Source organism: Haliotis cracherodii, unplaced genomic scaffold, assembly GCF_022045235.1.
Source record: "Haliotis cracherodii isolate W230 unplaced genomic scaffold, xgHalCrac1.p SCAF_9, whole genome shotgun sequence".
NCBI lineage: Eukaryota > Metazoa > Mollusca > Gastropoda > Lepetellida > Haliotidae > Haliotis > Haliotis cracherodii.
Window position 1 is genome coordinate 50,238,957 of NW_027266343.1, and position 61,703 is coordinate 50,300,659.

General features: G+C 41.8%; 2 protein-coding genes across 2 annotated transcripts; one reads left to right on the top strand and one right to left on the bottom strand.

The window, feature by feature from the left end:
• Nucleotides 1-10,215: 10,215 nt before the first annotated feature.
• Nucleotides 10,216-41,732, bottom strand: LOC139452527 (uncharacterized). The gene is made up of 19 exons (XM_071234036.1): nt 41,714-41,732; nt 40,314-40,509; nt 39,990-40,078; nt 38,260-38,366; nt 37,302-37,516; nt 34,460-34,646; nt 33,533-33,658; nt 32,193-32,328; nt 30,072-30,217; nt 28,636-28,755; nt 27,731-27,845; nt 27,094-27,236; nt 26,427-26,528; nt 26,223-26,339; nt 19,800-19,894; nt 19,553-19,712; nt 18,860-19,001; nt 13,163-13,284; nt 10,216-11,063 (listed from the first exon to the last, which is right to left on the bottom strand). Exons 1-19 carry the CDS (start codon nt 41,730-41,732, stop codon nt 10,803-10,805), a joined length of 2,598 nt encoding a protein of 865 aa, XP_071090137.1. The 3' UTR covers nt 10,216-10,802.
• Nucleotides 41,733-41,861: 129 nt separating this feature from the next.
• Nucleotides 41,862-59,679, top strand: LOC139452591 (coiled-coil domain-containing protein R3HCC1L-like). The gene is made up of 11 exons (XM_071234116.1): nt 41,862-41,932; nt 43,202-43,359; nt 46,017-46,160; nt 47,121-47,324; nt 48,709-50,581; nt 51,225-51,315; nt 52,031-52,112; nt 52,996-53,066; nt 54,108-54,203; nt 54,752-54,892; nt 55,496-59,679. Exons 4-11 carry the CDS (start codon nt 47,143-47,145, stop codon nt 55,576-55,578), a joined length of 2,619 nt encoding a protein of 872 aa, XP_071090217.1. The 5' UTR covers nt 41,862-41,932; nt 43,202-43,359; nt 46,017-46,160; nt 47,121-47,142; the 3' UTR covers nt 55,579-59,679.
• Nucleotides 59,680-61,703: the final 2,024 nt, after the last annotated feature.

The window sequence follows — 61,703 nt, forward strand, 5'->3', positions numbered from 1 at the left end:
GCAGCCTTGAAAACTTTGACTCTGAACGATAGTTACGGGTTTAACGACTGTATCCATACAATCTAGACCATAGAATTTGTCAAAATATGTTTCAAAGCGTAGTCGCCAATTTGAAATTAGTGCCGTAAAGCATGAGAAAGCTGCCTTCTGATTGGTCATTCCATTGGTCGGTCAATGTTCGCGCAAGGTTGGTCTGACGTGACCCGTAATGGGATGTCCTCAGATCTTTGTTTAGCGCTAGCGAGAACTAAGATCTGATTTTAATGAGATTGCCCTCTGGATTTACTCTGACTGTACAGAAATAATTAATGGGTGATTTATTGGGTAATAGAATATCCCCATCTAAACTGGAGCGTATTTGTTGATGATGAGAGTGAATGTCCAGCATCATCAGCTTCTATCTCTTCATCCCTGTTGGTGTTGGCGTGGCAGAAGTTCTGCGCTGGAGATCAGGTCGCTTTCTGTAGCTGCTAGCACTATTTGTAAACTTTTGGACAAGGTCTGTGAGCATGGCAAAAAAATAACATTCATGATAATCAAAACAAATATGAAATTATTTGAATACTCGGATATATATATATTATTATATATATTACTTCCATGAAACATTTCCTGTTGTCAAAGTTGAGTTATTTCTGTGTATTCCCTACCACTGTGTATTGTTAAACAATGTATTTGTTAGTGTTCTGTACTGTTGAGGTATAGACACTGTTGATGTATTCTCATGTTACACATGATATCTGACTGTGTCAGCCTCAAGGGAGTATATCACACATAACTACCAGCCCTAGTGCTTCTTCATTTCTTGACCCTGACACTCATTTTTCCCTATAGCCGCTGTAAACAATTTTATTTACAGTATATCAGTAACCATGGTAACAGTATTGTCCTCAACTTGTCACCTGTATTAGTTCTAGATCTGCTCCTGTTTCTTTTTATGTTCCCTTAACAGTTTTCATTTATAGTAGTCCTTAACAAACTGACATGGCTTCTGTTCCGACTTTAAATGATTATTAACACTTTTATTTTTCAATTTCAAGTGTCTTCTATGCAACATGCAGTTCCCAGGCCAGATTTAAAATAATAATAATTTGTTTAGATATTTTCCTCAAACATCTAGGTTGATAGTTCAATTATTATTTTTCTTTTCCAATTCTAAATAGATCTACATCTTTTTTATTTTCAAAATATTTATCCTAGTTAATTGTTTTTAAGTTTTTAAGATAAATTTTCAATATAAAGATAGCGAAAGTGAATTAGTCGTTTTTAAAAAAAATAAAATTTCTTAACGAAACTGCATTTAATTTTATTTGATTTCATTTAAATATTTTTAAGTTGGTTTGTAAACCAAATTTTGTGAGTGTAAATCTGGCCTCACTGCTCCACAAACACTGTGCTGTGCCTTAATGCTCTGTGATGTGCTGGAGTAGAGAGCCTAGACAATCACTGTCTAGGCCCTTGTATTTCTGAACGTTTGTAAATGGTGGCTATGGATCGAGGTAGCCTGACATGTGATATAATAACAAACAAACATGGCTTGCCAGTTGGTGCAACAGTAACACAAGCATCAATCAGGGAACTAAAAGAGATGTATCATTTTTACTAATTAAACCTCGTTGTGATTATCTATCATTGTTGATTGTTAATCATGTTCAATAAAGATCTGTATTTTGTATCCAAGTGTCATGTGATTCTGAGTGGTTGTTAACATCTTCAGCAACCCATGCTTGGCGAAAGAGGCGACTATGCTGGTCGTAAGAGGCAACTAATGGGATCGGGTGGTCAGGCTTGCTAACTTGGTTGATACATGACATCATATCTCAATTACGTGGATCGATGCTCATGATGTCAATCCCCGATTGTCAGGTCCAGATTTGATTATTTACAGACTGACGTTATATAGCTGGAATATTGCTGAGTGCGGCGTTAAACAACAAACAAACAAACACAAAAGGTTGTTAATATAGGCCCATAGTCACAGCATCAGCCACTGGTGTCACACAGTGATGAGGTCACATGTACAGATCCATGAGTGGGTTGGGTTTAACACTTCTTTCACAGTGTTTCAGTTTTATCTCAGCATGCCAGCTTGATGTGTGAGGAAAGCCTGAAGTGATGCAGGTCTCAGACCTTTACCACTTTGGTGAAATCGACGAAAAGATGGTTATGGTGCTGACAAACCTAGAAACATAATCGGGGCAAACCGGGATTCAAACCCACAACCATAGGAACAATAATTATCATTATTGATTATTCTAATAATACAACCTCTATTATAAACTATGCCAACTTCCGCTCACATTCTTACATCCAATAGTGATGTCACTTCCAGTCACATTCTTACATCCAATTGTGATGTCACTTCCAGTCACATTCTTACATCCAGTTGCGATGTCGCTTCCGGTCACATTCTTACATCCAATTGCGATGTCACTTCCAGTCACATTCTTACATCCAGTTGCGATGTCACTTCCAGTCACATTCTTACATCCAGTTGCGATGTCGCTTCCGGTCACATTCTTACATCCAATTGCGATGTCACTATTGGGTTTATATTTTTTAATTATTCAAAAGTACTGAATAATTTAACAGCTTTTGGATGATGATGTAACACAAACCTGCTGTCATATATTAAATGAGTTTCAGTGTTTAATATACAGCCTTTGAATAACGAACGCAGAACGCTGCTAACTTCAGGCCCCTACATCTTTCTCGAATGTGTTCCATAAGCCCTGGGTCTTGTGATCATTCATATGGGCTCCCCAACCCGTGTCGGATGTGTCTGTAAACAGATGATGTTCGGGTGTCGGGAATACTAAAGGAATGTCATAACATGATCTCTATGAGTTCCCGACCAAAGTTGTCCGGTATCTGGATGGGAGAATCCAGGGGCTGAGATCAAGTTGATGACATGATCCAATTCTGGAGACGGTTTGAACATAACTTCTGAACTGATTCCATCTGGAACTTGAGAGGTGAAATGGGGTTTAACGTCGCGTCCAAGATTATTGCGCTTATATAGTGACGTGCATGCACGTGTGTGTGTGTGTGTGTGTGTGTGTGTGTGTGTGTGTGTGTGTGTGCCTCTTGTACTAGTCCGGACTGATGCCGATTTATAGTGCTAGCTCACTGAGATACCATGCCGCAGTTTAACATGAATACCCCACTCAGACACAGTATACTGACTCCGAGCCGACCAGTCCTTGTTTTAGCCTGTTAATGCCGAGTGCCAGACAGGGTAACAACAAGTACCATCTTTTAACGTCTTTAGATATGACGCGGCCGGGGAAGGAACTTGAGTGGAGGGACTAGGAAGGACTTAAGGACCTTGAGATCTAAAATCATCCTATGTCCGGGGAGTTCCTCTTTGGGACTAAGAATACTGGAGAGTAGAAACCCTTGCTGTAGACTGTGTCTTGAAGTCTCCGATTGGCATTTTTCTCAAATAGTGTCCCAATGGCAAGATCAGCTGCCTGTTATTTGGTCCCTTCTAGTTCTAGATGGAATCGTCTGCCTACTGGCCAGGATACAAGTAGAGAATGATGACGGAAGTGTAGCTTGCATCCCCTTGAAAAGAGCTTGATTCCAGTGGTCAGATGTGATCTGCTCCCAATTTTCGGCATATGACAAAGCTGCACTCACACTGGACCCCAAGTTGGTGATATGTTAAAAGTTGGTAAGCGTAATTCGTAGATAAAACCAGGTCAAAAGGATCGTATTGACAGTATGGTTGGTCTTACAGTCAGAATCTGAGGTCACTCCGACCTCAAAGTCTAGAGCCTCTTCTGCTACCTCCTCGTCATTTGCGGTCAGTCTGATGTGAGGACTCTGAAGGATGCTGAGCTCTATCCCTTCTGCGGATGGCTTGAAAAAAAAAAAACCTTCCCGGAAGGAACAGACCTCTTTCTAGATGCTACAGCTGCTCCACCTCTGATGTAATGGATGCCAGGCGAGAATCAAACAAGGATTCCATGTTTTATGAATAGTTCTTTTGGCATGTTTAAGGAGAAGGCCAGGGTCAGATCAGGTGAGGCAGTCTGAGGCATCGTAGGTTTAGCACACAGTACAGGTGAAGCAGATGGGGTGATAGCAAGAGCCACAGTTTTCTTAGCCGCTTCCTTCCTATTGGCTATTTTTTATGGATTCTGTATGCTTGTTAAAAGCCTATTTTGAGAGGGTGGGGCACTGTTCACAATGCTTGTCTCCAAGACAAAGGATGTCCATACACTTCCAGGCAGGAAGGAAGAGGGTATCCCATAATCGTAAAATGCCCACATGATTTGCAAGTGGAAAGAGAGGCTGAGGATGCCATTTTGACTGGGGAAAGCACCTACACACACAAACACAAGTTTATACTTGCGTGAGTACAAGCCAATACCACTACTTACTGAGAAGACTTACTATTTGTGGAAACAACGTAATAACAACTAATAAATTAATATAGCTAGCTGCAGTGTGACCATACAACCCAAGTGCTGGAGAAACGAGACTGTCAAAAGTTGATGTTCACTCTAGCACACACAGGACTGTGTGAGTATGGTTTTACACCACTTTTAGCAATATTCCAGCAATATCACAGCGGGGGACACCAGAAATGGGTTTCACACATTGTACCCATGTCGGGAATCGAACCCGGGTCTTCGGCGTGACGAGCGAACACTTTAACCACTAGGCTACCCGACCGCCCCAGCACACACAGGAAAGAAGTGAGGATTTTCCCGTCTATGCAAGCTGGAGAGCTGTAAGCTGATTAGTACTAATGCGGTGACAACTAGTTGTGTGTAGCTGACAGAGAAGAGGACTTCTGTAGAAAATCTGAAGATTTAGTAATGGTGTGATTGCAGCCAAAATACAGGAACAGATGAGCAAAAAATAACCCAGAAAAGATAATCTGCAAAAAGTGTTTATTACATAGATTTATCACATAAAATGTTAGATGCTTTGAAAAACAAAGTGTAAATAACTATCTAAAAGCAGCACTAAAATGTATTATAATAAATTCTGATTTCTCGCTTTGCATACAAACCAAACAATAAAACAAGCAAATATGTCTAAATTATTCATGTGTGGGAGATATCTGATTACAAGACAAGCTTTACACGGTGAGGTATGTTATTGTAGATTTGATACCTCTTAATCAAACTTGAAATGTACTTGAGTTATCTCACACTACAAAATAACCTTACACTGTGAGATCGCAGATTGATACCTCTTTATCAGATTTGAAATATATAAGAGCTCTCTGATAAACTGTGATAAAACAAGATAACTTTACACTATCAGGTATGTGAATTTTACAAGAGCTATCTGATACTACCACAAGATGACCTTACAGTGAGGTAAGCGACTGAACATTTGATACCTCTTAATTATATTTGAGACTGAATCAAAGCGCAAGAAGAACACATCCAACATATGTTGTGAGGGAAATGTTTTACCATCAGCAGTATCAATTCAAGCAGTATCAAGGCAGTCTGTACATAATGGTGTCAGATCCATGGTTGGGACGGATCAGACAAAATTGCGAAAACCTATCTCATAAAACTGAATGTTGACAAAGTAATCACACCCTGATTTTGCCAACAAGCAGCAGAGACATATAAATGCAAACTGAAGACATAACCACTGGCAGTGTAGACAGCAGGTAGAGGCTGTGGCCATCTTACTGGGCGAACATGAACATACAGGAGTGTTTGTTTGTTTGTTTGTTGTTTGTTGTTGTTGGCAGTGCAGAGACAGCAGGTATAGGCTGTAGCCATCTTACTGGGCAAACATAAACATACAGGAGTGTTTGTTTGTTGTTGTTGGCAGTGCAGAGACAGCAGGTAGAGGCTGTGGCCATCTTACTGGGCAAACATGAACATACAGGAGTGTTTGTTTGTTTGTTGTTGTTGGCAGTGCAGAGACAGCAGGTATAGGCTGTGGCCATCTTACTGGGCGAACATGAACATACAGGAGTGTTTGTTTGTTTGTTGTTGTTGGCAGTGCAGAGACAGCAGGTATAGGCTGTGGCCATCTTACTGGGCGAACATGAACATACAGGAGTGTTTGTTTGTTTGTTTGTTTGTTGTTGTTGTTGGCAGTGCAGAGACAGCAGGTATAGGCTGTAGCCATCTTACTGGGCAAACATAAACATACAGGAGTGTTTGTTTGTTGTTGTTGGCAGTGCAGAGACAGCAGGTAGAGGCTGTGGCCATCTTACTGGGCAAACATGAACATACAGGAGTGTTTGTTTGTTTGTTGTTGTTGGCAGTGCAGAGACAGCAGGTATAGGCTGTGGCCATCTTACTGGGCGAACATGAACATACAGGAGTGTTTGTTTGTTTGTTTGTTTGTTGTTGTTGTTGGCAGTGCAGAGACAGCAGGTATAGGCTGTAGCCATCTTACTGGGCAAACATAAACATACAGGAGTGTTTGTTTGTTGTTGTTGGCAGTGCAGAGACAGCAGGTAGAGGCTGTGGCCATCTTACTGGGCGAACATGAACATACAGGAGTGTTTGTTTGTTTGTTTGTTTGTTGTTGTTGTTGGCAGTGCAGAGACAGCAGGTATAGGCTGTAGCCATCTTACTGGGCAAACATAAACATACAGGAGTGTTTGTTTGTTGTTGTTGGCAGTGCAGAGACAGCAGGTAGAGGCTGTGGCCATCTTACTGGGCGAACATGAACATACAGGAGTGTTTGTTTGTTGTTGTTGGCAGTGCAGAGACAGCAAGTATAGGCTGTAGCCATCTTACTGGGCAAACATAAACATACAGGAGTGTTTGTTTGTTGTTGTTGGCAGTGCAGAGACAGCAGGTAGAGGCTGTGGCCATCTTACTGGGCGAACATGAACATACAGGAGTGTTTGTTTGTTGTTGTTGGCAGTGCAGAGACAGCAAGTATAGGCTGTAGCCATCTTACTGGGCAAACATAAACATACAGGAGTGTTTGTTTGTTGTTGTTGGCAGTGCAGAGACAGCAGGTAGAGGCTGTGGCCATCTTACTGGGCGAACATGAACATACAGGAGTGTTTGTTTGTTTGTTTGTTTGTTGTTGTTGTTGGCAGTGCAGAGACAGCAGGTATAGGCTGTAGCCATCTTACTGGGCAAACATAAACATACAGGAGTGTTTGTTTGTTGTTGTTGGCAGTGCAGAGACAGCAGGTAGAGGCTGTGGCCATCTTACTGGGCGAACATGAACATACAGGAGTGTTTGTTTGTTGTTGTTGGCAGTGCAGAGACAGCAAGTATAGGCTGTAGCCATCTTACTGGGCAAACATGAACATACAGGAGTGTTTGTTTGTTTGTTTGTTGTTGTTGGCAGTGCAGAGACAGCAGGTATAGGCTGTGGCCATCTTACTGGGCGAACATGAACATACAGGAGTGTTTGTTTGTTTGTTTGTTGTTGTCGGCAGTGCAGAGACAGCAGGTATAGGCTGTAGCCATCTTACTGGGCGGACATGAACATACAGGAGTGTTTGTTTGTTTGTTTGTTGTTGTTGGCAGTGCAGAGACAGCAGGTATAGGCTGTGGCCATCTTACTGGGCGAACATGAACATACAGGAGTGTTTGTTTGTTTGTTGTTGTTGGCAGTGCAGAGACAGCAGGTATAGGCTGTAGCCATCTTACTGGGCAAACATAAACATACAGGAGTGTTTGTTTGTTGTTGTTGGCAGTGCAGAGACAGCAGGTAGAGGCTGTGGCCATCTTACTGGGCGAACATGAACATACAGGAGTGTTTGTTTGTTGTTGTTGGCAGTGCAGAGACAGCAAGTATAGGCTGTAGCCATCTTACTGGGCAAACATGAACATACAGGAGTGTTTGTTTGTTTGTTTGTTGTTGTTGGCAGTGCAGAGACAGCAGGTATAGGCTGTGGCCATCTTACTGGGCGAACATGAACATACAGGAGTGTTTGTTTGTTTGTTTGTTGTTGTCGGCAGTGCAGAGACAGCAGGTATAGGCTGTAGCCATCTTACTGGGCGGACATGAACATACAGGAGTGTTTGTTTGTTTGTTTGTTGTTGTTGGCAGTGCAGAGACAGCAGGTATAGGCTGTGGCCATCTTACTGGGCGAACATGAACATACAGGAGTGTTTGTTTGTTTGTTGTTGTTGGCAGTGCAGAGACAGCAGGTATAGGCTGTGGCCATCTTACTGGGCGGACATGAACATACAGGAGTGTTTGTTTGTTTGTTTGTTTGTTGTTGTTGGCAGTGCAGAGACAGCAGGTATAGGCTGTAGCCATCTTACTGGGCGGACATGAACATACAGGAGTGTTTGTTTGTTTGTTTGTTTGTTGTTGTTGGCAGTGCAGAGACAGCAGGTATAGGCTGTAGCCATCTTACTGGGCGGACATGAACATACAGGAGTGTTTGTTTGTTTGATTGTTGTTTAACGCTGCACTCAGCAAGAATCCAGCTACATGTATATAACAGCTGTCTGTAAATAATCGAGTCTAGACAAGACAATCCAGTGATTGACATCATGAGCATTGATCCACGAAATTGGGATACGATGACATGCATCAACCAAGTCAGCGAGCCTGACCACCCGATCCCATTAGTCGCCTTTTACGACAAGCTTAGTCGCATTTTACTGCAAGCATGGGTTGCTGAAGACCTATTCTACCCCGGATCTTCACGGGTCACAACAAGAGTGACTTAGATCTTCATACTGTGTCTTCAGTTCAGAGCTGGTTCACCTTAGATTTAACAGCGTTTAAATGAATTTAGAGGTTTCAAATGCTACATTTAGCACAGTCAAATCTACAGGTAACCTAGCTCTACACTTAAAAGACATAGGGTTATCTCCACTCTACAATGACAAAAATATATACAAACTTTTTGGTGTTAGCGAAAATATTGAGTGAAGCAGCAATGGATGAGTTCAATGTTTTGAGTGGGATTTTGACCTGAAGTAGGAAACATGCTACTAGCCAAACTAAGTATGGCGCAGTATATGCACAAACCTTCATTTTGTTATTTTACATCATACTCTACTCGCATATATTACAGGCAAGCGTGAAAAGTGCGGAGCATACCTACTTTGCCAGCCAACAAAAAGTGGGCAGCCATAAAGAAAATGAAGCAAGCCTTGCAAGGTATAGTTCTACACCACCCAACAGACACCAAAACCTTGAAATACATTCGTTCGATTTCTGTCATGTTTTCTTCCTAATGTCTATCACAGAAACTTTTATAGCAACAGAAACACTGTATTTTGTAACCAATAATTGTTCATATCATTATTTCTAATGCCTACCGACAATGAATCAGAAAGTTTCTTTTCCATATATATAGCTTCCATGATGATGCAGCCATCAAATCAGTTGTTTCAATCAGAGGTGGTTATTGCGATTTGAAACCTCTGAATGAGCAATCAGAGTAAAGTATTTTCCAAATTCACTGTAGAATTAACTACAAAATTATTTTATGATTTAAACCCTATTATATCCAATATATTTTAAGCAAATAATTTGTGAGGGCAGTCTTCAACATATTTGTCAATGCTAAACTGAAACTACACCTTGCCAATCTCAATAGTCAGGTATAATGTCTGCTTCAAAATCATAACACTACACAAACAGGTCCTACCATCACCACATTTAAATATGTCATACACCCAAAACATTACAAGTGACACTAAAATATAAATCTGTAAAAAATTAATGAATGAATATATATGTTGGTCATGTTGTAATGAATCATTCTTACAGCTACTTCTAAGACTACTTTCCAACATACTTATTATCAGTCATACAACACTGAAATGAAGATGTTTTACTGAAATAAACATTCATCTATTACATATAATTGGTGGAAGCAGACAAGATACATAACAATGCCAACATATGGTTTGTTCATGCAATATTCTATTGCAAAATGGCTGCCAAACGTAAATAAAATAGGCATTGTTGACACATGGAAACCTTTGTTCTTTCTGATGCAGGGACAATAAAAATCAGATCTCACACTTTTTACCCTGAATGTAAACAATGTATTATAGGCCATTTCTGTTACTTAATATATTGTCAGTCTGTCTGTTAATATTGTGAGGCATATTTGTTTCAAGATTATTAGATATTTCAATTCAAACTTTTTGCCAAACCCACTGATCATATTTGCCAACAACTGTTTTTATATCATATTTCCATTTCCCATGACTCAGGAAAACTGTTGCTTCCAAGAAATTGTAAAGTTTAACAATATAGCATGATAAATCATGCACGCTGGAGTAAAGTATATAATAATTTCACAATATATACTACAAATATATTGGCATCCTAACACAGGATAGGTAGTGTCCTATATAGCTGCTTGCCCGCTATCTGGTGTCAAGTAACATTTTAGTTGGTACAGGGGAAATGTGTTCCTACCTGACAGAAAATATATACAGGATAGGTCTCTGAAATATGAAACTTGCCCTAACAAAAAAACTTCATAAACTTCTTCTTTCAAACAACTCCTGTCTTTCGGACATCTGGCTGGAACAAGTTGATTGTCATGGTGGGCCATCATAATTACCACAAATAATGAGAAAAGGGTGAAAATCTTGTACCATATATTGCCGTAGATAAGCCGATTGTCACAGCGTTGTTCATTCACTTAAAGCGATACGATGTAGTTTTTTTACCAACAGAAAAAAGTTTGATGAAAGTGTAACCCCTACATAAGCCGACCCATTTCTACAGAATTTTTTTTCTGGTACTCAAAATTTGGATTATCTTCGGTTATATAAGGCAACTGATGTGTCATGGTCTTAATTCCTTATGTGTAATACATGACATTACAGTATCACAGTTCTACTTTGATGAGGAACCAGTTGTCAGCCAAGTAGCACTGTCTTCATGGTTGTGAGATTGGGTTTTCCTGCTGCCCGAACTGGGCTGGGTGTCTTAGAGGGGGACACTGTGGGGGTCACACTTGTGACCTTTGTGGGTGTATCCTGGCGAGATGCTAAATCTTCTGTAGACATCTTGTCAAATAGTGCCTGGACAATCCTGCTCACTGATTGGCCAATTTCTCTGGGTGAGACATCTGATTGGGCAAGCACTTTCCAGTCATATTCTGACACTCCTTGTGGTATCTGAAAACCAAACATTTAACAATTAATCCCAGAGGTTGGTAATAACACCCAGGAAATAAACATTTGTTGTGGCTTAATAAACACAGTAACAAAATCATACAACCATTCTCCATATGTTCCTGACCGCCTCCGTGGCCTAGAGGTAGAGCATCCGCCCGGAGAGCGGAAGGTCCAGGGTTCGATCCCTGGCCGCGTCATACCTAAAGACGTTAAAAGATGGTACTTGTTCTTACCCTGTCTGGCGCTCGGCATTAAGGGGCTAAAACAAGGACTGGTCGGCTCGGGGTCAGTATACTGTGTCTGACTGGGGTATTCATGTTAAACTGCGGCATGGTATCTCAGTGGGCTAGCACTATAAATCAGCATCAGTCCGGACTAGTACAAGCAACCACACACACACACACGTGCATGCACGTCGCTAAATAAGTGCAATAACCTTGGACGCGACTTTAAACCACATTTTACCTCAACTCCATATATTCCTACATATACTACTAAAAGAAGTTAAGGACCATCCATTTCTTTCATATTACTATAGTTCATCTGTCATGACATGACACGACACGACATGACAGACGAACTACAGTAATATTAAAGAATCAGGTGGACATTAACTTCTTTGAGTAAATATATGGATGGACATATCTGACATATTGAAATTAACAAAACAAACCTAATCTGGAAATTACTTGAAATATGGCTTTAAAAAAACAAAAAAACAAAATAAAATAAAAATAACTTTCAAGTATCCAAGCAGAAACATGATCCAATCAACATTATTACTATACTTTCGAAAAATTTAATTCTCAAAAGTAAGTTTTACAAAACTTCCAGGATGATGTAAAACAGTCAACACGTACAGAGAGAGATGTAAGTTCATATCACTTGGAGGTCATTGTTGTCTGTTTTCCTGTAAAATTTGGATAAATGCAACAAAAGCATGAAGTTATAAAAAAAATTAAATAATCAAAATCCATAGAAACTCTAATACAGTTTCTAAGACAATATCCATCCAGGAAAGTCATGAAATGAAGCTTAGATGTGTGCTGCCTACGTCAAATATCGCTGGTCTTCAGCAACGCATGCTTGTCATAATCGGGTGGTCAGACTCACTAATGTGGTTGATGCATGTCATCGTATCTCAATTGCTTTGATGGATGCTCAAGATGTCACATGTGCATGCACGTCGCTAAATAAGTGCAATAACCTTGGACGCGACTTTAAACCACATTTTACCTCAACTCCATATATTCCTACATATACTACTAAAAGAAGTTAAGGACCATCCATTTCTTTCATATTACTATAGTTCATCTGTCATGACATGACACGACACGACATGACAGACGAACTACAGTAATATTAAAGAATCAGGTGGTCATTAACTTCTTTGAGTAAATATATGGATGGACATATCTGACATATTGAAATTAACAAAACAAACCTAATCTGGAAATTACTTGAAATATGGCTTTAAAAAACAAAAAAACAAAATAAAATAAAAATAACTTTCAAGTATCCAAGCAGAAACATGATCCAATCAACATTATTACTATACTTTCGAGAAATTTAATTCTCAAAAGTAAGTTTTACAAAACTTCCAGGATGATGTAAAACAGTCAACACGTACAGAGAGAGATGTAAGTTCATATCACTCTGAGGTCATTGTTGTCTGTTTTCCTGTAAAATTTGGATAAATGCAACAAAAGCATGAAGTTATAAAAAAAATTAAATAATCAAAATCCATAGAAACTCTAAAACAGTTTCTAAGACAATATCCATCCAGGAAAGTCATGAAATGAAGCTTAGATGTGTGCTGCCTACGTCAAATATCGCTGGTCTTCAGCAACGCATGCTTGTCATAATCGGGTGGTCAGACTCACTAATGTGGTTGATGCATGTCATCGTATCTCAATTGCTTTGATGGATGCTCAAGATGTCAATCACTTGATTGTCTGGTCCAGGCTCAATTATTTACAGTCTGCCATCATATAGCTGGAGTATTGCTGGGGATGGCAACCCCCTCCCCCCCAAAAAAAACCCTCCCCAAAACAAAACAAAAAACAAACAAACAAAAATTACCAACCAATCAAACAAACCTCAAATATCTTGTCCGGGATGTTAAACTTGCCACCTGCAGCGCCCCCTGTGCACCGGACCGGAATCACCACGTGGTCATTCCACACAAACTGTTCTGCTTCATGAGCTGCACCAGGGCCACCTAGTGGCAAAACACAGAAGTAGAAACCCTCGGACTGAGAGCACTATATAGCCAAGGCACTCGCATGATATATATACACGTTTAATGCTGTAAATTAAACTCCCTACAAAATCTTAGTTAGAATAGCATATGCAATAATCGCAACAGATAGCTCTCGGCAATACAAAAACATAAATTTCATATCATTGGCTGCCATTCCGCACTGAATAGTACAGCAGAACATGGATAGAGAGAACATGGATAGAGCGAACAAACGGATACAACGAACTGTTAAATCATCCACGATTTATCTCCTAAATATTATCATATAAAATTTACGTACATAACAAACCCTCTACAGCGAACTAATGGATATAGCAAACTGAAATTTGATCACCGACAAGCCCATCTACCACTAGTAAGTGACGTGTATAGTGAACTGAGAAATCTCACTCAGTGTCAAGTGTCAGTGTCAAGTGGATGTATGCAATCAGACCCGAATCAACACAATTACTGGTACTGGTGATTCAACCTAGTTAAACTTGCATTATGTTAATCTTAATTCTGGTCAAATAATAACTTCAGATACAATTTCGTCCAACCTTTGCATTCAAATGTTGGCCCTTTTTAATTGACCGGTAGGTGCGGGAGGAAACGTGTATAAATGTGCATGTGTATTGTATTTTGTTTTAGCCAAGATGGCGGATGTTTCCAAGTGAAAACGTATATAACCAACAACTAATACAATGAACTGATTTCTCCGGTCCCTTGTAGTTCATTATATCCATGTTCTACTGTGGCCAATCTCATTAAAATCAGATCTTAGTTTTTGCTACCGCTAAACAAAGATCTGAGGACATCCCATTACGGGTCACGTCAGAACGACCTCTCGCGAACTTTGACCAATCAATGAAATGACTGACAAGAAATCAACATTAGCCAATCAGAAGGCAGCTTTCTCGAGCTTTACAACACTAGTTTCAAACTAGCGACTACGCTTCGAAACATATTTTGACGTAATCTCGGTTAAAAATTTTAAAACTGATAAAAAGAACATTCTGGAATGGCTTACAGATGGCCTAGATTGTATGGATATAATCATAAAACCTGTAACTGTTGTTCGGAATACCTTCTGTTAAATATTTCGAGGTTGCATGATCAGAAAACACATTCCGTCTGTCATTTTCATGATCTGGTAAGCAACGCTCTGATCGGTTGGATGAATGGTCGTTCTGACATGACCCGTAATGGGATGTCCTCAGATCTTTGTTTAGCGATAGCGAGAACTAAGATCGGATTTTAATGAGATTGTACTGTGGTTAGTTGATGTACATTCTTAGTTTGTTGTTTTAACACCATACTCAGCAGCATTCCGGCTATATGTCAGCAGCCAATACATATTTGAGTCAGACAAACCAGCAGCACTAGAAATTGGCACTAGTCCTGTAGTCCTTGCAAACTGCGCAATAGTTAAGGTATCATAAGGACAAGTAGAAATTTGACCTTTTTAAGGGATTTGCCATGTGTTATCATTATAAGGACTATTGGACTAAAAGTGTTAGTTTCTATCGCTGACCAGTGATTGATATTGTGAGTAACCATCCATGCCTATGGGCTACGATGACAATCCCCAAGGGTTGGTGTCATGTCAGCCCTGACATATATACAACATACAATATACAATATACAATATACAATATACAATATACAACACGTTACCAGATGAGACAGCAAGTAGATAGAGTGAAGATAGACTAGACCATGGAGGCAGTAGACCATGAAAGCGGTCTCCTGGTGAACTCTCTACTACTCGACCAAGGAGTCGGTCTCCGGGCGGAGGCTCTACTACTAGATCACGGAGGTGGTCTCCAGGCGGACGCTCTACTACTAGATAACGGAGGTGGTCTCCGGGTGACCTCTATTACTTGACCACGGAGGCAGTCTTAGGGCGGACGTTCTACTACTAGATCATGGAGGTGGTCTCCGGGTGAACTCTCTACTACTAGACCACAGAGGCAGTCTCCGGGTGAACTCTCTACTACTCGACCAAGGAGGCGGTCTCCGGGCAGAGGCTCTACTCCTAGATCACGGAGGTGGTCTCCGGGCGGACGCTCTACTACTAGATGACGGAGGTGGTCTCCGGGTGACCTCTATTACTTGACCACGGAGGCAGTCTTAGGGCGGACGTTCTACTACTAGATCATGGAGGTGGTCTCCGGGTGAACTCTCTACTACTAGACCACAGAGGCAGTCTCCGGGTGAACTCTCTACTACTCGACCAAGGAGGCGGTCTCCGGGCAGAGGCTCTACTCCTAGATCACGGAGGTGGTCTCCGGGCGGACGTTCTACTACAAGATCACGGAGGTGGTCTCCGGGCGGACGCTCTACTACTAGACCACGGAGGTGGGGTCAAGGTGAACTCTCTACTACTATACCACAGAGGCGTTCTCCGGGTGAACTCTCTATTACTTGACCATGGAGGCAGTCTTAGGGCGGACGCTCTACTACTAGATCACGGTGGCGGTCTCCGGGTGAACTCTCTACTACTAGACCACAGAGGCGGTCTCCAGGGGGACTCTCTACTACTAGACCACAGAGGCGGTCTCCGGGTGAACTCTCTACTACCAGATCATGGAAACAGTCTCCGGGTGAACTCTCTACTACTAGACCACGGAGGCGTTCTCCGGGAGAACTCTCTACTACTATACCACAGAGGCGTTCTCCGGGTGAACTCTCTATTACTTGACCACGGAGGCAGTCTTAGGGCGGACGCTCTACTACTAGATCACGGTGGCGGTCTCCAGGTGAACTCTCTACTACTAGACCACGGAGGCGGTCTCCAGGGGGACTCTTTCCTACTAGACCACGGAGGTGGGGTCAGGGTGAACTCTCTACTACTAGACCACAGAGGTGGTCTCGGGGTGAACTCTCTACTACTAGACCATGGAGGCGGTCTCAAAGGGGACTCTCTACTACTAGACCACGGAGGCAGTCTCCGGGTGAACTCTCTACTACTTGACCAAGGAGGCGGTATCCGGACAGAAGCTCTACTACTAGATCACGGAGGCGGTCTCCAGGGGGACTCTCTTCTACTAGACCACGGAGGCAGGGTCCGGGTGAACTCTCTACTACTTGACCAAGGAGGCGGTATCCGGGCAGAAGCTCTACTACTAGATCACGGAGGCAGTCTCTGGGTGAACTCTCTATTACTTGACCAAGGAGGCAGTCTTAGGGCGGACGCTCTACTACTAGGTCACGGTGGTGGTCTCCGGGTGAACTCTCTACTACTAGACCACGGAAGCCGTCTCCAGGTGAACTCTCTACTACTAGACCACGGAGGCAGGGTCCGGGTGAACTCTCTACTACTATACCACAAAGGTGGTCTCTGGGTGAACTCTCTACTACTTGACCAAGGAGGCGGTCTCCGGGCCGAGGCTCTACTACTAGATCACGGAGGCGGTCTCCGGGCGGACGCTCTACTACAAGACCACGGAGGCGGGGTCCAGGTGAACTCTCTACTAACAGACCACGGAAGCGGTCTCTGGGTGAACTCTCTACTACTAGACCACGGAGGCGGTCTCCAGGGGGACTCTCTAATACTAGACCACGGAGGCGGTCTCCAGGGGGACTCTCTAATACTAGACCACGGAGGCAGGGTCCGGGTGAACTCTCTACTACTAGACCACGGAGGCGGTCTCCGGGTGAACTCTCTATTACTTGACCATGGAGGCAGTCGTAGGGCGGACGCTCTACTACTAGATCACGGTGGTAGTCTCCGGGTGAACTCTCTATTACTTGACCAAGGAGGTGGTCTCCGGGCGGACGCTCTACGACTAGACCATGGAGGCGGTCTCCGGGTGAACTCTCTACTACTATACCACAAAGGTGGTCTCCGGGTGAACTCTCTACTACTTGACCAAGGAGGCGGTCTCCGGGCCGAGGCTCTACTACTAGATCACGGAGGCGGTCTCCGGGCGGAGGCTCTACTACAAGACCACGGAGGCGGGGTCCAGGTGAACTCTCTACTAACAGACCACGGAAGCGGTCTCTGGGTGAACTCTCTACTACTAGACCACGGAAGCGGTCTCTGGGTGAACTCTCTACTACTAGACCACGGAGGCGGTCTCCAGGGGGACTCTCTAATACTAGACCACGGAGGCAGGGTCCGGGTGAACTCTCTACTACTAGACCACGGAGGCGGTCTCCGGGTGAACTCTCTATTACTTGACCATGGAGGCAGTCGTAGGGCGGACGCTCTACTACTAGATCACGGTGGTAGTCTCCGGGTGAACTCTCTACTACTTGACCAAGGAGGTGGTCTCCGGGCGGACGCTCTACTACTAGACCATGGAGGCGGGGTCCGAGTGAACTCTCTACTACTAGACCACGGAAGCCGTCTCCAGGTGAACTCTCTACTACTAGACCACGGAGGCAGGGTCCGGGTGAACTCTCTACTACTATACCACAAAGGTGGTCTCCGGGTGAACTCTCGACTACTAGACCACGGAGGCGGTCTTCGGGCGGAGGCTCTACTACTAGATCACGGAGGCGGTCTCCGGGTGAACTCTCTATTACTTGACCAAGGAGGTGGTCTCCGGGCGGACGCTCTACTACTAGACCATGGAGGCGGGGTCCGAGTGAACTCTCTACTACTAGACCACGGAAGCCGTCGCCAGGTGAACTCTCTACTACTAGACCACAGAGGCAGGGTCCGGGTGAACTCTCTACTACTATACCACAAAGGTGGTCTCTGGGTGAACTCTCTACTACTTGACCAAGGAGGCGGTCTCCGGGCGGAGGCTCTACTACTAGATCACGGAGGCGGTCTCCGGGTGAACTCTCTATTACTTGACCATGGAGGCAGTATTAGGGCAGACGCTCTACTACTAGACCATGGAGGCGGTCTCCAGGGGGATGGTCTACTACTAGACTAAGGAGGCAGTCTCCGGGCGGACTCTCTATTACTAGACCATGGAGGAGGTCTCTGGGCGGACGCTCTACTACTAGACCACAGAGGCAGTCTTAGGGCAGATGCTATATTACTAGACAACGGAGGTGGTCTCCGGGGGATGCTCATGATGAAGACTTGTCACAGAAATAAAAACATGAAATAAATCTGAAGGTCAGTGTTCAAATATTCTCTCAGACCTTGACTGTTTGTTTGTTAGTTGTTTTATGACACACTCAGCAATATTCCAGCTATATGATGGCGGTCTGTAAATAATTGAGTCTGGACCAGACAATCAACTGACTGACATCATGAGCATCGATCCACGCAATTAGGATATGATGACATGCATCAACCAAGTCAGCGAGCCTGACCACTTGATCCTGTTAGTCGACTATTAAGACAAGCATAATACCTTTTACGGCAAGCATGGGTTGCTAAAGACCTATTCTCCACAGGATCTTCACAGGTCTGTAAATAATCTAGTCTGGACCAGACAATCCACTGACTGATATTGTGAACAACGATCCATGCTGTCAGGGTACTAAGACATGCCATCAACCATGTCACCATGCCTGACCATTTTGTTGCCTATCGTGATTAACATAGGTTCCTGGGGATCCCCACAGGAATTTGACTGTGACTGACCTTCAATGAGAATGCAGACATCGAAAGTGCGAGCTACGATGCTCTCTCTCTCACGCACACTGTCTCCACAGAATATCGTCTTTCCGAATGGAACAACGCTGAAGGTGAGATCTGGGTTCTGATTGGCCTGCTGGGAACGATCCTGGGAACAGAAACAACATGGTTGTTCAAGTCATGCTATTAATAATTCTACCATGACATTGAAGAATGCTTGATTCCAATAGGTCAAAACAGGATTAAAATCAGGTATCAAATTCCATTTGATACCTCTAAATTAGCCAGTATAACGTGCCTTATACACACAAACAAAATCATGCATATTTGAAATGTTTGCTGTGTTCAAGCCTGTGTAGCGCCGTAATTTCCGGCCACCTTTTTCTTGTTTACCTCAGGGGCAGCATAGAGCTGACATTTGATGGTTGTTTTCAAATAAATACGAGGTAAGGTGATCACAGATGAACATGATTGTGTAGCCTATGGTTTGTTTGGCAGGTGCCAAAATGTTTAAATAAGTGACATTCATATTTCATGCGATATCGTGCTGTGATTCGAACCGAGTGCGAAATCTTGAATAAGAAACAAGATGGCGGGTGTCATTCCTTTTCTCTATGAATATAGAGGGGTGTGATTTTTTTTCTATACGAATATATAATGTTATACATGCTATCATCGAGTTCCTGTGCCTATACTGACCTGGCCATCACGCTCGGGTAGGACATGCCACACACTGTTCTTCTTCCACAGTTTTTGATTTTCCTCATAAAATGTCCGACTGACAGTTTCTCCAACACCAAAAAACCCACCAGTTGCCATGGTGATGTTCGGCAGCTGTGCCAACTCACTTCCAATTGACCTGGAAATAGAACAGGTTGATTTATGTTATTATCTATTATCTACAATCATGAAGCACATTCCTGTAGCATGTTTCTGTGGTACCTACCCACAGACAGCCTCAGTGATGGTGTTGTAGAACTTCGTGCTACCAGAGATGTACACACAAGATGTCCGCCCAACTCGACCCTTGATGTGGTTCACCTGCAAAGTTCACACATCACTTTAGTGGCAAGATAGTTGTCACCTCACATCAGCAACTTTTTATCCATGTCACAGGAACAAATTAACAAAAGGCTCAGCAGCTATCTGGGACTCCTCAGCCTTAGAATTTAACTGGCTGCCTTTTAAAGTCAAAGTTGATTTCAAAATTTTGACAACGGTATAGATATACGCTTTCAGATTGCATCAATCTACTTGAACAAACTGCTGCCAAAATACCAATGAACCAGATCTCTCCGTTTCCCAGTGAACCCACACAAGGGTCCAGACTTTTATGTGACCAAGTTTGTTTGATTGGAGTGATTCCTGTGGTGTTTGCCTATTACAGTGATTGACCACTTTGACTATCATGTAGGTACGATGTATTTACAGCAATCAAAACAAACTGTGTCAGTGTAGATAATCTTCATTGTTTTACAACTACAGACAGAAACTGCTCAGTCCTAACTGTTGATCATGTCCGGTCAAAATTTAAGAATGTCCAAACTTAGTAAAATCTAAATATTTTTTACATTTGTATACTTATCCTGCATTACTCCTTAATGCATTCACTGCTTACTTACGACAACTAGAAGGACAGCGCTGCGAAGGTCCTGGGTGAAGAAATAAAGTACTTGTTCTCAAGTCCCAATCAGTGGCCTTCCGTCGCTGTCCTGTGACCTTGATGACACCTAAGGTCATCTTCACATCACTGCCTGTCGCCCAAGCTCTTAGAAAAACATACTTTTGAGGTTTCTGAAGCCAATGTGGGGAGGCAAGTCTTACGACGGGTGGGCCTTGAGCGTAGTAATGCAGGATAAGTATACAAATGTAAAAAATATTTAGATTTTACTAAATTTTTTACTTATCCTGCATTACTCCTTAATGCATCTGTATCGGACGGTTTGGAGGTGGGTAAACCTTCAGAATACAGAAACCTCAATAATTCACACCCTGCAATACGACACCAGTTGGTCGACAAACCGTGAAGCGGAAAAGTTCAGACAAAAACGCCATTACGGTAGGGTTGTTCAAAAATCAAAAAGATTGAACATAGGAATTAAAGAGAAATTCCCTATACACGCTTAGTAATAAAGAAAATAATAGCTATTCAGCTAATTCTTTACTTACTGCGTCATAGAGCCGTCGCTGACAACCAAGATTGTCTAATATTCTTCCACTGGTGGCGACTGAGTGACTGCACATGGAAGTTGACTGGCTCTGTATAGGGCGAGTTCATTATTTGCGTCAGGGGTTGGCAATCTGCAGGATAACAACCAGAGGGCCAAACTTCGAACATCTTCGACATCCTCGAGAGCCCCAACGCGAAGGTTATGACTAACGAAAATAGGTGTCGAATCTCCAGAAATATCCTTCCGTGATTGTTCCAAAACCACAATTGCCGTGTTGAGCCCTGGTAAGGCTGACACCTTGAGATCTTGAGGGTAATTCGCTCTCGGCGAGTTCCGTTTGATGATCTCGTAGGCCTGAAGGATTACTGCTCGTAACCATAGAGATATGGTGTTTGCGATTATGCGACTAACTTCTGTCGTGGACGAACCACGCCTAGTCTTGGAGCATCGAATGAAAACTCGAACTGCTCGCACCGAGCCCAGGAGAACTTCACCATGTACGATTCCCACAATAGTCGATATCGGTGGGATGGTGAAGGAACGGTCGGGTTGGCCTGGTTGTAGATTTTAGCAATAAAATCCCAGCATAATCCTAGATGTCCCGTTCCGTGCATCCCCTGCTCAAAACGGATCCGGGTTGAGTCGATCACATGTAGTTCGCTCACCCGTACCGCCATTGCTGATGCCAAGAGAAACCATTGTTTCCTTGGTGAGGTCCAAGCTCCTCACAGCGATAGCCCGTTCACGGAGCTCTCTATACTATACCGAGAGTGTAACGAAGGTGTCACGCGCTGGGAAGGAGCTTGAAAATGAGGATGCAATGAGGGGCTCGAAGGGGGCCCTCGCAAACCTCGAAGTACCACGTTCAAGTCCCAATCAGGTGGGTGGAACTTGGCCTTCTGATCCTCAAGCCTGAATGAGCATAATATGGCCTGTAGTTCCGTGACCTTAATCACATTGTGATTTTCCGGAAACGGCCAACACTAAGATAATTGCAGCCAATTACGTAGTAATGGTGCTACCTTCCAAGTGTTTTTGGGTACGCAATGTAGGAGGTATTCCTCTAGGAATTGTGACGCAATCGTAGGGTCTTGATTCTTTTCTTCCCTGTAAAAAGGCTCAAGTGATCCCCACTTGTCATCGTCGTCTCTGGGAGAGTAACGATGAACTAAAGCTATAGCTTTGCTGCCCGTGTCGAAATAACCCTTCGCACTTAAACGCCTTTTAAAGACGAACCATGCGTGCAGACGTTGGGTGAGGCAATTTTCTGTTGAGGGTGGATGAGTAGGTTGGACCACTGTGAGAGGGGTAGTGAATCGTTTTAGATTTTTCCGAGCTTGACGAACTACCCTCTCGCCGGTTACCAGGGTGCGACCAAAGGAGAGATCGAGATACCCTGTCTCCTTGATCCCCTGTATCACCTTGGGAAGTAAAAGTGGTGGCAGAAAAGTGTTAGTTTTTTGCCCTTCCCAAGTGATACTGAACTCGTCCACCGCCCAAGTCTGCGGATCCGGCAACGGGGAGATATACGTCATGAGTTGGTGGCCTAGGCAAGTAATAAACAAGTCAATGTTTGGTTGCCTGAATTCCTGAAGCAGTAACTGGAATGCTTCTGTGAGAAATTTCCACTCGGTGGGAGCCACCCTGTCTGGACGTGATAAAGTATCGGCCAGTATGTTTCTACATCCGGAGATGTGCTGAACTATGAACTTTAGTCACAGCCAATCCACTAGATGGAACAAATCTGAATGTCTGTAGAAGTAGAGAGTGGGAGTGTGTTGTTCCCCGATTGCACGGGCACCACACTGCAGTGCTGTTGTCTGTGGACATTGCGAGTCGGGCTAACTGTAGTTGATTCTGCCAATGTGATATAGCCAGAATTAAAGCTTCCAACTCCCAAGTTGTTTATGTGCCACTTCCATTGAGCGCCGGGCCATAGCCCTGAGCTTATCTGGTCTTGTAAGTGAAGACCCCACCCCTGAAAGGAGACGTCCACAAACAGGTGTGTATTCGGGGAAAACCCGAATAAAGAGACTCCGCAGACATTCAACGCCACAAATTGAGGCAAGTCTCTAGCTTAGTCGGTAGAGTGATGGCCTTGAGTGGATCCTGACTCCTGATGTAAGGGTTCAGGAAAAAATTGAATTGGTCGCAGTTGTAAGCGGCCCATGCTAGTTAACTCCTGTGCTGAGGTGATTAACCCTAGCAACACTTACCACTGGCGAAGTGTGTGTGGTTGGTGTAGAGTAGATGACAAAAGAAGTAGAAACTTGTGCCATCTGTCCCTCGGTACAGATAGGATATCCTGGTCTGTCTTGAACAGGTCTCCTATGAACTGAAGTCAATAGGAAGGAGAATACTCCCGACTCCGCCTCGTTGATTGTCTATCCTAGTTATTGACATGTGTTGATCATACAGTAGATCGCCCTCCATCTACGACTCGAACCAAGTGTTCGTCACGTGTAGATAGTTATTGGCTTCATTACTCCTGTAAATAGCCATAAGTGTCACTGACATGTCAAATGGGAAATACTACCATTGGTAGTGAACCTCAATGAACTGGACCTGAAAAGTCTAAGGTTGGGATGGATAGTCGAGACTGATCAAGAATCAAACGTTCGTTGAACACAGAGATGTGGATCATTCTCATCTTGTCTGGGTCCTTCATGAGTACCAGGTAGGTGTGAGGATAAAACCCCGGTGTAAAGACTGGGTTGTGAACCCACTCTACAGCTCTTCTTACCAACAGTATGTCTATGTTGGATTTTCCCAATCAAACTGTGGTCAACGGTGGGGTTATCTCTACCCATATACGGACACCATGATATAGTGCGATAAGTACTAAATCGTCCTTGAGACTTGTCTCTGCCACTCCCTTTCTCAGTAAGGGAATGCTGGTCTTCCCTGAGAAACGCGCGTCTAGGCTTATAATTCCCTGACTTGCCAGCCCGCTTGGACTTTCCAAGCTTTTTGGGAACTTGACGTGCGTGTCTGCGATCTGTTCGATGAACAGGGGAGTAGATGACCAAGGTTGACGTAATAGACTGCCCTTGAAACCAGCATCTCAGTTGGAAACGCTATAAAGTCTTGGGTGTAACGATAATCTCCGTCAGAACGGTCTCAAGATGAATTTTCCTTTGGTCAAACTGACGCTTGTAGGAAAAACAGCATAGTTTGGAAGTGATCTAATCAGATAGGGTTATCCTCTAATAGATTCTGATCCACTGCAAACATTGACGACTACTTCTGCAGTCACAGGCGCCATAATACCTGCCGATAATAACGGCTGGGTGGTAATGACCGAACCATGTCATTCGCTATTCTGCGATAGTGACATTTCTCTCGTCTCACGACGGAATAACTGCAAAATATGATTGTGAGTAATCTGCTTTTATATAGTAAACTCGTTTGATTAGAGATTTACACAAAAATTACATTTTGAATTTTGGCGAGCACATCCACGTGCATGCCTAGGACCGTGGATAAAAAGCTTTGGGCGATTATTCCACGACAATATGTACACCACCCAAACATAAATTACGCAATTAAACCATTGAAGAAATGATACTGGAAGAATGCCGTAGAATTGAACAGTAATCTATCGGCAAAAATACGAATTGCAAGGGTATACAAAAAATGTATATACGCAATTCAATGTAAACATGGTAAACCAAGGCTATTTACATTTAGAGATTGGAGAGCACATCTGCTCGCAAACCAACCAACGTGGATGATAATCTTTGTAAGGTTTTTTCCACGACAATTAGTACAATGCTCAAAGGTATGTTACGCAATTAAACCCTTGTTGATGAGACAATACTGGAAGAGTGCCGAAGAATTTGAACACTAATCTATCGGCAAAATTATGAGTTGCAAGGGTATACAATATTTTTGTATGGCAACTCAATGTAAACCAAGGGTATTTATATTTTCATTTAGGGTTTGAGAGCACATCTGCGTACAGACCAAACAACGTGGATGATAATCTTTGTAAGATTTTTCCCACGACAATTAGTACCACGCTCAATCATAAGTTACACAATTACGCCATTGTTGATGAGGCGGTACTGCAAGAATGCCATAGAATTGAACAATAATCTATCGGCAAAACTACGAGTTGCAAGAGTATACAATAGTTCATATACGCAACTCAATGTAAACCAAAAAGACCAACAAAAAAAACTATTTAATCGCATAAACATAGGTACGCAATAAAAGAATTGTTGATGAAGCGGGACTGGAAGAAAGCCGTAGATTTGATATTAATCTATCGGCAACCATATTTTTAACGAGTTGAAAAAGTATACAATAATTTGAGCATACGCAACTCACTGTTGCGCCAAGGCTAGTAGTATTTAAGAACATAAGAATATGTTATACATACGTAGCTGAGAATTGTAAACAATATGACTACCTTGGCAGGCAAACGATTGTAACACAATTCAAAATGGCGGCGAACAACAATATTTTGGCGGGAAAAGAGACAAGAGTCTTTTCACGCCTAATTAATTCACATAAAACTACACAACATGGTGAAAGTAATATGAAAAGAATACATCACCCATCGCAGATCAATTTTTAAGATTGTAGACAAACTGAAGGTCTAAAATTAATCCAAAAGGAGAGCTCCGCTTGGACACGTCCTAGCTGTGCTGCAACAAGCAGTGATGTGAAGATGACCTTAGGTGTCATCAAGGTCACAGGACAGCGACGGAAGGCCACTGATTGGGACTTGAGAACAACAACTTTATTTCTTCACCCAGGACCTTCGCAGCGCTGTCCTTCTAGTTGTCGTAAGTAAGCAGTGAATGCATTAAGGAGTAATGCAGGATAAGTAAAAAATAATACTTTTTGAAATGTCCGGACAGAAAAATTTAAATGTCCGGTAAGCAGTATTTTAAACCGGACATTTGAGATTCCCAATCGGACATGTCCGGCGCATATGACGGTTTCCGGGCCCCTGCTGTGGAGCCAAGTACCACAAAAACTGAAACTCTCAGTTAAGTCTCAACTTACAATGCATCCCTTCAAATTGCATTATTAAGTCTAATTCTGGGCCTTTACTAAGGAAAAGCCTACCTTGCCACTATGTCATGGAGTGCCAGGAGTGTTAACTTGCATCATGGAGTCACAACACGGACTAAGTATGACTAATATTCCTATAAGAGTAACTATAAAACTGGTAAAGGGATACTCACTGTCCTGGTGAGGCGGACTTCGTCAAACTCCTCCCTCAGGGTGTTGCAGCTGCTGGGGTCGGTGCAGCGCTGGACCCGGGTCAACAGAGTCTGTCGGTAGTTCACTTGCTGCACATCCTGTGTAAACCAATCAATTTTGTGAGAAGGGCAGGGACCGCAAGCAGTTTCAATTTTCTTACGACAGAATTGGTTCTGAAGTCTTACCTCAAAGGAGTTGGTCCCGATCAGCATACTCATCCAGCCAGGCATGCGGAACTCCTCAAACTTGACGGGTATCACCCGCTTCCGATGCTCACAATAAAACACCTGCATTACAGTTAATGACATAGTTTAATTTTCTTGTACACTGAAATATATTACATCGGCTAACTGCTGAAAAGAATTGAGTAAAACATTTCCGAAACAATGTTTGGGGGATTTCTGCGATCAAATATTACGAAAAATGAAACACAAATCTGAAATGTCTTTGTATTTAATGGTCAAGACCATGCAAAGAACAAAAATTAGATTTTTTTGGTTGGTTTGTTTGTTTAACGCTGCACTCAGCAACAATCGAGTCTGGACCAGACAATCCAGTGATTAATATCATGAGCATCGATCCATGCAATTTGGATCGATGACATGCATCAACCCAGTCAGCGAGCCTGACCATCCAATCCCGTTAGTGGCCTTCTACGACAAACATAGTCACTTTTTACAGCAAGCATGGGTTGCTGAAGACCTATTCTACCCTGGAATCTTCACGGGTCCGATAAATTAGAATGTACAAGAAAGCATTACATATTTTAGTGCAGTTACATACTGACTTCCATTTCAGGTGAGCAGACAGAACACACAGATGATGCAGCAATCATAACACTTTCATTCTCACCTGCTGCTGACATGTCCTTGACCTTGAGAAAGCTTCTGACAAGATGACAATAACAACAGCTGCCCTATCTGCAAATTCTTGGAATGTCTGGTTGCTAGGAGACAGGGTTAACAAGTTGTTGTTTAATTCTTGGCTGCCAATATCTGAAAACAGTCAGTCAGAAAATCAGACGAGTGAGTGAGTGAGTGAGTGAGTGAGTGAGTGAGTGAGTGAGTGAGTGAGTGAGTGAGTGAGTGAGTGAGTGAGTGAGTGGGTGAGTGGGTGGGTGGGTGGGTGAGTTGGGTTTAACGCCGCTTTTAACATTATTCCAGTTATATCACGGCATGTCAGCTTGATGTGGGAGGAAAGCCCGAAGTGATGCAGGTCTCAGACGTTTACCACTTGGTGAAACCCACGAGCACGGGTATGGTGCTGACAAACCTAGAAACATAATCGGGGTGAACCAGGATTTGGACCCACAATCATAGGTTTTTGGCATGTCCATGGGACGCAACTCTGCACAGCGAATCGCGGCGCCTTAGACGACTGGGCCACCCTTGCCCCCGGAAATCAGAGGAATAAGGGCTCGGCATAAGGGAAAATGATATGGTTCAGGAACTGCATCACAGGATATGTTAGTCTCATCTCTACAACTTACTGTCTTGGCTGAGGGGTAGTGTGTCCGACTCTGACCCCGCTGTGTCCCTCTCCCCTGTCGCTGTACACCACACCCCAAGCCCCGCCCCCTCAAGCAGCTGCCTCAAGTCCTCTCCCTGCAGACAGATTATTTTTTTATGCATGCATTTTGAATCATCGTCTGTGATGAAGGTTACAGAGATCTACATACATGTCACATGCCACAGTGAAGTAATTACGTTCAAGTCACTACCATTATTACTTAATGTGTTGAGTCACATCATACTGACTACGAGGCCGCCAGTCTTTGCTCTAGTACTGACTTATAACATCTATTGGCATAACGACGCCAGGGATCAAACCAATGACCTTCAGCTCTCTGTACAGACGCTCTATCTGTTACACCACCGAGAGTAAGATTATTAATATACTAGTTGCTCGCCATGGCATGAATAAGTTGCTTGCCATGACATGAATAAGTTGCTAATCCTGACATGAATAAGTTGCTTGCCATGACATGAATAAGTTGCTAATCACGACATGAATAAGTTGCTTGCCATGACATGAATAAGTTGCTAATCACGACATGAATAAGTTGCTCATCATGACATGAATAAGTTACTAGTCACGACATGAATAAGTTGCTAGTCACGACTAGAATAAGTTGCTAATCACGACATGAATAAGTTGCTCGTCACTACATGAATAAGTTGCCAGTCACAACATGATCAAGTTGCTAGTCATAACATGAATAAGTTGCTAGTCATGACAAGAATAAGTTGCTCCTCATGACATGAATAAGTTGCTCGTCACGACAAGAATAGGTTGCTGGTCATGACATGATCAAGTTGTTAGTCACTAGTTCATTGAGTTGACAGAACTATATCTATATACTGACAGACATACATGGTGTCTACCTTTACTTACAAACGCAGTCTGGGCAGGATGCACACAGATGACAACCAACGCCTTCTCCCCGTTCACAGACTCATCCATACTGAGGACTCCCTCTGGTAACTTGCCAGCAAATGTCTTCATCAGAGTTTTCTATCAAAGAGAGACACACAGTCAACTCCTACAGAGAAAGGCATGCCATTCCAACATTTCCTTAGATAATTTCCGTAAGAACAGATATTACAAAAGTCAAATTAAATCAATCAAAACGGGAGGCAGGGCTCACTAATACTCCAGACTTTGACTCCAATATGAGAACAAACAAATTCAAAACATGAAAAAAAAGAAGCAATATTTTCTCAACTTATCAAAATCAAACTTGGCACTGCATCTGTATATAAACTGTACCCGCAATTAGAAAAATCCATGAAGTAGTTTTCAAGTTACAGGTCACACAAATGTTGAAGTAAAAAAAAAAATTCTTTGTTCAGAACATTCAACAATTTGTATTTTCTAAGAAAATCCACATATCACAATAGAACTATGCAATGCACCTCATCTATTAGCATGGAAATTGTTCCCTAAATTTGAAAAGAATCCAAGCAGCAGTTTTCAAGCTTAAGGTCGCACAAATATTTAAGAAAATAAATTCTTAGTAAAAAATGAAAAATAGCTATAATCTTTTAGAAAATCTAAATATTGAAACCAAACTTTGCACTGCACCTCTCCTATAGGTAAAGCAAGTGTTGATCAGGTTTGAAAAGAATCTATGCAGTAGTTTTCAAGTTATAGGTGGCACAAAAAACCTCCTTGGAAGGACGGACTGATGGATGGAATTATATGGTATTACTATATACCTCCGCCCTTTCAGGTTTTGGGTGTAATAAGTGTGTAAGAGTGAGAAGGCAATATAGATAATGCCCTAGTCAGCTCTAGCATATTAATATCAAGCCTTGACCAGACAAACCAGCAGTCGAAAGGGCGAGTGAGTTAGTTGGTTTTAACACTGTTTGAATAGCATTTCAAATTATATCACACCAGGTCACCTTAATGTGGCAGGTGAGTGAGTGAGTGAGTTGGGTTGGCGTGTCAGCTTAATGTGGGAGGAAAGCCCGAAGTGATGCAGGTCTCCCCCACGAGCACGGGTATGATGCTGACAAACCTGGAAACATAATTCAAACCCACAATCATAGGTTTCTGGAATGCCCAAGGAACGCAACTCTGCACAGCAAATCGCGGTGCCTTAGACGACTGGGCCACCCGTGCCTCCATGTAGCAGGTGAATCCCATGAGAATGTTTATAGTACTGACAAACCAAAAACATAGTGAGGGTGAATGTGGTAGTGGAACCTATTCTGCTCTGGAATCGCTACCAAGAACTGTACATAATGAAGAACAAAATGTTTAGAGATGTTTAGATCACACAGCCTCTCTTGGAACAACCTTGGCAAATAAGCAAATGTCCTCACCCTACGGGAAAGGGAGGGAACTCTGTTCATCACTCCCTGTCTAAGTTGCTCCAGCCTCTCTCCAATCTGGCCGGCCGTTTTCTCAATACACCGTCTGTCCCAGACCCTGATATCTGTAGCCTGGGAACCCTTGCCTAGCTCCAACTCTGTGCAATAATTACAGTGAGATATAAAAACAATGATAAATATGCATCAAAAGTTTTTTTCATTTTTTTCAGTGTAAATTTTTTAATGAGAGAGTGGGGTAGTAAGAAAGGAAGAACAATAATGTAGCTCACCTGGATATGCAGTCAACAGTTGAAAATGCAGGGCTCCAGATAAGCTTTTGGTGTTGTGGGTATTTTACCATTGCATTTTAAAATCATTGGGTATCAGTAATTCTATCTGGGTATTCAAATTTCTGTTACCCACTAGTTTTTACACATGTGGGTATTTAAGTTAAATATTTAAAAACACTATTCATCTAGTCCCTGCAAACTGGTGTCGTGTGGGTTCGAGAGCTTTATAGGACTCAAAAATACCGTGATTCTTCCACAAGAAAGTGTGATGGCAAAGGATCATGATGTAACTGTCATCGTGGAGTTTGGCAAGGTTGACGGAATGCCCGTTTATAATTTCAAAATAAGTTGCTGATTTGCTAATCGAATACGCAGGGTTACTTCACAATATTTTGATGATACACACAAGTTTGGTTTTTTTTGTAGCGTATCTGTAATGTTCTTTGCATATTCGATACGCTTGGATTTTATTTTACTGTGTATTTCTGCATTTCTGATGCGTATTTCACGCAGATACGCAGCTTATCTGGAGCTCTGAAATGTCAACAAAGGCAGACACTTAACAAACGATGCTGTCAGCATTGATGCTTAAATATTGAAGGAATATAAAGTAACAATAAAATCTAATGATTTGAACAAAATATAATGTCTCATTTCGGGGAAACTAACAAGACAAAGATCAGTATCATCAAGTCCACCAGTTTCAGAGGAGAATAACATATGAGCCAAATATGCCTTCTTAGAGAACTTGGGAGCACGGTCAAAGTGTAAAATTTGTTCGGTTTGTTGTTTAACGCCACACTCAGCAATATTCAAGCTATATGACAGCAGTTTGGAAATAATCAAGTCTGGAACAGACAATCCAGTGATTGATATTATCAGCATACATCCATGCAATTGACATGCATCAACCCAGTCAGCGAGCCTGAGAATAAGGACTATTCTAACCCGAATCTAAACAGGTCTAAAAGTTTAAAAGTAAAAAATAATATGGTGAAAACTGGAACACTTGTGTGAAGCCCCACTACCAACTACACATACACCAAATTTTAAAACATTTTGTAAAAGAATGGCTGAGTAAAGACGGTTCGAAGTGCAAAGGTCAAAACATATACAGTGGTCCCTTGCTACAACGCTACCAATTGGTGGGCGTTATAGACGATGTAACTCACAAAAAACACATGTTAAGCCCTGCTACTAATTACACATGACTTAACTTGCTCAAGAAATAAGTACCGGTAAGTTGGGATCATCGCCACCATCTTCCCGAGGCAAGAGAGTTAACTGACTAAAAGTCCAGTTTCCACCCTTGCCGAACTAGGCTGGAATTCCTGGGCTCGATCGTAGCGCCACCAATGGATATTACGAGTTATGACCTTTCTATGCCTCTCCTATTGACCAATCAGATTCAACCTCTTGTATCACTTGCATTTGTTTCAAACAAAACAGTGGCGCCCAGTCAAGACGATATGATCGATAATCGAGATCTATATATTGTGATAAAACGAGTCTTACATCGCGAAGTGCATCAAATCATGTAAGCACCTTGATTTAAAACATGAAAAGATTTAGAAAATATCTGTTGACAACGAGTTAGCGGTGCACATGCTTTGCAAATCCTGCAATCGACCGAAATCTACATGACAGTTTACGAACCGGACTACGATTTTGTTGCACGATTTTGATTGGACTATGCATAGACTCGTTAGTCCAGCCAAAATGTAACTCCATAATACCAGCCTAGTTCGGCAAGGGTGGAAACTGGACTTTTATAGTCAGTTAACTCACTTGCCTCGGGAAGATGCATCGCCACTGACCCTGGCTGCAAAGGGAAGAAACCAACCTGTCTGTATCTGTGCTGGAGACTTCCAACAGATGTATTGGGTTGTTGCGAACTGGATGGCCAGACAGCGGGGCGGCCAGGTTGCCAGGAAGTTGACTGGGAGAATATACTTGCCCAACACGTCTGCCAGCTTCACCTGTAGCAGACAATGGAAGGTCAGCAAGTATAACCTTGGGAGAACATTGAGTCCTATCTTGGTAGTTGACGGTTTGAAACCATCCCCTATGTCTCCAGTGCTTGCATTACAGTAAACAGATCTATTCCAGTGGTTCTCGCAACCTCAAATTATCCGCCCTTGATTTTCAATAACAGTTTACCGACCAATCAAACGTCCAGATTAGGAAAAAGGATTTGTGTAAAGGAGGACTTGCCACTGCTAGTTCTAATGGACATGAATACATCCTTTCCATCAAACAGATCTTTGAGGGCGTTCTTCTGCATGTCAGTCAGTTTTCTGGTTTTCTAAACTCTTTCATAATGATTGTTTGTAATTATTAATCATTTGAGGTGAGATGAGGTGAAATTGGGTTTAACGTCACGTCCAAGATTATTGCACTTATATAGCGACGTGCATGCACGTGTGTATGTGGCTGCTTGTACTAGTCCAGACTATTGCCGATTTATAGTGCTAGCTCACTGAGATACCATGCCGCAGTTTAACATGAATACCCCACTCAGACACAGTATACTGACTCCGAGCCGACCAGTCCTTGTTTTAGCCCCTTTATGCCGAGCGCCAGACAGGGTAACAACAAGTACCATCTTTTAACGTCTTTTGGTATGACGCGGATGGGGATCGAACCCCAAACCTTCCCCTCTCTGAGCGGACGCTCTATCACTAGACCAAGGAGGCGGTCAGTTATTAATCAGTGGAACTGGCCGCCATGGTGTTGATATTGCCAAACCATAATAGAGGCTGGTTTGTTACTCACATTTTGATTGGTCCGTTAGACTGAGAAGGGCAGAAATCAAGGGCAGCTAATTTCAGATTGCGAGAACCATGGGAATGGATCCCAGGGTCAGTGTTTCCAGGTTTACCGAAATGCGACCCTGGAGGTATAGAGGATGGTTTGACACTCGTTTCACCAGATTCAGTCATCCTTGTATGCACCAACAACATTTGCAGTGAAAGTCAAGAAAGTCAACCTCTGTGTTGATCAGTATTTTGGTTATTGATTTTGGGATAGTGTCAGCCCTGACATAATTACTGACAGCTAAAATGGTGTTCTCATGATGATGTCATAATGGCTGTACAGGCCAATCAGATGATCTGTCTCGGGTTGTTGGTGATTGACAGAGATTAGCCAATCATTTAGCTAGATATAATGAGCAACAGACACCTCTCTGTTGGTCCACTGTGTCTCGCCGTATCTCGGTGTAACGAGGGGCACGAACACCTCGCAGTTGCTGACAGCGTCGTTGAGTGAATCCTGCCAGTCTACTCCACTCTTTATCTCATGGACATCCTGAAAGAAACATGGAGGCAGCTCACAAGACAGGCAGACAGACAGACTTGTTTACAGGCAGTGTTACGTCAGGGCATGTGCTTCAGAGCCTGGATAAACCCTACAGAATGAGGATGGGCCTCACAACACTTTATCATCCAAAACTGGCTCCCACAGGAGATATCGCTTGGGTGAGATCAAGCGATATCTATACTGTAGATATCGCTGCAATGAAATTGCATCACAATGCTTTTCAGACCATTGTGACGTCATTGGTTACCATGACGTCACAATCAAATGACATCACTAATGGCTCTGCTACTGAAACTGTCAACAGTACTTTTTACACTTAAGACAAAGCTTATTACTTTTTACAAACTGAAAAAGTTGGAAGAATGATGTTGGATGATAAATAAAATCTCACCCTCGTGTCTTTTGATATCAAATATATCAACACTTGTTGATAAAAGTGGAAAAAAATCCTCGGCAAGCCTCAGAGTTTTCCCACTTTTATCAACCCGTGTTGATATACTTGATATCAAAAGACACTCGGGTGAGATTCTCTATGTATCACAAACAATTGGCAAACTACCGGTCAGCGTGCGACCTTCTTCATGGCAAGTCAAAGAACTAGTTTCATACTTTCTCACAAGGTGAAACCAAAGCTTGAAACTGAATTAAAGGTATAATAAGTAGTCTAAACATGTGAAATGAAAGATAATACATTGAGGAAAGCATGCAAAAACATTAACGTCAATGTCTGTTATTGCTGCTGAAAAATCTCATCAACTCCTTGTTTAAATAGTTCATATTTGATCTTACCAAATACACACTAAATCCAAGGACAGACAACTCCTCCTTCAACTTGAGGGCGTGGTCAGCAGCTTCGGCTCGTACATAGCTGATGAGAAGCTGCTTTGTGTCAGGGGACGTGTCCGTCACTTCTGTCACATCAACACTCGACTGCCGATCAGTATCCTTCGTCGTTCGGAAACTCAGCTGTCTCAGTCTTTCAAAACCACAAGTATTTCACTTTAGATTACAGAAGTGTATTCTGATATCTTTTAATTAAATGTATATACATTATGTATTCTTAATCACTGTGTAAGTTTTTATTTCAGTTGAGTTCAGTAGCTGTGATAGTGGCGTTCGAGGAGAGAATGATTGATTTCATTTCTACTGACCCTTTGCTTGAAGTAAGAAAGATAATTGTGTGGTCTTTGCGTTAGTGAGTGAATTTTGCAGTATGCTGCACTCAGCAGTATTCCAGCCTATAAATGATGCACTCAGAAATATTCCAGCTATATCACAGCAGCCTATTAATGATGCACTCAGAAATATTCCAGCTATATCACAGCAGCCTATAAATGCTGCACTCAGCAATATTCCAGCTATATCACAGCAGCCTATAAATGATGCACTCAGCAATATTCCAGCTATATCACAGCAGCCTATTAATGATGCACTCAGAAATATTCCAGCTATATCACAGCAGCCTATAAATGATGCACTCAGCAATATTCCAAACCATATCACAGCAGCCTATAAATGATGCACTCAGCACTATTCCAGCTATATCACAGCAGCCTATTAATGATGCACTCAGAAATATTCCAGCTATATCACAGCAGCCTATAAATGCAGCACTCAGCAATATTCAAGCTATATCACAGCAGCCTATAAATGCTGCACTCAGCAGTATTCCAGCTATATCACAGCAGCCTATTAATGATGCACTCAGCAGTATTCCAGCCATATCACAGCAGCCTATAAATGCAGCACTCAGCAATATTCAAGCTATATCACAGCAGCCTATAAATGCTGCACTCAGAAATATTCCAAACCATATCACAGCAGCCTATAAATGATGCACTCAGCACTATTCCAGCTATATCACAGCAGCCTATTAATGATGCACTCAGAAATATTCCAGCTATATCACAGCAGCCTATAAATGCTGCACTCAGCAATATTCCAGCTATATCACAGCAGCCTATAAATGCTGCACTCAGCAATATTCCAGCTATATCACAGCAGCCTATTAATGATGCACTCAGAAATATTCCAGCTATATCACAGCAGCCTATTAATGATGCACTCAGAAATATTCCAGCTATATCACAGCAGCCTATAAATGCTGCACTCAGCAATATTCCAGCTATATCACAGCAGCCTATTAATGATGCACTCAGAAATATTCCAGCTATATCACAGCAGCCTATAAATGCTGCACTCAGCACTATTCCAGCTATATCACAGCAGCCGATAAATGCTGCACTCAGCAATATTCCAGCTATATCACAGCAGCCTATAAATGCTGCACTCAGCAGTATTCCAGCCATATCACAGCAGCCTATAAATGCAGCACTCAGCAATATTCAAGCTATATCACAGCAGCCTATAAATGCTGCACTCAGAAATATTCCAAACCATATCACAGCAGCCTATAAATGATGCACTCAGCACTATTCCAGCTATATCACAGCAGCCGATAAATGCTGCACTCAGCACTATTCCAAACCATATCACAGCAGCCGATAAATGCTGCACTCAGCACTATTCCATCTATATCACAGCAGCCTATAAATGATGCACTCAGCAATATTCCAGCTATATCACAGCAGCCTATAAATGCTGCACTCAGCAGTATTCCAGCCATATCACAGCAGCCTATAAATGCAGCACTCAGCAATATTCAAGCTATATCACAGCAGCCTATAAATGCTGCACTCAGAAATATTCCAAACCATATCACAGCAGCCTATAAATGATGCACTCAGCACTATTCCAGCTATATCACAGCAGCCGATAAATGCTGCACTCAGCACTATTCCAAACCATATCACAGCAGCCGATAAATGCTGCACTCAGCAATATTCCAGCCATATCACAGCAGCCTATAAATGATGCACTCAGCACTATTCCAGCTATATCACAGCAGCCTATAAATGATGCACTCAGCAATATTCCAGCTATACCACAGCAGCCTATAAATGCTGCACTCAGCAATATTCCAGCTATATCACAACAGCCTATAAATGATGCACTCAAATGTTTGTAGCTAGTTATGCTTGATTTTCTTGTAGTAAAATCAAAGCAAGGAGGACTGGTACAGGATAGCCCTCAAAGGTTATTCACAGTTACCTCCCTTTCCTGGTTGCCCAGTGTGGACAAGCTATTAAATATGTGTACTAGGCTTAAAAAAAAAGTAGTCTTGCTTCTCAGGCACCGCCTGCATCATCACAATGTTTGCCGCATGTTTTGTTTTTATTTTGATTTAAAAAAAATCCTTAAATATTCCAAATCCAACAGTAGTCAGATACTCTATTCCAGTATTTTACTCACCAAGAAATACATTTATGTAGGGAGGCCCTTTCATGGGTTGATTGTACACCACTGTTTTCTTAGTTACTCAACTGTTTATTTGGTTACATACTAGTCTGAACACCCCCACCCCCCCCTAAAACACAAAAAAAAACACCGCCCACGCTATATTTTCAAAAGCCATTGCCTGAGAAACAATTCTTTTATATTTTTAAACCCTTTGTCATTAAACTACCATCATTGAATTTTTAGTTGTCGTAAGCACAATTAAGTAGTCTCGGGCTAGTAGGCTGAGTACACAACACCATGGTCCTGGGGATCATGAACAATAACTATGTACCTTCTGATCTTGCGCGGAGGTTCGAGGGTGGGAAACCGATCAATGCCATTTTGGTTTTCTACAATCTCCATGGTTATGACGTCTGCACATACAACAACACAGCCATCCCCTACAACGTCAAGAACTGACCAATCAGACTCCAGACTCTTGCTGACCGGCCAACCATTTGGATCCAAGAACATGTAGGTGTTTGGAATTCCACAGAAGAATGCAAGCTGAAACATGAACGGATATCCCCATGTCAGCTCAAGACTTCAAACAACATGGCAGACTATGACCTGATGAGTAAATACTAGGAACACGTTTGCAAAAGGCGACTGTCTTGTCTGGCAGCAAATATCCCAATACTTTCAGATAGGGCTGGAATGAGTCCAAATTTACTACCCGGGTACACCCCCCGTTATTACCCGACCCTACCCGGGTGCCCATGGTAGCTCTTAAGAGTTGGGTACAAAATGTCCAATTGGGAATAGTTTAACCGTAGCACTGGCAAAATGTATTTAGATACACATATAAAACGATCTGGTCATGCATTCACGGACGTTTTATCCTTATTCAAACAAATAAAGGTCAGAAGGAATGGGTGCATGGTCAGAAAGAAGAGACTAGTAGTGTAACCCTAGAGGTTTAGATAATTTTTGTCTTAAAACAATATGTCACATGACTAACCACAGGTCCGGGTAGTCCTGTGGGGACCCGGGTCCAACTCAGTACCCAACCGACCCAAGTACCCGAGTTACCCGTCCCAGCCCTACTTTCAGATATCCCTCCCCTGCACACTCGCTGAATGTTATTCCCCACTGACCAGGACTGTTTGAACAAGAATCTGGCCCTATACGAATGGCAAAACAATTTTCATGAAATATTTCTACTTTATCTTATCATATATTTTTGTTTTTCATTCTCAGTGGACCGATGCCTTCACCAGTATGTTAGATGTGTGAAGTATCTATTTCACCTCTTGGTTGATGACCTGTCGAAGACTAGACAGTCTGCTCGTGTAGTCTGTAAACACAAAGCCCAGGGCCATGCCAGTCTTAGCCTTGATTCCGATCTTTGGCTTTGCTGGAATAAAGTAGAATTGCAATAGCAGTTTGATAAATATCATACAGATGAACCTTCTGTTCATGTGAGCTAAATATATCTTGCTTGCATCTGTTTACCAAAAGAGCCAATTAACCCCAAAACACAATGGTATAGGAAAATGCACACAGATAACAAATACATCTAGTAATAGGCCAAGATCAGTTAGATATTCAAGTCTTGGTTTATAAGTTGAATGTACTTGCTTCCAGCTCTGTCACATGTGTGAGTGAGTGAGTTTGGTTCTATGTCCCTTTTAGGCCTGTCAGCTTAACATAAGATGAAAGCTGCATATATGCTGGCCTCAGATGTTAGAATGACTTTGGTGAAGGTCTGGTGAAATAGGGTTTAACGTTGCGTTCAAGATTATTGCACTTATAAAGTGACGAGCATGCATGTGTGTGTGTGTGTGTGTGTGTGTGTGTGTGTGTGTGTGTGTGTGTGTGTGTGTGTGTGTGTGTGTGTGTGTGTGTGTGTGTGTGTGTGTGTGTGTGTGTGTGTCTGTGTGTGTCAGACTAATGCCGAGTTTATAGTGTTAGCCCACTGCCACAGTTTAACATGAATACCCCACTCAGACACAGTATACGGTCTCTGAGCCGACTAGTCCTTGTTTTAGATGTCAAACATCAGGCAGGGTTTGAACAAGTACCATCTTTTAACGTCTTTTGGTATGACGCAGACGGGGATCGAACCCTGGACCTTCCGCTCTCCAGGCGGACGCTCTAGCATTAGACCACAGAGGTGGTCCACTTTGGTGAAACCAAGGAGTACAGGCATGGTACCAACAAACCAAGAATCATACTTAGGGTGAATGTGGGATTCAAACCCACAATTATCAGATCCTACCACAACTAAGGGTCACAACTCTGCAGAGCAAACGGAGGCACCTTAAACTACTAACATACCCCCCATGTATAGTCTGGAAGGTAATTTAAGGTACCGACGTTTACTACAATATCTGTAAAACTATCGGACCTACTCCATTCAAAGTTGGTATGAGATTATTAAACAGTCATACATAACTGGATATTACATTTAAAGACAATCGGTGCATGAATAAAAAATCTGTCTATTTAGCTATCACTAATATTTCATCAACAACCAGACCTGTTTGAACGAGCATTCATTGAAACAGCCATCTGCATAATGCTACCCCTGTGTCACAGGGCCATATGACACAGTTGAACCAATCAACTCAACTCGAAAGGGTGCACGGGAATCACGCACGGACGAATACAGTGTCAGCGTTGGGCGTCTCAACGTGCGTGATTCCCGTGCACCCTTTCGAGTTGAGTTGATTGGTTCAACTGTGACGAACAGGTCTGGTTGTTGATGAAATATAGTGATAGCTAAATAGACAAAAATTTTATTCATGCACCGATTGTCTTTAAATGTAATATCCAGTTATGTATGACTGTTTAATAATCTCATACCAACTTTGAATGGAGTATGTCCGATAGTTTTACAGATATTGTAGTAAACGTCGGTACCTTAAATTATCTTTCAGACTATATGTAGTGAGTGAGTTTAAATTAAACATCCCATTAGCAGTTTTTCAGCCATACTGCAAAGAGTTCAGGAATAAAAAACAACACCATGACCTACCATATTTCTTGCTGATGCATACAGCTCCCTCCGGGGTCAAAATGTGCTGAAGCTGCAGTGAGCTTTCCTGACATCTCTCAACAGGCCACCTGGTGGCAGGGAGACACAAGATAAGACAATACCATATACAGTGGGACAATGACAAGTTTTCATGAATTAGCAAATATATGTCTGAAAAGCAATTTAGAATCCCGAAATAATATTTAGTATTGCCATTTCCCTAAACACAGACTTTAATTGAAAATTTGTTCTGTTGATATCTAATTTCTTCTTAATATTAAATCTACTTTATCTACATGATAATTTTCACCAAAATTTGCCAACCTGTGAGATGTGACGAAAGTATATTCAGATGGTGTACTTCTTATCTGTGCATCTATCTGACATCGAAGGGATGCGAGAGATTCATTTTTCTGGGACTTTTTGAGAACGACGCAGCCTAGTGTTACGTGTGAACGGCAGCTGGTCTCAGACACAACTGATACACCAACAATCATGGGATCATCAGCATCCTCTCCAGCTGATAGGAAACAAAACATCACATCGTCAAAAACTGGCAGAATAACACAGGCTAAAATAGACATTGTTCCATCATTCAAGACTATCATAAAAACCATTTGGGCTGTGTATTGGCTGAAAAACTGCATATAATATATTATGATACATATTGCGATATACTGGGAGCTAAATTGTTTGAAAGTGTTTGACGCTGGTTGTACATGCAGATCCTATTTTGTACATACTACAGTAAATTCTACAATGCATGGTCGGTCGCTGTAATTCTGTTGTCATGAAAACATGAGAGAAAACAAAAAAAACACTTCCGCATTTCCGCTGTTTTGTCAATCAATTTCAAAGGGAAACGTTATCTCTGAAAAAAATCCGTGTTTATTTTAAGTTAAACAATACTAATAATAACAAAACTTGTTATATTTTGTTTACCCAATATACTGGAACAGACAAAATATTGCAATATGTATCGTTTGAAGAGCGTATTGCAGTATATCTGTAATACTGTGCAGTACTACAAACCATAATGGTTTATTTACTGTTATTTAGACCAGTATGTTATGCTATTGCAGTTGATTCACTGGCCATTCCGAATGTGCATTTTTTACTAGTAAAACTGATACAACTATAGATCATTGTAGGGAAGGTAAACATCAGTCATAATGAACAAGGTCTAGTCGGAGAAATAACTCGAATATGTTGATTCCTGAAGAAGATCGCAAAGGGTGTTTGATTGGAAAAGGAGCCAAAACCAATGGTTTATGAAGGGTTATTGCTTTGGAAAGGGGTGCCTAACTGTTACGAATGTGAATGGGTGCTTGGTCGGGAAACGTGTGCAAGCTGAAGCTTGTGAAGGGCCAATCAGCCGAGTGGTTTCCTCACCCCCAATACCGGTAACCCCAGCCACAGACGCAGTCAATTAGCGCTACTGGTATGAATGTACCGGTAAAACATAGTCAGCAATCTTGCATAACTTGTTACTTGTCAATCACCACGTTGCCTGTAATGGCTATATTGACAATGACCAGCTGACAGGTGACAATAATTTCACTACCACACTACATAGAGATCTATTGTATCTGGTGTGTACTGAATAGACAAAAATGTTTGTTTATTGCTACTACAAAATTAATTAAATTAGTTTTCTTTTGACACTGCATGGTGATCTGAGCAAACATTTGCTGATTTGTAACAGAAGCATTCAACTTTCCCACCTTCCGCCATTTTGTGCATGTCACATGACTTCAACTACAAAATTACTGTTCTTCTCCAGTTATCTCCCTTCCGTGCCCCAAAGATGGGTAACTGAAAGAGCATCTTGTCTTATGCAAGCGCAGGTTACTGTACACATTAATCGATGACGTTCAACACAACACTTACCCGGACAGGGGTAGAGATTTTCGTGTGAGGTTAAAGTATTGGATGATAAGAAGGTAGATCGTTTGGTGAATGCATGTCAGCGTAATTTGTACTTTCTAACAGTTTACCTCTATATCCGGGTTCCCGTTGTTCCGTACAATGAAGCTTACACTGTCCAGTGGTGGTCTTACAAACATACTTACCTGGGCAAGCGTTCTGAAAAAATATGTTCCCTGTCAGTGCCACTGGACTTTCCAAGTATTTTGATTCCCCAGAAGCATCCTAAAAGTATAATTACAAATATCCTTTTAACAATTTCAAGATCGTGCATGATCGAATCACAGCTTAATAAAGTTACCAAGAAGTCTATGTAAGTCTTATAAGAGACCCCCTGCTTTTGCTTTGTGGATTCCATGGGAGTATTCGAGTTTAGGAAATTATGCGTTAAAAATGTTTAGGAGACGGAGATCTATTAAAAAAAAAACGACCTTTCAGAATTTCTGTCCTTAGTAGTACAGGGATATATCTGGACTTGCTCTTCTCGGAAGCCTATCTGTATTTGTCCCCAATCTGCAACAAATGTCAGCTAACATTACTGAATTGGAATTTAAAATTTCCCATTTCATCATGTTCATGTTGACAATGTTCGAACTAGTCATTTCTTGTGTAAGGCAATGCAGATATGGTGGAGGTGGCTTTTATTTCACATTAACACGGCCAATAAAAGGCTTTTAATGCTTTGCTTTACTTTAATGTAATGAATGCAATGCTAAATTTTAAATACATCTGAAGTGAAGAAAGTATTAACAAATTTTTAAAATCGCAAGTTTGAACAAAATAATGATTTATTTCAAAAGTTACCCTCAAAATGTAATTTGTTTTGGAGTCCTAAGAAAATCTCTGTGGTATTAGCTAGAAAATGATCTTTTAATTTTTGTTCTTTTATGAAGTTCATATTTGATTCAGAAATTAATTGAGTTAGCACCAGGGATATTATCTGGGATTACAAACTTCTCTGGCAGGCACATTGGGAAAAAATATTAATCTTGCCCAATAATATGATTTTTATAGTTCCTTTTTTCTAATATTCATAGGTATTTAAAAAATGTATTTGTTGCATTGTGTTTATTGCAATTATGTTAAACTATGCAATAAAACCTCGTCCTCTTTATCATGTTTATTGATTACTACAAGGCCACAACATTAATTATTGCTGTATTAGCATGTATTGGAAAGGTTTTTAATTCCTATTTGGAAATTTTTACAGACATAGGCTGCAGACTTGGTGCAGCTATAGATAAATCCCAAGCATTTATGTTTAATCAGAGATTCCTTTCTTGCAGTGTTAAGATGGAGATGCAGTGGTCTTAGGCTTGAAGGTCAAGCATTTCGAGCTGGCGGCCTACTTTGACAACCACTACCTGAACACGGTTGACTCAGAGTTTGTTACATTTGTCACAGCTGATATCACCGACTTCCTGAAACGAGCACAACCTGACAGGTGATTAAACTTGTGTTGAGCATGTTGAGTGGTAGGATATATTCCTGTGTGAACTAGGGTTGGAAAAGGTCCCCCGCACTCCATTGCTTGCCGTAAGGAGCAATTAAATTGTATCGGGTGGTGAGACTCACTGATATCATTTAGATTATGGTAATGAAGAGGGTTGATGTATTTGTTCATTGTTAATCTGACATCTTTTGTTAACAATTTCAAAATTTATAATTTACCAACACAATGAATCTGAAACACATTGCATGACCTGCAGTGCCTACCAAACATTATTATAGGGGCCTAGGTTCGGACATATTTGTTAACCTGTCATGTTTAGTCAGTTCCTCTGTTCAAGCAACACTTGTTTGATGTAGATCAAGCCACTGACAACTCTAATTACTTGACACGATGTCACACAAGATACTAATTACACTGCATAGACAATTAAGTCTGACTCAAGCCACTAACTCAAACCCTAATTAAGTTCGTTGAAGTGTGACTAATAATGAATGGGACTTTATATTATTCATATTGTTACAAAACGAAGATTCTGAAATTATAACTAATAATGATGATCCGACCTGTCACAGATTTATCCCACTTGTCCAAAATAGCGGCAGCAGCAATCATCATGAGATCATATGCTAAACCTTGTGTCACAACTAGTTGTGACTTCATAATAACATTATCAACCATCTTTCGATTAACATCATTACATTGGGACAATATTTAAAGAATAGAGGGACCTAATCTCTTATTAATATTTGGCATTAAACACCAGACAAAATACAACCAGTACTCAAGGGCTAACAATATGATATGATTTTTTTCCAACCTTGACATACATCGGCTCTATGATGTAGACTTAATTTGTTGAATAATTTCAGGAACATCATGATCTTTTGGAAATTTGATATTTATTGAAGTCTGAGCGCAAGACTCTTTAGTTTTTATCCCTTGCCAGGCCAGAATGGCCGAAGGGTGATTATGTCGTGGCGCAGTCTGTCCGTCTGTCTGTCCGTCTGTCTGTCCGTCCCACAGAGGGTACTAAGCTTGTGAAATCAACTCCTACAGTTTCCCTGAAACTCTACACAAAAGATGTTGACATGTTGATGATAGGCATATCGCAGTCCCCTTTCATTTCGACTAATTTTGACAGAGTTACTGCCCCTGTTTTACGGAGCTTCATTTGCCTCATTGTGAGAGAGGTACTAAGCTTGTGAAATCAACTCATCCTACAGTTTCCAGAGAATATCCCTGACACTCTACACACAAGATGTCGACATGTTGATGATACGCAAATCGCAGTCCCGTTTCATTTCGACTAATTTTGACAGAGTTACTGCCCCTGTTTTACGGAGCTTCATTTGCCTCATTGTGAGAGAGGTACTAAGCTTGTGAAATCAACTCCTCCGTCAGCTTTTAGAGAATATCCCTGACACTCTACACACAAGATGTCGACATGTTGATGATACGCATATCGCAGTCCCGTTTCATTTCGACAAATCTTGACAGAGTTACTGCCCGTTTTACGGAGCTTCATGAAATCTACTCCTCCTCCAGTTTCCAGAGAATATCACAATATCTAACTATAACTATAGTTAGTTTCCTTGTATAAGGCTTTTGTGGGTGAGCTCCATCCTTATGGCATTAGCATTCAGACTGGATAACTCTGTTGTTCTGCACAATTTGTTTCAAATGCAGTGCCATCTACTGTTGTTATTTCATAAAATACAGAGAAAATATAAACTCGTTAGTAAAAAATCCATGCGGGGGATGTTGTGCTCTCAGAGCACTCTTGTTAACATGGCTGACATAAACATGATTGGCTATTCCTTAGCAGCACCATGGTCCACATCAACAAACTGCATGTCTCCCTCAGGGGGATATTGGGCTAGAATCGGTTTCCAGCAACCTATGATGGTCGTAAGAGGTGATTTAATGGATTGGGGGGTCAGGCTCAGTGACTTGGTTGATGGCGTGTCATCGACATCGTACCTTGGCGGTGTGGATTGATGCTCACAATATCAGTCACTGGATTGTCTGGTCCAGACTCTATAAACAACAAACTCACACATGCATGCACACACACACTCACACATGAGCGCGCGCACGCACGCACGCACGCACACACGTACGCACACACACACACATGCATGCACACAAAATTGCATGTCTCTACTCTCATATTACAGATACGCACCCTGGACTCAGGGATCGCCTCCAGGGTCTAGTGGTAGAGCGTCCGCCTGGATATTGGTTGGTCCAGGGTTCGATCCCCTGCCACGTCATAACAAAACATGTTAAATGATGGTACTTATTGTAACCCTACCTGGTGCTCAGCATTATGGGGCTTAAACAATTACACGGACTGGTTGGTCCGGAGCCAGTGTACGTGTCTGAGTGGGGTATTCATTTTAAACTGCGGCATCTCAGTGGGCTAGTACTATAAAATCAGCATCAGTCCAGACTAGAAAAAGCTGCAACACACACACATATACACACATGTTTATGGACGATGCTATATAAGTGCAATAATCTTGGACACAACGTTAAACCCCGTTTCACCTCACCTTGACTTATCTGAGTTTCACTGTTTATTCAGCAAGTAATATGTCTTTTTGGTGATGGGATGTTAATTTTCTTGTGATGTCTGCTGTTGATAGAGTCCTGATCTTCCCTCCAGTCAACAGCTATCATCGGCTACTTATCCACAAGACTGTTGAGGAATTTCTTGAACTTGCAAGTTTCTCAGTTGGGGAGGCCCACGCTCGTCGCACTGTTGTCTGCCTGGCTGTATCACTTCTTAGGTAGGTGGAGTGTTTAGTGTTATCGTTTAGAGTAACAGCATTACTAGTGGTGACTCGTCCCTTAGGCCACATGCGTTCACCATGTTTTCTTATTGCTGTAATGGAACAAGTCCGATGTGTTATCGTCAAGGTTAATAAACGAACCCACTCATCTATTTGATAACAGAACAGAGTGCAGGTGTACCCAGCTCCAATATGCCAGTGCAACAGGCACTGTCTGCTCCTATTCACATGTATCAAATAATATTTCCTGAAAATGTGTAACTAATTATTAGAGAGAGTGAGTTGGGCTTGTACCGCTTGGAACAGTATTTAAATGGTATCACAGTTTTGTCAGCTTGTTGTTGGAGGAAGGCCCGAAGTGATGCAGGGGTATGGTGCTGACGAACCTTAGAAATCATGAGTTTCTTCAGAAATAATAAATTGTTAACTTTTGAGAAATAGAAAACCTGAAATGTTTTTTGTGTAAACATGGTAATTGAAACTTACAGCAGCTTGCGAAAGACATACACATTTCATAATACTTTGTAGTTGACAACTTTTTAAGAAATTGATTGTCTGCTACCCTGTCAGTCAGAAAAGCTACTCAGTTGCAGCTAAATCTTGTTCTTTTCTTGGCAAATTTTTATGTTTCGTCTGCATGCGTCTGGTTCAGTCAGAGATCTGTCGAATTCTGCTATCTTTTACCTTTTGCATAGAGAAAAATCAGAATATTTTGGATGGAGGTCATTCCAAATTTGTAGTAAATCCATTAAATATTGAGTCTTGAACATGTATTATCAGTTGCACCAGTAGATGCAATATGCAGAAATCATGTAAAGGTGACTCAACTATTCTGCCAAGCAATAATGGCTTAATTTGTCCCCACATTTACCCCTTCTATTATATCATGTATATGCGTTGTCCTTGTGTAGACTGCTAATATTAATGACTTCCAACCTCAGTTGTGTACATTTACAGAGGTGAGTTGGGTCGAGAGTTGATGTCCCGACCTCCTGAGCCGCATGGCAGGAGGGGGCGGGGCAGGGGGCGTGGTGCAACTAGGGGCAGCCCCTCCCCTAGTGGGCTAACTACACGGGAGAGTGCACCAGCACCGGGGCTGGATGCAGAGACTCGGGAGGCACGGGCGGCAGCTGTCAAGGAGAGAAGGTCACTTGGAGCAAGGTAGGACATTTTATGGCTGTAATGATATGAGGCATCCTGGCATGTAACATGGCGCTGCAGGGGTAGAAACTAACATATTTAGTCCACTAGTCCTTATAACGATAACAAAAACACTTAAAAATGGCAAATTTCTACCCAACTAATAAACCTTTTTCCACTCAACAGTTTATCTTCTGATTTGATAGGTATATCAAGGACTTGCTTGGACAAGCTAAATGTGGATCTATGTCGAACTTGGGTGCAGGAGAGGTATTTTCATTGGTTGTGATTTCAAGCACATGAGTGATATAAATTCTATTAGTTATTGAAGGAATAAAGCAAAAAACGTGACTTCCGAACAAAGCTATTGTAGTGAATGGGTGTAGGGTATATAATAGAATGAAAATACGCCGGAAAATCGAGTTTAAGACACCACAGTTTCATTATGAAAATATAGAATACTATACATGCTCCCATGTTGTACCAATTTTATAATACTAGTGAATAGTTCTGGTATCAAAATGCGAAAAGCAAGTATACAAGAACTATTCATGAGTTTCATAAAATTAGTATTACGTGGCAGCGAGTTTAGTATTTTACTTTTTACTTGCTGTTTATAGCTTTGTAAAGAATTTTACTGCTGCGTCTGAATAGACAGACATCTACGCAATCCACAGCATAATCCAATTGAGTTTAACGTCAAACACGTAAAAAATTGACACATATTAATTCATTACCCTACAATGGCCTTTAGAATTCAGGGGTCTGTTCCACAAAGCTATTGTAGTGCTAAGGTTATCGTATCTCCCATACTTTAACATCAACTTGTGACTGTCATTGCGCTACACCACAAAGTTTAAAATCACATCACAATACCCTATGACATAATTCATGAAATTTTGTTGCAAAACACACAGGTGAAACAATGCCAACAGGGTTGCTGGAGTCATCGAGTGTGCATAAGCTCATCTCACTGATCTATCATCTCACACAATGTCGTTGAATTGGCCAAGGGATGTTGAGAGTTTTCTTTGTTTGTTAGTGAAAGATCTGATGCTAAGTAGATAACTTGCTTGCCTCATGAAAGCTATGTTACACTGCTGTAGTTATTTCAGTATTAAGTAAGCCAATTAGGGGTGTAGGGGCGGTCGGGTAGCCTAGTGGTTAAAGCGTTCGCTCGTCACGCCGAAGACCCGGGTTCGATTCCCGACGTGGGTACAATGTGTGAAGCCCATTTCTTGTGTCCCCCTCCGTGATATTGCTGGAATATTGCTAAAAGCGGCATTAAACCATACTCACTCACTCACTCACTCAATTAGGGGTGACATAGGTAGCCTTGAATAAGTTACCTTGTAGCTATGCTCGATTGTGCAAATTGTCAATTCTTTCATGCTGTCAATTCCAGAGAAAAAAAGAAACCTGGGACTCAGATTTATGTTCCTCGTGCCCGTCGTCTGAACCAGGAACAAGAGATCAGTTTCCCTCAGTCAGACAGTCAGCAGCATAGTGGTACTCACTCACTCACCCAGCAACGTCAGGTTGATGATAGGCTGCATGGTGCGCCATGTGACCCTGAGTACAGAGGTCAAGGTGATACGACTCCTAGAGGCCATGGCGATGCCACTAAAAAATGTCAAGATGACCGGACCCACAGGGGTCAAATTGACACAAGTCAAAAAGGTCAACGCAAAGAGCCATCAGAGTCTCCAAGGGAAGAGAGGCGTTCGAAGATGGGCCGTAAACCACGCCCAGAAATTCAGAGATATGTTCCTCGTGCTAGAAGACAACCTCAGTCTGATATCCCCAGTGAACGACCAGTGACTCCAGAGACTTGGGATGAAAGGATAGAGTGTCACCACGAGAACAAGCCAGCTCAAGAGAAATTCATCGAGTCTCCAAAAGGCTCCTCTGTTAAAAAGTTGAAATGTGATTCAGAGCCTGATGATACAGTCAGGGTTTCAAACTCTGGAGAGAGGGGAGTTGGGCAGGAGTCTGCTGATATCAATTCAAGCAATCCTGAAACACAGGAGTCTGTTAACAATAGCATGGTGTCATTTCATTCTAGTGCAAATGTTCCTTGTGTTGAAAATACAGTGGTAGAACCTTACTTTGAACACAGGCCTCATGCAGACTTTGTAGAGGCCAGTCAAGAATGTTCTCCTGGAGTAGCTGGACCGGTGGCTGATGGTGTACATTCTGTAACTGACTATATCAGTGATGGCAGTTCCATCTCAGGCTCAAACATCAATGATACTTGCATCTCATCTCTTGGCTCTGATAATGTTTCCCCTTCAGAATCTCATGGTCAGACGAGTGAGAGCTCTTCTAGCATCAGTCAGGGTTTTGAAAGCAGAGAACAAGTAGACACAGAATGTACTGAAAGTCAGGAGGACGGCCATGTTGATCTCATTCCTGCAACTCCTGTGTCTCATTCAGCCGCCACATCGGACATGACTCCAGCTCCTATGGATGATGATTCCGTGGTGGATGTGTCTGCTATTCCAGTTGCTTCTCATGATTCCCCCAGCCAGGTCAGAGTGGGACCTGATGCCTGTATGCTGGTTCGAGACACTAACCTGTCAGCAGACACTGAAACTGTCAGTCAGGACCAGGGCACTAGCAAGGCCAACCCTGATGTCACAAGTGTAGGGATGTTGGAACCTGATGCCTTTATGCTGATTCCAGACAGTAACCTGTCAGCAGGCACTGGAACTGTCAGTAAGGACCAGGACACGAGCAAGGCCAATCCTGATGTCACAAGTGTAGGGATGTTAGATAAGATCTCAGATCAAGATGAAGGATGTGTTCTTCTAGAAGAAACTAAAATGACTAAAAAAGGAGGTCAAGGTCACTCAGAAGAATGTGACATACAAATGGAGATTGACAGCAGCAACCAGCAGATGAATGGTGTTGCATCTGAGGTAAATGAGAGTCATCAGGATGCCCCCAGCACTGATGACACTCCAGGAGATCTGGAGGCATCTCAAACATCTCAAGATCATGCTACAGATGGAGTTCCTGAATTTCAGGAGGATTCTCAGAAGATCAAAAAGCAGCTCCAGCTCAAACAGCAAGCTCTAGCTGCCTTGGACTCTGAGATACGGAGGCGAAGTGAAGATGCCGAATCCCTTGAAGTGGAGAGGCAGCTGAAAGCTGAAGCTATTGCTGCAGAGAACTTTGCTGACCCAGCCAGCCCCGATCAGGAGGAGGAGGAGGATTCATGGGACAAGATGTTTGATGACAATGGTGACTGTCTTGACCCATCTGTCATGGAGGAGGTAGGCATCCTGAAATTTGCACTTGAGTTGATTTGGATGTACTGTTTTCATAGAAATGAAATACCTATGGACTATTTGCATGATGGTTTGCTGGCCAAGAATTCATTATTCCTATCATGCTAATAATAAAATCTTGGCTGTTTTTTTGCTGGAAATATTGCTGTGGTGTTAAACTGCATTAAACTCACTTGCCTGTTACACAGAGACTGAATGACATTTCAGAGTAATGAAAATGACCCTCAGTGAATGAGGGGTTTGTTTAAGTGAAGGAGTGCAGGTGATGTCTACAGCTAGACATAGATCAGATCTATGAAAATGACCCTGCAGTGAATAAGGGTGGTGTTAGTGAAGGAATGCTGGTTATGTCTACAGCTAGATTTAGATCAGATCTATGAAAATGACCCAGCAGTGAATGAGAGGTTTGTGTTAGTGAAGGAGTGCTGGTGATGTCTACAGCTAGACGTAGATCAGATCTGTGAAAATGACCCTGCAGTGAATGAGGGGTTTGTGTTAGTGAAGGAGTACTGGTGATGTCTACAGCTAGACGTAGATCAGATCTATGAAAATGACCCTGCAGTGAATGAGGGGTTTGTGTTAGTGAAGGAGTACTGGTGATGTCTACAGCTGGAAGTTGTTTTTGCAGCTGACGGCCCATGTGGGGAATGTGAAGATCGACAAGCCAAAAATCAACTATCTCGACTTCCAGCCCAAAGAACCTGATGTGGATATGAACAGTCAGTACAAAGATCAATACTTCCATTCTTAAAGTCCCTGCAGACAGAACTTAACATAACTGACTGTATGTGTGGTATATTTTCAGAATGTTTGAGAATAACATCTTGTCATGATGCTCATTTGAGAATCAAGAAACTATTAATCATTGTCTTATTGTCAAACCCTATGCTAACAATGGTTTATTTTGAAAATAAGTGCATTCCATTAATTAAAAGTCTCAGCATGTGAGACATAAAAAAAATGCAAATAAGAGAAAGGGGAAACACAATGAGATGCTTTTGACTTGTTGTATATTTGGAAGACCCACTTGATGAACCAGTGTTCCTGTTTATCGGTAATTACTAGACTAGACTAGACCAGACCGGTAATTACTGTTCATAGACAGGATGCCCAAATACCTGGCAGTTGGCACACTTACGATTAATAGTTGGCAGTATGGCGCAATGGATGAAAATATTTATGTTTTCACTACTCATTTTAACTAGTAATTAGTGTTTAGTGTAACATTTATAAAGAATACATTTAAGAATTGTGATCGATACTTGTATCGAGAAGTAAACAATCACGATCCACCAATGCATCGGTGTATCGTCGCACTGCTGGTGTTGGATGTGGCTGACCTTGAGCATGTTGAGATGCATGTGTGTGGGCTGATGCGGTGGCAGCAGCATCGCTGTCATTGTTGCAGTGATGTATTTATTGTCTCTGTTCCAGTGTATGGTCATGTGATTGAGATCTACGACTTCCCGGGCGAGTTCCTGACTCGGGATCTGATCGCTGCTTTTAAGGATTTCATGTGAGTGGATGTTATTGAAATGAATCAGCTGACAGGAACACGTTCAGGGCCCACTTGCACAAAGCATTCTTCGAGCTACGACTATTGTAAGCCTATGTAAAAGTATGGGAATTACAATCGCGTTAGCGCTGAGATCACTTTGTGCAAGTGGGCTCAGGTCTCCCTCAGTGGGGCATCTGTTCCCCTATGCAGGGAATAAGTATCTGGAAATAAGGAGAAACTATAATATGAACTTGTGAATACATGTATTTTCTGTTGCTAGGAAACTATGCTTTCTTATGCAGGACAATATGACTTTCAACTGACACTATTTTTTAAACAAATTCAGATTCTGATATTTATCGGAGGAATGACAGTAATATTATTAGAAACATACTAATCAGTAGTAAGTAATGAGAACCACATTTTGAATGACAGTGATTGATGACGTATATATATGCTCATTACTGACATTAGTGATGAGTTGGAATGCCTTAATCAGTTTTATGCAAATGCAGTGCTTTTTTCCATGTGCAACTTGGCATGTAGTGACTATGAAAGGTTTTGAATTTGCATCTATTTGGATTCTCATTATCAATACTTCAACAGGCTTGTTTACACTGTTCTCCATAGAAGCCAGTGAAACAGTAACAATGGTAAGGCCTTTGAGTCTCAATATCTCCATAGAAGACCCAAGTACCCAGCATGGTGGAGTCACAAGAAAGAGTAGGGGACCATCTAAACCCGAAAGCGTAAAAGCACAATTCCTAGAGGAATTCAAGTTTTTCTTTGAGACATAACTATCTGTTGTTTGCATAGGTTTAATTCAGCAAGTGAATTCTTCCAAATTGTGCTTATAAATTGGAGAACCAGTAATGTAAGTTTTATGTTAACTCCTGTGCAGGTCTCGAGGCTTTGACATCAAGTGGGTGGATGATACTCATGCTCTTGGTGTGTTTGCCAGCCCCATTGCAGGTAAGAAGCTTGCTGCATAGGCTTGTCCCTAGTACCTAGCAGAGCTCCAGATAAGCTGCGTATCTGTGAAAAATACGCATCAGAAATGCAGAAATAAGCAGTAAAATATAATCCAAGCGTATCAAATATGCAACGGACATTACAGATACGCTACAAAAATAAAACTTGTGCGTATCATCAAAATATTGTGAAGTAACCCTGCATGTTTGATTAGCAAATCAGCAACTTATTTTGAAATTATAAACGGGCATTCCGTCAACCTTGTCAAACTCCACGATGACAGTTACATCATGATCATTTGCCATCACACTTTCTTGTGGAAGTATCGTGGAATTTTTGAGTCCTATAAAGCTCTCGAAACCCACATGACACCAGTTTGCAGGGACTAGATGTTTTTAATTAGAATAGTGTTTTTAAATATTTAACTTAGATACCCACATTTGTAAAAACTAGTGGGTAACAGAAATTTGTATACCCAGATAGAATTACTGATACCCAATGATTTTAAAATGCATGGGTAAAATACCCACAACACCAAAAGCTTATCTGGAGCTCTGACCTAGTCATGTCTCTACACCGATCATCATGGATCGTGAACACATGGTGCATAGATATTCCACACAGTTTTCACCATCTTAGAGGGTATTATGTTTCACTGTGGTCCTTGACAAGATGTCCTCGCCTCATGTTGTAAATGTTTAGAGTCTGGTTATGGTCAATTATTATAGGGGTGAGTGGAGTGTGTGTGGGGGGGGTCTAGGAAAAAAATGTTATATGTATTTGTGGGTTGAAAAACAAAAAATGTTACCAAAATCGGGGGTTGGGGGCAATCCAAATAGGTTATAGTCCTATGACCTTTCTCAACAAACACACACTCACACCTGTAATAAAGTCCCTGCACTTGATTAATGCTTACTGCATTACTGTGATGGAAAAGATGCAGGTGTCCTTGCAGGGACAGTTGTCATCTTCAGCAGAATACTCTTACTTGTACTAAAAGTACACAGCTAAAACAGCATATTTCTCCAACTGTCTGTCCAGCTCAAGATGCCCTGAGTTACAGCCATCCCATGCTGAAGGTGCGGAGTCTGTCTGAGGCGTCTCGCCAGTCCAAGGTCAAGGCCAAGAAGAATTGCGGTAAGAGTTAACATATGTCGCTGTTGTTGTAGGAATTATTACATGAAATGGATGGTTTGATGAACCTGAGTGTTTGATGTGACATAGCTTGTATGTGACTTGACATGTCTTGTGTATGTTATCTACGGATGCTCATGGATGTTAAAATCACTGTAACACCACCATTGTTGTCTGAAGGGAGGATTGGCAGTGCAAGGCTACAATGTGTAATCAGATTGGCTGTGTGTCATGTTTAACCCGGATGATTGTTGCTGTTGCTAGCAACCCCTGGTCTGCCTCAAGACTCATTACAAAGATCCATTCAGATAGTCTGGAATGGAAGCTGCAATCTGACTGGATAATGTGGACTTCTTGTCAGTCATTTCATTTGTCAGCCAAAATTCATGGACAGTCTTTCCGAATGTCCTCAGATCTTTGTTTAGTGGTAGTGAACACTAAGATCTGATTTTAGTGAGATTGTGATAAGGGTAGTTGAAACAGTGATCAAAGCAGCCTTAAACGCACCTCACTCACTCACTGACTTGAAGTTAATTGTTATGTCTGCACAGAGTTCCTGCAGCCATACAAGGCTCGTCCTCAGACGTCTGCATCTGCTGCTCGCCGTCTGGTTTCTGGAGCCCTGGGTCTGCAGTCCCAGATTCCCAGAGAGAAACGGGAACAAGAGCGCAAACAGCTGAAGGAGGCAAAGGGTAGGTCAAGGTCATTGTGTTTGTGTCAGATGCATCATGGACTTGCACCTGTTGTGTTTGGGTGGGGAGGGGATTAAATTGTGAATTACAAATTATAAGGTGAAAATATGAAACACATTTGTCAGGAAATGGCCTGTATTACTATAGGTATCAAGTATACTTGTACTAATTTGCTCAGTGTGGGCTTTGAATTGGTACCCAGTATCTCATGCTTGAAAGAAGTTATTAAACTTAGGATTGGTTCTGTGACTTGTCGGATTGCATGACATGGAACCCCAGTGGCATGGATCATGCTGTAAAAGGTTAGCGTGGTCTTAACTTGAGGCCACCTGTTAACTGTTTGGTTTTGTTAATATTCTGGCTCAGTCTGGTTGATAGTCCAGTTTATACAGATAGTGGAAGTACTTCCGGTGATGCATAACAACGAGTTATGGCGGGAATAAAATGTGAAAATACCTAGACATCAGTGGACTTTACTTGTTGCTGTGAAAGGCTTACTGTTTGGAATTCACCATAGTAAGGATGAACCCCACCAACATATAGCTGGAATGCTGCTGAGGTTGATGAAGATTTTGATCAACTTTCATTCATTCTAATTTTCAGAGAAACGTCGCAAGGACCGACGGCTGAAGCAAGATATGTGGGACGGGTCCGTCGGTGGGTGTGCCATGGATAAAGAAGGCTGACCACATGGGCCAAGTGTGTTGTCTACCTCAGCTTTATCACTTGACCAGCGCTTAACATCCAACAGTGCTGTATGACGCGTCCCCCTCGCTTTGAGTGACCAGCGGTCACATGGCAAGTGCTATGTAAATTGTGCATGGTCATGCAGCGGTCACATAAGGCTTCATCCATTTGCTTGGTGACACAGCGGTCACATGACCAGTGCTAGCGTGGCTATGTGATATCATCCATGTGCTTGTCATTTAACCAGCGTGGCCTGCTGTGTGTGATGCAAGGACTGACAGGTCAGCAGCATGTTGTTATGGACAGAATAAAGGAGTGTGCAATGATGGATGTAATCCTAGGTATATAGCTTAATGTACAGGTACCTAAGCATGCAATGTCGCCTGTTGTAAAGGTTCAAGGTCAGTGTCTGGTACTTCATCCCTCAAACTCAGTACTTGCGTTAATTTGCAAGCTGAAGTATACTACTCACACTTTGCGAGGCAGAACTTATTATATGTCCATGTCGAAGTAAGTAAGTCTGGAAAGACACATTTGAGTTTAGCCTTTTGTCTTTTTCAGTATTATCGAATAGTATACTGATGTGAATCACTCCCTGGAAAATACTTCTCAAAACAATTGTCATAAGGAGATGACATATCCCCCTGATCTGTTGCAGTTTGGAAATGGAGTTTGGCTGCTATACCCCATGTTTGTTTTATTGCCATTGGATACCTTCTGTTCAGTGAACAAATAATAAATGCTGTTCAGTATCCCAAATCATCATCAGCGCTTTGCAGCATTTGTATACACGTCTTTCCTCTTTGACCCCTGACTTAAGCAGTTACTTTGTTGTATAATAGGGATGGGTCTGTTTTCAGTCAGCTAATGAAATGAGGCCAATTATGACTCACAGAGTGAAATGAGCCTTTCACTGGTTGAACGTTGTCCAGACCCGACCATTGCCTCCATTGTAGTTCAAAGTCAGAATAGGTCTCCGGAAGCCTTTGCTGGTTGTACGAGGCGACCAAATGGACAGGGTGGTCCGGCTCGGGGGGTGTCATCGTACCCCAGCAGCGTGGATTCTTGTTTATAATATCCATCACTGGATTACCCTGAAGGTGTTGATTCGTTGCTCATGATATCAATCACTGGAATGTCTGGTTCAGACCCAATTATTTACAGGTCTCGGTCGTGTAGCTGGAATATTGCTGAGTGCAGTGTTGAGCATGAACAAATATTGCTAGTTATATAAGAACTTTTGCCATTTTTGCATTGTCCACTGAGAGCGCATAGGTTGAAGCAATCTGTGGTTTCTCTCTGGCTGGAACCAGACCCTGACTTGATTTGTTGGTTAAAAATAGCAGCTACGCTGCAAAGAGAAGTATGTGTTACGGGTGATGGAGAAAAGTAGTGTATACACCAATCTCATTCAAATCAGACCTTAGTTCTCACTATCGCTGAACAAAGATCCGAGGACATTCCATTAAGGGTCACGTCAGAACGACCTTTCATCCAACCAATCAGAGCGTCACTTACCAGATCATGAAAGTGACAGTCGGAATGTGTTTTCTAATCATGCAACCATGAAATATTTAACATGGGGTATTCCGAAGGTCAGTTACAGGGTTTATGATTATATCAATACAATCTAAGCCATCTGTAAGCCTTTCCAGAATGTTCTTCTTATCAGTTTTAATTTTTTTAATCGAGAATACGTCAAAATATGTTTTTGAAGCGTAGTCCCCAATTTGAAACTAGTGTCGTAAAGCTCGAGAAAGCTGCCTTCTGATTGGCTAATGTCGATTTCTTGTCATTCATTTCATTGGTCGGTCAAAATTCGTGAAAGGTCGTTCTGACGTGACCTGTAATGGGATGTCCTCAGATATTTGTTTAGCGGAAGCTAAATCTAAGATCTGATTTTAATGAGATTGTGTATACACCATGTATACCATGTGTATATAAAGCCAGGATACAATGCTCTTTGACTCACCACCTCTCTGCCTGTGTGTAAAGTACCATTGGTTGGTTGGTTTGTTGTTTAATGCCGCACTCAGCAATATTCCAGCTATATGACAGCGGTCTGTAAATAATCCAGTCTGGACCAGACAATCCAGTGATTATATCATGAACATCGATCCACAAAATTGGTATCTATGACATGTTTTAACCAAGTAAGAAATCCTGACCACCCGATCCCATTAGTCGCCTCTTACGACAAGCATAGTCGCCTTTTACGGCAAGCATGGGTTGCTGAAGACCTATTCTACCCCATATCTTCAGGGATCATGTAAAATACCAGTACCGTAAATACTGTGTGCAGTGTCTCGAGTCATCCCACGGTGGCTTCCCACTATGACTGGTGCGGTCGGGTAGCCTAGTGGTTAAAGCATTCGCTCGTCACGCCGAAGACCCGGGTTCGATTCCCGAAATGGGTACAATGTGTGAAGCACATTTCTGGTGTCCCCCGCTGTGATATTGCTGGAATATTGCTAAAAAGCGGCGTAAAACCATACTCACTCACTCACTCCCACTATGACTAATGTTTCAATACACATGCTTAATGGTTCAGTGACTGATCACTATCACCAGTCACTATGGAGCAGTCATAATGGGGAAAAGCCAACAGATTCCTTGTAGTATTAATTTGATTTATTCATTTATTGATTTGTGTATTCATGAATACATCTGTTTCAAGTTAACTGGCAACCATGTTTCAGCAGCAGCATGTTTAAAAAGTACATTAATCTTTTTTTGAAAGATTATTTAAATTTTTCACTTCCTGGGATCAGAACTGTTTTTAAATTTGTACACATTTGGCCATCAGGCCATTGATTTTGGAATGTACATACATAATTCACTGCTGGAGAAATTTTAGTTTTAGTAGAAATACTTTTCAAAAGACATTCTTTGTGGTTCAAGCCCTTTCAATTTTCCATATTAGAGCTGCACTGATTTTGCAGATATTCATCTTTAAATATTTCTTCTACCTATGAAGCCAGCCATTGCGTAGAACATATAAGCATTTAAGTTTAATGTTGTTCTCTTCCAAATTCACCGCAGTCCATGAAATTTGGTGTTGACGTACAAATACTGGCTGCAATTTTAAATTTACCCTTTCAATAAAGTTTGTATTTTCAAATTCCCATATTTCCGAACCATACATTAAAGTCAGGGCAAAATGATGATAGCATACAATCAAGATGCAAGTTAATTTTTCGTACTTCTTCACTAATGTAAACATAGATTTTGGTGCCTTTTCTGTTATTGTTTTACTGCTATTGTGAAAACCGGAACAGTCAGGAATTCTCTGTGATTGTTGTGAAAATACAGAACAAGAATAAACAGTACATTAGAAATAACATCTCTCATCAGACATTGTGTACATCTATGTATGGGCAGAGAGAAGATGATGGCTGGATTAGTCCATTAATCTATAGGTAGGCTCATTTTACCCTCCTTTGTCAGTGGTCATAATGGGAGTGAACCATCCCAGGCTTCTGGACATAATGTAATGCACGTCTGCTGCTCAGTTAGTGTATACTACATGGTGTATGTGTGGACATTTATTGATGTTAAGTTAGAACATTCAACTGGGTTTGATCTCGGAGATTTTTTTTTAACGCGAACTAAGCCTCAATAAAGAGCTTTGAAGTTGCTTGAAATTATTTGTGTTATGCATTCATAGAAACTGAATGAACTTTTCAAGATTTTAGCAACATTTGAAGAAAACATATGACTTCTACATCTGTTTGCTTTTCCTTGTCCACCATGAATTGTTAGGACCTTGGGTTCAGAACATTTACCAATGAATTTGAATGTTTATACATACTTAATGAAAAAGTCTCAACTTGACTTATTTTAAAAACATAAAAGGACATATTTTTGTCAGGTTGTCATTTTATGCCAGATGAATTTCTTTACTCAAACTCTACAACATTAGTTTAATTGTACAGTAATGAGTTGATGTGAGTACATTGTTTTAAATATTTTGCCATTGTGATATGTACAAACTGTTTAGCTTTCCCCAGCCTCTACCCAATTACCTCAACCTGTCGCCATCCAGGACTGATTAACTGCCATGTACGTAAGAATTGGCTATTTTCATGAGAAATAAATATTTCCACCAACAATGGCCATGTGTTGTCATATGTCAACTTCATGTGGTCCAGATTGCTGATTCAACAGTGAGTGAGTGAGTGAGTGAGTTGAACGCTGTTTTAACAGTATTTCAATTATATCATCGTGACTGCTTGGAGTGAAAGAAAAACCTGAAGTCAGCCATGGAAATTTGTGTTTATAAAGCCTGGCCCAGAGGACTAGTGTTAACGTCATGATTCCTTTGCATACCATACCATTATTACATCATAGACATATATGCCTGATTTGGCTGTAATCAGAATATACAATCTTTGATATTTTTTAGCAGAAACTGCCCACATATCTAGTTCTGACAGTCTGTCCTGCATGAACGAGACAAAATGTTTACATAGTTTTATTCAGTTCCAATTTGTAGCAAAGTTGAGAGTCAAAGACCTCAAATGCTACCAGTCCATTGGATATTTGCTTGTCCTCTGCACAATTTATAGTAATCTTGGGCGAGCGGACTGGCTTGAATTTGGAAGGCTGGAAGTGATGTAAATCTTATATGTTAATGACTTTGGTGAAATGCATGAATGTGGGGCTGACAAACCAGAATATTAACAATTTGGTCGTCTCTGGATTTCGAGCACATTATCAGAGGTTTCTGGTGAGGTGAGGTGAAATGGAGTTTAACGTTGCGGTCAAGATAATTGCACTTATATAGCGACATGCATGCGTGAGTGTGTGCGTGCAGGACTAATGCCAATTTTATAGTCATAATAATTGTAATTATTAATCAGGTGAAGTGAGGTGAAATTGGGTTTAACGTCGCATCCAAGATTATTGCACTTATATAGCGATGTGCATGCACATGTGTGTGTGGCTGCTTGTACTAGTCCGGACTATTGCCGTTTTATATTGCTAACTCACTGAGATACCATGCTGCAGTTTAACATGAATACCCCACTCAGACACAGTATAGTGACTCCAAGCCAGCCAGTCCTTGTTTTAACCCCTTAATACCAAGCAACAGGCAGGTTAACGTTTTTTGGTATGATGCGGCTGGGGATCGAACCCCAGACTTTCCGCTGCAAACGCTAGCCCATGGAAGAGGTCAAAGGTTTCTGGCATGACAGTAAAGCAACTATGCTCAGTGAAAATGAAGCACCTAGACTTGGGCACACTAACCTCTGCCACATCCAGAAAGTGCATGTAATTAAAAGAGGCCCATTGGATACTGTATCTACAGCAAAACCCACTTCACAACTGGAAACCTACATATAGTAGGTATGTATAGGACTGACATGAACTGTGTTGGTCCATGAGTGAAGAGTTTGCCACTTGGACCTGCTTAGGCTTCATGTCGGCAGAATGGAAATGGTCAGTTTACTCCTGCTACGGTCTCCGATATTCCTGGAACCCGTGAAGATCCGGGTGGAGAATAGGTCTTCAGCAACCCATTGTGGCCACAACTGGATGGTTGTCTAGGCAACTAGTGAGAGTGGGTGGTCAGACTCGCTGACTTGGTTGATGCATGTCATCCTATCCCAGTTGCATGGATCGATGTTCATGATATCAAACACATGACAGTCTGGTCCAGACTCGATTATTTACAGACCACCGTCATGTAGCTGGAATTCTGCTGAGTGCTGCATTAAACAACCAACAAACAAACAATATTCCAGGAATTGTCTGTGATGTGAACGTCTCCCAAAAAACAGGTCATACATTTATACACTTGAATACATTTAAAAAATACCATTTTATTTGTCTTTTCTTGTATTTAACATATTTAAGGCCTAAACACTCATGTTTATTCCTAGTTGATATTCTCACACCCCCTTGGGTATATCTGGGCAGAATAGCTACTCAGTACCCCATGCTTGACATGAGAGACAAATAAAATGTTCATCAGGTGGAGACGATGTGTAACCTGGGTAATTAATGTAGTACCCCCAGTGTGGATCATTTCATGCCATAAGCTTGCTAATAAAGTCTTGAATAGGACATGTTATTTTAGTTTGTCTCGTCCATTGAGTTAAAGTTACGCAAAACACAATAT

Bases quoted from the DNA above. Each gene is read 5' to 3' on its own strand.
- LOC139452527 (XM_071234036.1), bottom strand. The intron at 33,659-34,459 runs GTAAGATCAAAT...TGTTTCTTTCAG, and splicing joins TTGGATTTAGTGTGTATTTG to GATGTCCATGAGATAAAGAG. The intron at 27,846-28,635 runs GTAAGTAAAGGT...ATCTGTCTGCAG, and splicing joins ATCCTGCCCAGACTGCGTTT to GGAGAGGACTTGAGGCAGCT.
- LOC139452591 (XM_071234116.1), top strand. From the start codon at position 47,143: ATGTCCCGACCTCCTGAGCCGCATGGCAGGAGGGGGCGGGGCAGGGGG. The intron at 47,325-48,708 runs GTAGGACATTTT...TGTCAATTCCAG, and splicing joins AGAAGGTCACTTGGAGCAAG to AGAAAAAAAGAAACCTGGGA. The intron at 54,204-54,751 runs GTAAGAGTTAAC...ATGTCTGCACAG, and splicing joins CAAGGCCAAGAAGAATTGCG to AGTTCCTGCAGCCATACAAG.